At 49.1% G+C, this 71,072-nt stretch overlaps 2 protein-coding genes across 3 annotated transcripts in view; one reads left to right on the forward strand and one right to left on the reverse strand.

Annotated features, from left to right (window-relative positions):
- The first annotated feature begins 13,532 nt into the window (after window positions 1-13,532).
- On the forward strand, window positions 13,533-55,439 carry LOC115180813 (stimulated by retinoic acid gene 8 protein homolog). 2 transcript variants are annotated; one of them, XM_029742967.1, is made up of 9 exons: window positions 13,533-13,668; window positions 13,894-14,072; window positions 24,128-24,203; window positions 24,297-24,378; window positions 25,154-25,318; window positions 28,506-28,800; window positions 33,914-33,975; window positions 53,203-53,314; window positions 54,829-55,439. In XM_029742967.1, exons 2-9 carry the CDS (start codon window positions 13,899-13,901, stop codon window positions 54,907-54,909), a joined length of 1,047 nt encoding a protein of 348 aa, XP_029598827.1. In that variant the 5' UTR covers window positions 13,533-13,668; window positions 13,894-13,898; the 3' UTR covers window positions 54,910-55,439. The 2 variants fall into 2 exon arrangements, with proteins under 2 accessions (XP_029598827.1, XP_029598826.1); XM_029742966.1 differs by lacking the exons at window positions 13,533-13,668; window positions 13,894-14,072 and adding exons at window positions 16,369-16,504; window positions 16,730-16,908.
- Window positions 55,440-68,387: 12,948 nt separating this feature from the next.
- The window catches only part of LOC115180811 (LARGE xylosyl- and glucuronyltransferase 1-like), a 2,869-nt gene continuing 184 nt past the window's right edge, over window positions 68,388-71,072 (reverse strand). The window contains exons 1-3 of the mRNA XM_029742965.1: window positions 71,028-71,072; window positions 68,530-68,679; window positions 68,388-68,396 (exon numbers count right to left, since the gene is read on the reverse strand). The exon at window positions 71,028-71,072 is cut by the window's right edge and continues 184 nt beyond it. Of these exons, the coding sequence (XP_029598825.1) occupies window positions 68,388-68,396; window positions 68,530-68,679; window positions 71,028-71,072 (204 nt within the window). The remainder of the gene's footprint in view (window positions 68,397-68,529; window positions 68,680-71,027) is intronic.

Here is a 71,072-nt window from a genome sequence, read left to right on the forward strand (position 1 = left end):
GCACAGTACAAATCTAATCAAATCTTATTTTGTCACATGCGCCGGATACAACAGGTGTAGGTGCCTTACCATGAAATGCTTACCTACAAGCCCTTAACCAACAATGCAGGTTTGAGAAAATAGACTTATATATTTACAAAATAAACAAAAGTAAAATTTTTAAAAATGACAATAAAGAGGCTATTTAGAGGGGATACAGAGTCAATGTGCAGGTGTACAGGTTAGTGGAGGTAATTTGTACATGTAGGTAGAGGTAAAGTGACTATGCATTGATAATAAACAGCGGGTATCAGCAGTGTAAAAACCAAGGGGGGGGGGGGTCAATGTAAATAGTCTGGGTGGCCATTTGATTAGCTGTTCAAGAGTCTTATGGCTTGGGGGTAGAAGCTGTTAAGGAGTCTTTTGGACCTAGACTTGGTGCTCCGGTACCGCTTGCCGTGCGGTAGCAGAGAGAACAGTCTATGACTGGAGTCTCTGACAATTTTTAGGGCCTTCCTCTGACACCGCCTGGTGTAGAGGTCCTGGATGGCAGGAAGCTTGGCCCCAGTGATGTACTGAGCCGTACGCACTACCCTCTGTAGCGCCTTACGGTCAGATGCCGAGCAGTCGCCATACCAGGCGGTGATGCAACCGGTCAGGATGCTCTCGATGGTGCAGCTGTAGAACTTTTTGAGGATCTGTGGACCCATGCCAAAACGTTTCAGTCTCCTGGGGGGGAATAGGTTTTGTCTTTCCCTCTTCACGACTGTCTTGGTGATGTGGACGCCAAGGAACTTGAAACTCTTGACCCGCTCCACTACAGCCTCGTTGATGTGAATGGGGGCGTGTTCGGCCCTCCTTTTCCTGTAGTCCACAATCACCTGGTTTGTCTTGATCACATTGAGGGAGAGGTTGTTGTCCTGGCACCACACGGCCAGGTCTCTGACCTCCTCCCTATAGGCTGGTATCATCGTTGTCGGTGATCAGGCCTTCCACTGTTGTGTCGTCAGCAAACTTAATGGTGATGTTGGAGTCGTGCTTGGCCATGCAGTCATGAGTGAACCGGTTGTACAGGAGGGGACTAAGTACCCACCCCTGAGGGGCCCCCGTGATGAGGATCAACGTGGCAGATGTGTTGTTACCTACCCTTACCACCTGGGGGCGGCCCGTCAGGAAGTCCAGGATCCAGTTGCAGAGGGAGGTGTTTAGTCCCAGGGTCCTTAACTTAGTGACAAGCTTCGAGGGCACTATGGTGTTGAACGCTGAGCTGTAGTCAATGAATAGCATTCTCACATAGGTGTTCCTTTTGTCCAGGTGGGAAAGGGCAGTGTGGAGTGGCAATAGAGATTGTGTCGTCTGTGGATCTGTTGGGGCGGTGTGCGAATTGAAGTGGGTCTAGGGTTTCCGGGATGACGGTGTTGATGTGAGCCGTGACCAGCCTTTCAAAGCATTTCATGGCTACAGACGTGAGTGCTACGGGGCGATAGTCATTATTAAGGCAGGTTACCTTCGCTTTCTTGGGCACAGGGACTACGGTGGTCTGCTTGAAACGTGTAGGTATTACAACGGTACAATCTCGGGATGAACAACTCGTCGGTCCTTGTCATGGATAAGCTATTGCAGCAGACGACCACAATCAATATCTGCGTGAAATATACAGTGTCTGGCCATCTATCTGATAATAATCAGTCATCACTTTCTCTCTCTCTCTTGTCCTAACAGAGGCAGCCCAGAATCCCCACATCAGGACAGCCAAGAAGGCTCCTCTCGACCTGGACAGACAACACAACCATGTATTCTGCAACAGCAGTATTGGATCAGGACAGACAGACAGACGGCCCAAGGATCTGTCCCAACCACCACCCTTCTGATCAGGACAGACAGACAGACGGCCCAAGGATCTGCCCCCACCGCCACTCTTCTGATCAAGACAGACAGACAGACGGCCAAGGATCTGATCAAGACAGACAGACAGACGGCCAAGGATCTGATCAGGACAGACAGACAGACGGCCTAAGGATCTGATCAGGACAGACAGACAGACGGCCCAAGGATCTGTCCCAACCACCACCCTTCTGAAAACCTGTGCCTTTAACCAACTCCATCACATCCATTTTGCTTTTGTTTTCTGATTGTTGTTATTTTGGGTTGGAGCTCTGCTACTGGATACATCTCCCGTACTGTCCTGCCCCCTAGTGGACAACAGGATACATCTCCCGTACTGTCCTGCCCCCTGGTGGACAACAGGATACATCTCCCGTACTGTCCTGCCCCCTAGTGGACAACAGGATGCATCTCCCGTACTGTCCTGCCCCCTGGTGGACAACAGGATACATCTCCCGTACTGTCCTGCCCCCTTGTGGACAACAGGATACATCTCCCGTACTGTCCTACCCCCTAGTGGACAACAGGATACATCTCCCATACTGTCCTGCCCCCTAGTGGACAACAAGATACATCTCCCGTACTGTCCTGCCCCCTGGTGGACAACCGGACTACCACTACTGCCATATGCTGTTGTTGACGGCTTGGGATCGAACCGTTCTCTCTCTCTCTCTCGGGAGAAACACTCAACTCTTATTAAGAGGGTCATGTCACCTTGAATCATCATTCTGAAGTCCTAAACATGTGTGTTTTGAAACATTTCAACAAAAACTTGCTTCATATCGGAAGGAGGAATCCCTCTATGTTCAATACCAGTCAGTCCATCCATACTAACACTGTGTAAAATTGTCACGTGGAAATAGAACATTTTCTTTATTTTTTTGGTAATGCAGTTTATTTTGTAATTTTTTGTTGTTGTTGATCTCCTGATTTATATTTTTCTAAAATGATCATGTGCTCCAATGGACATATTAAAAAGAAAAAAAGCAACTGCAATATAAAATATAAAAAATATGACTGGTGTAAAATAAATCAGGGCCAAAAGCTACAGTCTATCTCAGATATCCGTCAGGTCAAGGGGTGATCGGGCATACAGTCTGGTCAGGAACACACCCATGTCCCTAACAGGACATTCCCTAACAGGAACAGGAAATGTCCCTAACAGGAACAGGAAATGTCCCTAACAGGAAATGTCCCTAACAGGAAATGTCCCTAACAGGAAATGACAGGAAATGTCCCTAACAGGAAATGTCCCTAACAGGAAATGACAGGAAATGTCCCTAACAGGAAATGACAGGAAATGTCCCTAACAGGAAATGTCCCTAACAGGAAATGTCCCTAACAGGAAATAGTTTTGTGATGTTTTATCACCTCTGGTAATTTCCCTGAAAAAAAGGCGATGGATGACCTGTTTGTTTCTACGTCAGGGGATTTAAATATGAAGGAGTAATTTAGCCGTTCTCTACCTTCCTGTGGCCTGTTCTTCTTACAAAGCATCAAGTAATACTGTATGTATTCCTGCATAACAAGGCATTATGTGGTGTGTGTGTGTGAGGTGTGTGTGTGTGTGTGTGTCTGTGTGTCTGTGTTTGATCCGCAGGAAGGTTTACAGGTAGACTGTTTTGATCCTGTTTCTGCAATGTTGAGTTGTGACATCTGTAATATCATTTAAGCTGCTATCCTTGTACATTGCAGACTGGGCCTGATGTTACCCAGCCTTATTCCTTAGCGATGTAATCCCACCGATGCCCTTAAATTAGCAATCCATAGTCCATATCTCTCCCTACTGTACCCCAGTCAGATTATAGTCCATATCTCTCCATACTGTACCCCAGTCAGATTATAGTCCATATCTCTCCATACTGTACCTCAGTCAGATTATAGTCCATATCACTCCCTACTGTACCTCAGTCAGATTATAGTCCATATCTCTCCCTACTGTACCTCAATCAGATTATAGTCCATACTGTACCTCAGTCAGATTATAGTCCATATCTCTCCCTACTGTACCTCAGTCAGATTATAGTCCATACTGTACCTCAGTCAGATTATAGTCCATATCTCTCCATACTGTACCTCAGTCAGATTATAGTCCATACTGTACCTCAGTCAGATTATAGTCCATATCTCTCCATACTGTACCCCAGTCAGATTATAGTCCATATCACTCCATACTGTACCTCAGTCAGATTATAGTCCATACTGTACCTCAGTCAGATTATAGTCCATATCTCTCCATACTGTACCCCAGTCAGATTATAGTCCATATCTCTCCATACTGTACCCCAGTCAGATTATAGTCCATATCACTCCATACTGTACCTCAGTCAGATTATAGTCCATATCTCTCCCTACTGTACCCCAGTCAGATTATAGTCCATATCTCTCCCTACTGTACCTCAGTCAGATTATAGTCCATACTGTACCTCAGTCAGATTATAGTCCATATCTCTCCATACTGTACCCCAGTCAGATTATAGTCCATACTGTACCTCAGTCAGATTATAGTCCATATCACTCCATACTGTACCTCAGTCAGATTATAGTCCATATCTCTCCCTACTGTACCCCAGTCAGATTATAGTCCATATCTCTCCCTACTGTACCTCAGTCAGATTATAGTCCATACTGTATCTCAGTCAGATTATAGTCCATATCTCTCCCTACTGTACCCCAGTCAGATTATAGTCCATACTGTACCTCAGTCAGATTATAGTCCATATCACTCCCTACTGTACCTCAGTCAGATTATAGTCCATATCACTCCATACTGTACCTCAGTCAGATTATAGTCCATATCACTCCATACTGTACCTCAGTCAGATTATAGTCCATATCACTCCATACCCTCAGTCAGATTACAGTCCATACTGTACCCCAGTCAGATTACAGTCCATACTGTACCTCAGTCAGATTATAGTCCATATCACTCCATACTGTACCCCAGTCAGATTACAGTCCATACTGTACCTCAGTCAGATTATAGTCCATACTGTACCCCAGTCAGATTATAGTCCATATCTCTCCATACTGTACCCCAGTCAGATTATAGTCCATATCACTCCATACTGTACCTCAGTCAGATTATAGTCCATATCTCTCCCTACTGTACCTCAGTCAGATTATAGTCCGTATCTCTCCCTACTGTACCCCAGTCAGATTATAGTCCATACTGTACCTCAGTCAGATTATAGTCCATACTGTACCTCAGTCAGATTATAGTCCATAGTCCGTATTCAGCCAGCAGTCCTGTCCCAATCTGTTAGTATTCTGCCAGCCGTCCTGTCCCAATCTGTTAGTATTCTGCCAGCCTTCCTGTCCCAATCCGTTAGTAGAGTATTCAGCCAGTCGTCCTGTCCCAATCGTTAGTAGAGTATTCAGCCAGCCGTCCTGTCCCAATCCGTTAGTAAAGTATTCAGCCAGTCGTCCTGTCCCAATCTGTTAGTAAAGTATTCAGCCAGCCATCCTGTCCCAGTCCGTTAGTAAAGTATTCAGCCAGCCGTCCTGTCCCAGTCCGTTAGTAAAGTATTCAGCCAGCCGTCCTGTCCCAATCCGTTAGTAAAGTATTCAGCCAGCCGTCCTGTCCCAATCCGTTAGTAGAGTATTCAGCCAGCCGTCCTGTCCCAATCCGTTAGTAGAGTATTCAGCCAGCCGTCCTGTCCCAATCCGTTAGTAGAGTATTCAGCCAGCCGTCCTGTCCCAGTCCGTTAGTAGAGTATTCAGCCAGCCGTCCTGTCCCAGTCCGTTAGTAGAGTATTCTGCCAGCCGTCCTGTCCCAATCTGTTATTAAAGTATTCAGCCAGCCGTCCTGTCCCAATCCGTTAGTAAAGTATAGTGTCTCTCTGTGTGTGTCTGTGAGAGTGGATTAACGTCATGTCTGTGTGTGGAGAGGCCTCCGTTACCATACATCCCTAAAGGCACCCTATTCCCTATGTAGTGCACTGGGATTTACTTTGACCAGTAGGGCTCTGGTCAAAAGTAGTGCACTATATAGGGAATAGGGTGCCATTTGGGATAAAAACTTGATCATCATCCATCCAGTACCTTTGTTGAAATGTTCCTCCTAAAACAAAGCTGCCAAATTGGTTTGAAGCCAAAAGTTGTGTTTCTCTGTATGTTTAACTGGTTTAAGTGTTTCAGTTTAAACCTCGTCCCTTTAAAATGTTACATTGTTGTTTTTATTGGAAAATTATATTTGTTTAATTGTTGATATCTTCAGAAGATCATAAGAGTTGTGGAATAAACTGAAAACAAGATGTGGTTGTTTTGTTGTTGGTTGAATGTTGCTACATGGACATTGGCCTTTTCTCATTTGGGAAAAAGTCCGTCCCCCGTCCCTTCTCCTACGCCCACCCTCCTCCGTCCAGTCCCCTCTCCTCTGTCCCCCCCTCCCTCCGTCCGTCCTGTCTTCTCTCCCCCGTCCCCTCCGTCCTGTCCTCTCTCCCCGTCCCCTCTCCTCCGTCCTGTCCTGTCCTTTCTCCCCCGTCCCCTCTCCTCCGTCCTGTCCTTTCTCCCCCGTCCCCTCTCCTCCGTCCTGTCCTGTCCTTTCTCCCCCGTCCCCTCTCCTCCGTCCTGTCCTGTCCTCTCTCCCCCGTCCCCTCTCCTCCGTCCTGTCCTCTCTCCCCCGTCCCCTCTCCTCTGCCCCCACCCTCCGTCCTGTCCTCTCTCCCCCGTCCCCTCTCCTCCGTCCTGTCCTGTCCTCTCTCCCCCGTCCCCTCTCCTCCGTCCTGTCCTCTCTCCCCGTCCCCGGAGAGAGGATGGAGGAGAGAGGATGGAGGAGAGAGAGGATGCAGGAGCGAGAGGATGGAGGAGAGAGAGGATGCAGGAGCGAGAGGATGCAGGAGAAAATCTAATTGAGATAAGGCCATTGACATTATAAATGACATGTGTCTCAGCTGCCTCTGGGTGGCGACATTTACCACCGTTTCATATGAACAGCACGGAAAGAAGAAGACGACCAACCAAACACTATCGCACCGCCATACTAAATCAATGGAATCTCAATGGAGAATTCAAAACTGTCTGCTTTTATCATTCGAAGCAGTCTTTATTATAAGCCTTATAGTAAAGTGACTAGGGCCTTGGTAAAACAGTCTTTATTATAAGCCTTATAGTAAAGTGACTAGGGCCTTGGTAAAACAGTCTTTATCATAAGCCTTATATCAAATCAAATGTATTTATAAAGCCCTTCTTACATCAGCTGATATCTCAAAGTGCTGTACAGAAACCCAGCCTAAAACCCGAAACAGCAAACAATGCAGGTGTAGAAGCACCGTGGCTAGGAAAAACTCCCTAGAAAGGCCAAAACCTAGGAAGAAACTTAGAGAGGAACCAGGCTATGAGGGGTGGCTATGAAAAACTTCCTAGAAAGGCCAAAACCTAGGAAGAAACCTAGAGAGGAACCAGGCTATGAGGGGTGGCCAGTCCTCTTCTGGCTGTGCCGGGTGGAGATTATAACAGAACATGGCCAAGATGTTCAAATGTTCATAAATGACCAGCAGGGTCAAATAATAATCACAGTGTTTGTCGAGGGTGCAACGAGTCAGCACCTCAGGAGTAAATGTCAGTTGGCTTTTCATAGCCGATCATTGAGAGTATCTCTACCGCTCCTGCTGTCTCTAGAGAGTTGAAAACAGCAGGTCTGGGACAGGTAGCACGTCCGGTGAATAGGTCAGGGTTCCATAGCCGCAGGCAGAACAGTTGAAACTGGAGCAGCAGCTCGGCCAGGTGGACTGGGGACAGCAAGGAGTCATCAGGCCAGGTAGTCCTGAGGCATGGTCCTAGGGCTCAGGTCCTCCGGGAGGGGAGGGAGGGAGAGGGAGAAAGAGAGAATTAGAGGGAACATACTTAAATTCACACAGGACACCGGATAAGACAGGAGAAATACTCCAGATATAACAGACTGACCCTAGCCCCCTGACACATAAACTACTGCAGCATAAATACTAATAAAGACTGTTTTATAGTAAAGGGACTAGGGCCTTGGTAAAACAGTCTTTATTATCAGCCTTATAGTAAAGGGACTAGGGCCTTGGTAAAACAGTCTTTATTATCAGCCTTATAGTAAAGGGACTAGGGCCTTGGTAAAACAGTCTTTATTATAAGCCTTATAGTAAAGTGACTAGAGCCTTGGTAAAACAGTCTTTATTATCAGCCTTATAGTAAAGTGACTAGGGCCTTGGTAAAACAGTCTTTATTATCAGCCTTATAGTAAAGTGACTAGGGCCTTGGTAAAACAGTCTTTATTATCAGCCTTATAGTAAAGTGACTAGGGCCTTGGTAAAACAGTCTTTATTATCAGCCTTATAGTAAAGGGACTAGAGCCTTGGTGATAATACAAAAACGATAGTTAATTTATGGTAAAAAGTGTAGGCTGATTCCATAATATTAACTCTGAAAATTAGTCAAGGCATTTGATGTAGATATAATTGTAAAAGACATAACGTGGGCAGTGCTCAGGCTGGGCAGAATAAAGTTCCTCTCTCCTTCCTGACTGGATATCAACCACTTTTAAAATACCGGTAAGTAAATACGGTGGATCAGTATATGACCAAACACCATTTTTTTTTTTTTTTTTACCGTTTTAAATAAAAGTGTGACTTTTCGATATCACAAACAATGTCGCTAGCTAGCTAAATGATCCACCTGACGGAGTTGTTTCCAATCTTTATTAAAGAAGACCGACAACACGACAACTTACTGACCGCTGCTACCCTATCACTTCTACCCTACCACTGCTACCCTACCACTGCTACCCTATCACTTCTACCCTATCTCTGCTACCCTACCACTGCTACCCTATCCCTTCTACCCTATCTCTGCTACCCTATCTCTGCTACCCTATCACTGCTACCTACTGCTGCTACCTACCGCTGCTACCTACTGCCGCTGCTACCCTACCGCTGTTACCTACCCCTGCTACCCTACTGCTGCTACCTACTGCTTCTACCTACCGTTGCTACCTACCTCTGCTACCCTACCGCTGCTACCTACTGCTGCTACCCTACTCCTGCTACCCTACTGCTGCTACCTACTGTTGCTACCTACTTCTTCTACCCTACTGCTGCTCTCTACCGCTGCTACCCACCTCTGCTACCCTACTGCTGCTACCTATTGCTGCTACCTACCGCTGCTACCTACCGCTGCTACCTACCGCTGCTACCCTACTGCTGCTACCTACTGCTGCTACCTACCGCTGCTACCTGCCGCTACTACCTACTGCTGCTACCTACCGCTGCTACCTACTGCCGCTGCTACCCTACCGCTGTTACCTACCCCTGCTACCCTACTGCTGCTACCTACTGCTTCTACCTACCGTTGCTACCTACCTCTGCTACCCTACCGCTGCTACCTACTGCTGCTACCCTACTCCTGCTACCCTACTGCTGCTACCTACTGTTGCTACCTACTTCTTCTACCCTACTGCTGCTCTCTACCGCTGCTACCCACCTCTGCTACCCTACTGCTGCTACCTATTGCTGCTACCTACCGCTGCTACCTACCGCTGCTACCTACCGCTGCTACCCTACTGCTGCTACCTACTGCTGCTACCTACCGCTGCTACCTGCCGCTACTACCTACTGCTGCTACCTACCGCTGCTACCCAACTGCTGCTACCTACTGCTGCTACCTACTGCTGCTACCCTACTGCTGCTACCTACCTCTGCTACCTGTCGCTGCTACCTGCCGCTTCTACCCTACCACTGCTACCCACCGCTGCTACCCACCGCTGCTACCCTACCACTGCTACCTACCGCTGCTACCCTACCGCTGCTACCTACTGCTGCTACCTACTGCTGCTACCCTACTCCTGCTACACTACCGCTCCTACCTGTCGCTGCTACCTGCCGCTACTACTCTACCGCTGCTACCTACCACTGCTACCCTACCACTGCTACCTACCGCTGCTACTCTACCGCTGCTACTCTACCGCTGCTACCCTACCGCTGCTACCTGCCGCTGCTACCTACTTCTGCTACCGTATCGCTGCTACCCTATCGCTGCTACCTACTGCCGCTGCTACCCTACCGCTGCTACTCTACCGCTGCTACCTGCGGCTGCTACCTGCCGCTGCTACCTTACCGCTGCTACCTTACCGCTGCTAACTACTACTGCTGCTACCCTACCGCAGCTAACTACTACTGCTGCTACCTACTACTGCTAACTACCGCTGCTACCTACTACTGCTAACTACCGCTGCTAACTACTACCGCTGCTACCTACTACTGCTAACTACCGCTGCTAACTACTACCGCTGCTACCTACTTCTGCTAACTACCGCTGCTAACTACTACTGCTGCTACCCTACTGCTGCTACCTACTTCTGCTACCCTACTGCTGCTAACTACTACTGCTGCTACCTACTACTGCTAACTACCGCTGCTAACTACTACCGCTGCTACCTACTACTGCTAACTACCGCTGCTAACTACTACTGCTTCTACCCTACTGCTGCTACCTACTGCTGCTGCTACCTACTGCTGCTACCTACCTCTGCTACCTACCTCTGCAACCTACCTCTGCTACCCTACCGCTGCTACCTGCCGCTGCTACCTGCCGCTGCTACCCTACCACTGCTACTCTACTGCTGCTACCCTACCGCTGCTACTCTTCCGCTGCTACCTGCCGCTGCTACCCTACCGCTGCTACCCTACCACTGCTACCTACTGCTGCTACTCTACCGCTGCTACTCTACCGCTGCTACCCTACCGCTGCTACCTGCCGCTGCTACCTACTTCTGCTACCGTATCGCTGCTACCCTATCGCTGCTACCTACTGCCGCTGCTACCCTACCGCTGCTACTCTACCGCTGCTACCTGCCGCTGCTACCTGCCGCTGCTACCTACTGCCGCTGCTAACCTACCACTGCTACTCTACCGCTGCTACCTGCCGCTGCTACCCTACCCCTGCTACCCTACCACTGCTAACTACTACTGCTGCTACCTACTACTGCTAACTACCGCTGCTAACTACTACCGCTGCTACCTACTACTGCTAACTACCGCTGCTAACTACTACCGCTGCTACCTACTACTGCTAACTACCGCTGCTAACTACTACTGCTGCTACCCTACTGCTGCTACCTACTGCTGCTAACTACTACTGCTGCTACCTACTACTGCTAACTACCGCTGCTAACTACTACCGCTGCTACCTACTACTGCTAACTACCGCTGCTAACTACTACTGCTTCTACCCTACTGCTGCTACCTACTGCTGCTGCTACCTACTGCTGCTGCTACCTACCGTTGCTACCTACTGCTGCTACCTACCGCTTCTACCTGCCGCTGCTACCCTACCGCTGCTACCCTACCACTGCTACCTACCGCTTCTACCTGCCGCTGCTACCTACCGCTGCTGCTACCCTACCACTTCTACCTGCCGCTGCTACCCTACCGCTGCTATCTACCGCTTCTACCTGCCGCTGCTACCTGCCGCTGCTACCTACTGCTGCTGCTACCTACTGCTGCTACCTACTGCTGCTGCTACCCTACCACTTCTACCTGCCGCTGCTACCCTACCACTGCTACCCTACCACTGCTACCTACCGCTTCTACCTGCCGCTGCTACCTACCGCTGCTACCTACCGCTGCTACCTACCGCTGCTGCTACCCTACCACTTCTACCTGCCGCTGCTACCCTACCGCTGCTATCTACCGCTTCTACCTGCCGCTGCTATCTGCCGCTGCTACCTGCCGCTTCTGCCTGTCGCTGCTACCTGCTGCTTCTACCTGTCGCTGCTATCTGCCGCTGCTACCTGCCGCTCTACCCTACCACTGCTACTCTACCGCTGCTACCTACCGCTGCTTCCCTTCCGCTGCTACTCTACCGCTGCTACCCTACCACTGCTACCTGCCGCTGCTACCTACCGCTGCTAACTACTACTGCTGCTACCTACTACTGCTAACTACCGCTGCTAACTACTACCGCTGCTACCTAGTACTGCTAACTACCGCTGCTAACTACTACCGCTGCTACCTACTACTGCTAACTACCGCTGCTAACTACTACTGCTCCTACCCTACTGCTGCTACCTACTGCTGCTGCTACCTACTGCTGCTACCCTACTGCTGCTAACTACTACTGCTGCTACCTACTACTGCTAACTACCGCTGCTAACTACTACCGCTGCTACCTACTACTGCTAACTACCGCTGCTAACTACTACTGCTTCTACCCTACTGCTGCTACCTACTGCTGCTGCTACCTACTGCTGCTACCTACCGCTGCTACCCTACCGCTTCTACCTGCCTCTTCTACCTGCCGCTGCTACTCTACCGCTGCTACCCTACCGCTGCTACTCTACCGCTGCTACCTGCCGCTGCTACCTGCTGCTGCTACCTATCAATGCTAACTACTACTGCTGCTACCTACTGCTGCTAACTACTACTGCTAACTACTGCTGCTAACTACTACTGCTGCTACCCTACTGCTGCTACCTACTGCTGCTAACTACTACTGCTGCTACCTACTACTGCTAACTACCGCTGCTAACTACTACCGCTGCTACCTACTACTGCTAACTACCGCTGCTAACTACTACTGCTTCTACCCTACTGCTGCTACCTACTGCTGCTGCTACCTACTGCTGCTACCTACCGCTGCTACCCTACCGCTTCTACCTGCCTCTTCTACCTGCCGCTGCTACTCTACCGCTGCTACCTGCCGCTGCTACCCTACCGCTGCTACTCTACCGCTGCTACCTGCCGCTGCTACCTGCTGCTGCTACCTATCGCTGCTAACTACTACTGCTGCTACCTACTGCTGCTAACTACTACTGCTAACTACTACTGCTGCTACCCTACTGCTGCTACCTACTGCTGCTAACTACTACTGCTGCTACCTACTACTGCTAACTACCGCTGCTAACTACTACCGCTGCTACCTACTACTGCTAACTACCGCTGCTAACTACTACTGCTTCTACCCTACTGCTGCTGCTACCTACTGCTGCTACCTACTGCTGCTGCTACCTACCGCTGCTACCTACTACTGCTAACTACCGCTGCTAACTACTACCGCTGCTACCTACTACTGCTAACTACCGCTGCTAACTACTACTGCTTCTACCCTACTGCTGCTGCTACCTACTGCTGCTACTACCTACCGCTTCTACCCTACCGCTGCTACCTACTGCTGCTACCTACTGTATCTCCATACTGCTGCTACCTACTGTATCTCCATACCGCTGCTACCTACTGTATCTCCATACCGCTGCTACCTACTGTATCTCCATACTGCTGCTACCTACTGTATCTCCATACCGCTGCTACCTACTGTATCTCCATACTGCTGCTACCTACTGTATCTCCATACCGCTGCTACCTACTGTATCTCCATACCGCTGCTACCTACTGTATCTCCATACCGCTGCTACCTACTGTATCTCCATACCGCTGCTACCTACTGTATCTCCATACCGCTGCTACCTACTGTATCTCCATACCGCTGCTACCTACTGTATCTCCATACCGCTGCTACCTACTGTATCTCCATACCGCTGCTACCTACTGTATCTCCATACTGCTGCTACCTACTGTATCTCCATACCGCTGCTACCTACTGTATCTCCATACTGCTGCTACCTACTGTATCTCCATACTGCTGCTACCTACTGTATCTCCATACCGCTGCTACCTACTGTATCTCCATACTGCATCTCCATACTGCTGCTACCTACTGTATCTCCATACTGCTGCTACCTACTGTATCTCCATACTGCTGCTACCTTTCTGTTAATTTGCCATAACAATTAACAGAAAACGTGGACAGTTTTCTAACATATATTTATAAAAGATTTCAAAGGTAAGGAAGCAACATATTAAGGTCTTTGGCTATATTTTCGAAATCTATACTAACTTAATCAAGTAGCTAAAACGTTAGCTAGCTAACCATTAGCATCTAACGTGAACGTTAGCCATCAGTGCTAGGTCGCCATCTTGTTTTCCCCCCTCCCGATCGATATATAACCCTAACAACGGGAAGAGAAACAACTCGATTAACCAGTGTGGTGTCGCATTTTACCGTCAGTCAGGATGTCCAGTCGAGGTTGTGCGGGTCCGTCCGGGCTCCGGAGGAAGCGGGACACCGAGGAGCACCAGAAGGAGAGGAGACGGGCTCTGCAGGCCCGACACCGAGCCAACCTAGCCACCCTGTTCGAGACGCTCAAAACCGTCGTCTGTCCCACATCCAACAAGATGCCTGCTAAGGTAGCTAACTACATGGCTAACAATCTGAACTATCATCCTGTCCTCTCCTTCATGTGTAGCTACTGGTGTCAAAACATTTTTGGTCAGTTACTATGGAGCAACTAGTTAGCTAACTAACTGTTGCTGGGTAGAGAGGGTGTTATTTGGGGCTAACTGTTGCTGCTACCTACCGCTGCTACCTACCGCTGCTGCTACCCTACCACTTCTACCTGCCGCTGCTACCCTACCGCTGCTATCTACCGCTTCTACCTGCCGCTGCTATCTGCCGCTGCTACCTGCCGCTTCTGCCTGTCGCTGCTACCTGCTGCTTCTACCTGTCGCTGCTATCTGCCGCTGCTACCTGCCGCTCTACCCTACCACTGCTACTCTACCGCTGCTACCTACCGCTGCTTCCCTTCCGCTGCTACTCTACCGCTGCTACCCTACCACTGCTACCTGCCGCTGCTACCTACCGCTGCTAACTACTACTGCTGCTACCTACTACTGCTAACTACCGCTGCTAACTACTACCGCTGCTACCTAGTACTGCTAACTACCGCTGCTAACTACTACCGCTGCTACCTACTACTGCTAACTACCGCTGCTAACTACTACTGCTCCTACCCTACTGCTGCTACCTACTGCTGCTGCTACCTACTGCTGCTACCCTACTGCTGCTAACTACTACTGCTGCTACCTACTACTGCTAACTACCGCTGCTAACTACTACCGCTGCTACCTACTACTGCTAACTACCGCTGCTAACTACTACTGCTTCTACCCTACTGCTGCTACCTACTGCTGCTGCTACCTACTGCTGCTACCTACCGCTGCTACCCTACCGCTTCTACCTGCCTCTTCTACCTGCCGCTGCTACTCTACCGCTGCTACCCTACCGCTGCTACTCTACCGCTGCTACCTGCCGCTGCTACCTGCTGCTGCTACCTATCAATGCTAACTACTACTGCTGCTACCTACTGCTGCTAACTACTACTGCTAACTACTGCTGCTAACTACTACTGCTGCTACCCTACTGCTGCTACCTACTGCTGCTAACTACTACTGCTGCTACCTACTACTGCTAACTACCGCTGCTAACTACTACCGCTGCTACCTACTACTGCTAACTACCGCTGCTAACTACTACTGCTTCTACCCTACTGCTGCTACCTACTGCTGCTGCTACCTACTGCTGCTACCTACCGCTGCTACCCTACCGCTTCTACCTGCCTCTTCTACCTGCCGCTGCTACTCTACCGCTGCTACCTGCCGCTGCTACCCTACCGCTGCTACTCTACCGCTGCTACCTGCCGCTGCTACCTGCTGCTGCTACCTATCGCTGCTAACTACTACTGCTGCTACCTACTGCTGCTAACTACTACTGCTAACTACTACTGCTGCTACCCTACTGCTGCTACCTACTGCTGCTAACTACTACTGCTGCTACCTACTACTGCTAACTACCGCTGCTAACTACTACCGCTGCTACCTACTACTGCTAACTACCGCTGCTAACTACTACTGCTTCTACCCTACTGCTGCTGCTACCTACTGCTGCTACCTACTGCTGCTGCTACCTACCGCTGCTACCTACTACTGCTAACTACCGCTGCTAACTACTACCGCTGCTACCTACTACTGCTAACTACCGCTGCTAACTACTACTGCTTCTACCCTACTGCTGCTGCTACCTACTGCTGCTACTACCTACCGCTTCTACCCTACCGCTGCTACCTACTGCTGCTACCTACTGTATCTCCATACTGCTGCTACCTACTGTATCTCCATACCGCTGCTACCTACTGTATCTCCATACCGCTGCTACCTACTGTATCTCCATACTGCTGCTACCTACTGTATCTCCATACCGCTGCTACCTACTGTATCTCCATACTGCTGCTACCTACTGTATCTCCATACCGCTGCTACCTACTGTATCTCCATACCGCTGCTACCTACTGTATCTCCATACCGCTGCTACCTACTGTATCTCCATACCGCTGCTACCTACTGTATCTCCATACCGCTGCTACCTACTGTATCTCCATACCGCTGCTACCTACTGTATCTCCATACCGCTGCTACCTACTGTATCTCCATACCGCTGCTACCTACTGTATCTCCATACCTGCTGCTACTACTGTATCTCCATACCGCTGCCTATCTCCATACTGCTGCTACCTACTGTATCTCCATACCGCTGCTACCTACTGTATCTCCATACTGCTGCTACCTACTGTATCTCCATACTGCTGCTACCTACTGTATCTCCATACCGCTGCTACCTACTGTATCTCCATACTGCATCTCCATACTGCTGCTACCTACTGTATCTCCATACTGCTGCTACCTACTGTATCTCCATACTGCTGCTACCTTTCTGTTAATTTGCCATAACAATTAACAGAAAACGTGGACAGTTTTCTAACATATATTTATAAAAGATTTCAAAGGTAAGGAAGCAACATATTAAGGTCTTTGGCTATATTTTCGAAATCTATACTAACTTAATCAAGTAGCTAAAACGTTAGCTAGCTAACCATTAGCATCTAACGTGAACGTTAGCCATCAGTGCTAGGTCGCCATCTTGTTTTCCCCCCTCCCGATCGATATATAACCCTAACAACGGGAAGAGAAACAACTCGATTAACCAGTGTGGTGTCGCATTTTACCGTCAGTCAGGATGTCCAGTCGAGGTTGTGCGGGTCCGTCCGGGCTCCGGAGGAAGCGGGACACCGAGGAGCACCAGAAGGAGAGGAGACGGGCTCTGCAGGCCCGACACCGAGCCAACCTAGCCACCCTGTTCGAGACGCTCAAAACCGTCGTCTGTCCCACATCCAACAAGATGCCTGCTAAGGTAGCTAACTACATGGCTAACAATCTGAACTATCATCCTGTCCTCTCCTTCATGTGTAGCTACTGGTGTCAAAACATTTTTGGTCAGTTACTATGGAGCAACTAGTTAGCTAACTAACTGTTGCTGGGTAGAGAGGGTGTTATTTGGGGCTAACTGTTGCTGGGTAGAGAGGGTGTGATTTGGGGCTAGCTAACTAACTGTTGCTGTGTAGAGAGTGTTATTTGGGGCTAGCTAACTAACTGTTGCTGGGTAGAGAGGGTGTGATTTGGGGCTAGCTAACTGTTGCTGGGTAGAGAGAGTGTGATTTGGGGCTAGCTAACTACTGTTGCTGGGTGGAGAGTGTGATTTGGGGCTAGCTAACTGTTGCTGGGTAGAGAGAGTGTGATTTGGGGCTAGCTAACTACTGTTGCTGGGTGGAGAGGGTGTGATTTGGGGCTAGCTAACTAACTGTTGCTGGGTAGAGAGGGTGTGATTTGGGGCTAGCTAACTAACTGTTGCTGGGTAGAGAGGGTGTGATTTGGGGCTAGCTAACTGTTGCTGGGTAGAGAGGGTGTGATTTGGGGCTAGCTAACTAACTGTTGCTGTGTAGAGAGTGTTATTTGGGGCTAGCTAACTAACTGTTGCTGGGTAGAGAGAGTGTGATTTGGGGCTAGCTAACTAACTGTTGCTGGGTAGAGAGAGTGTGATTTGGGGCTAGCTAACTAACTGTTGCTGGGTAGAGAGAGTGTGATTTGGGGCTAGCTAACTAACTGTTGCTGGGTAGAGAGTGTGATTTGGGGCTAGCTAACTAACTGTTGCTGGGTAGAGAGGGTGTGATTTGGGGCTAGCTAACTAATTGTTGCTGGGTGGAGAGAGTGTGATTTGGGGCTAGCTAACTAACTGTTGCTGGGTAGAGAGGGTGTGATTTGGGGCTAACTGTTGCTGGGTAGAGAGAGTTTGATTTGGGGCTAGCTAACTGTTGCTGGGTAGAGAGTGTGATTTGGAGCTAGCTAACTAACTGTTGCTGGGTAGAGAGAGCGTGATTTGGGGCTAACTAACTAACTGTTGCTGGGTAGAGAGAGTGTGATTTGGGGCTAGCTAACTAACTGTTTCTGGGTAGAGAGTGTGATTTGGGGCTAGCTAACTAACTGTTGCTGGGTAGAGAGAGTGATTTGGGGCTAGCTAACTAACTGTTGCTGGGTAGAGAGGGTGTGATTTGGGGCTAGCTAACTAACTGTTGCTGGGTAGAGAGGGTGTGATTTGGGGCTAGCTAACTAACTGTTGCTGGGTAGAGAGGGTGTGATTTGGGGCTAGCTAACTAACTGTTGCTGGGTAGAGAGGGTGTGATTTGGGGCTAGCTAACTAACTGTTGCTGGGTAGAGAGGGTGTGATTTGGGGCTAGCTAGCTAACTGTTGCTGGGTAGAGAGAGTGTGATTTCGGGCTAGCTAACTAACTGTTGCTGGGTAGAGAGGGTGTGATTTGGGGCTAGCTAACTACTGTTGCTGGGTAGAGAGAGTGTGATTTGGGGCTAGCTAACTAACTTGCTGTGTAGAGAGTGTTATTTGGGGCTAGCTAACTAACTGTTGCTGGGCAGAGAGGGTGTGATTTGGGGCTAGCTAACTGTTGCTGGGTAGAGAGGGTGTGATTTGGGGCTAACTGTTGCTGGGAAGAGTGTGATTTGGAGCTAGCTAACTGTTGCTGGGTAGAGAGTGTGTGATTTGGGGCTAACTGTTGCTGGGTAGAGAGAGTGTGATTTGGGGCTAGCTAACTAACTGTTGCTGGGAAGAGAGTGTGATTTGGGGCTAGCTAACTGTTGCTGGGTGGAGAGAGTGATTTCAGGCTAGTAACTGTTGCTGGGTAGAGAGATTGATTTGGGGCTAACTGTTGCTGGGTAGAGAGTGTGATTTGGGGCTAACTGTTGCTGGTTAGAGAGTGTGATTTGGGGCTAGCTAACTACTGTTGCTGAGTAGAGAGAGTGTGATTTGGGGCTAGCTAACTAACTGTTGCTGGGTAGAGAGAGTGTGATTTGGGGCTAGCTAACTAACTGTTGCTGGGTTGAGAGAGTGTGATTTGGGGCTAGCTAACTAACTGTTGCTGGGTAGAGAGAGTGATTTGGGGCTAGCTAGCTAACTGTTGCTGGGTAGAGAGAGTGATTTGGGGCTAGCTAGCTAACTGTTGCTGAGTAGAGAGAGGGTGATTTGGGGCTAGCTAACTGTTGCTGAGTAGAGAGAGTGTGATTTGGGGCTAGCTAACTGTTGCTGGGTAGAGAGTGTGATTTGGGGCTAGCTAACTGTTGCTGGGTAGAGAGTGTGATTTGGGGCTAGCTAACTAACTGTTGCTGGGTAGAGAGTGTGATTTGGGGCTAACTGTTGCTGGGTAGAGAGTGTGATTTGGGGCTAACTGTTGCTGGTTAGAGAGTGTGATTTGGGGCTAGCTAACTACTGTTGCTGAGTAGAGAGAGTGTGATTTGGGGCTAGCTAACTAACTGTTGCTGGGTAGAGAGGGTGTGATTTGGGGCTAGCTAACTAACTGTTGCTGGGTTGAGAGAGTGTGATTTGGGGCTAGCTAACTAACTGTTGCTGGGTAGAGAGAGTGATTTGGGGCTAGCTAGCTAACTGTTGCTGAGTAGAGAGAGGGTGATTTGGGGCTAGCTAACTGTTGCTGAGTAGAGAGAGTGTGATTTGGGGCTAGCTAACTGTTGCTGGGTAGAGAGTGTGATTTGGGGCTAGCTAACTAACTGTTGCTGGGTAGAGAGAGGGTGATTTGGGGCTAGCTAACTGTTGCTTGGTAGAGAGGGTGTGATTTGGGGCTAGCTAACTGTTGCTGGGTAGAGAGTGTGATTTGGGGCTAGCTAACTAACTGTTGCTGGGTAGAGAGTGTGATTTGGGGCTAACTGTTGCTGGGTAGAGCGTGTGATTTGGGGCTAGCTGGCTACTCACAGTGAATTTTAGGGTGAACACTTTTCCCGCATTTTGGCCCTCTGTCACTCGTCCCATAACCAAGCAGTCATGTCCCGCATTTTATCAACAAATTCAAACACAGCTAATTTAGATTCTTTTTTTTGATTTTTCCGTATTTCAGTCAGTTGCTAGTAAGATTTAAAAGCTGTTCAGGGTCATGATGGGGCAGCAGGTAGTCTAGGTGTTAGAGCGTTGGGCCAGTAACCAGCAGGTAGTCTAGTGGTTAGAGCATTGGGCCAGTAACCAGCAGGTAGCCTAGTGGTTAGAGCGTTGGGCCAGTAACCAGCAGGTAGCCTAGTGGTTAGAGCGTTGGGCCAGTAACCAGCAGGTAGCCTAGTGGTTAGAGCGTTGGGCTAGTAACCAGCAGGTAGTCTAGTGGTTAGAGCGTTGGGCCAGTAACCAGCAGGTAGCCTAGTGGTTAGAGCGTTGGGCCAGTAACCAGCAGGTAGTCTAGTGGTTAGAGCGTTGGGCCAGTAACCAGCAGGTAGCCTAGTGGTTAGAGCATTGGGCCAGTAACCAGCAGGTAGCCTAGTGGTTAGAGCGTTGGGCCAGTAACCAGCAGGTAGCCTAGTGGTTAGAGCGTTGGGCCAGTAACCAGCAGGTAGTCTAGTGGTTAGAGCGTTGGGCCAGTAACCAGCAGGTAGCCTAGTGGTTAGAGCGTTGGGCCAGTAACCAGCAGGTAGCCTAGGTGTTAGAGCGTTGGGCCAGTAACCAGCAGGTAGTCTAGTGGTTAGAGCGTTGGGCCAGTAACCAGCAGGTAGCCTAGTGGTTTAGAGCGTTGGGCCAGTAACCAGCAGGTAGTCTAGTGGTTAGAGCGTTGGGCCAGTAACCAGCAGGTAGCCTAGTGGTTAGAGCGTTGGGCCAGTAACCAGCAGGTAGCCTAGTGGTTAGAGCGTTGGGCCAGTAACCAGCAGGTAGTCTAGTGGTTAGAGCGTTGGGCCAGTAACCAGCAGGTAGCCTAGTGGTTAGAGCGTTGGGCCAGTAACCAGCAGGTAGTCTAGTGGTTAGAGCGTTGGGCCAGTAACCAGCAGGTAGTCTAGGTGTTAGAGCATTGGGCCAGTAACTAAAAGGTTGCTAGATCGAATCCCTGAGCTGACAAGTGTTAAAGTTGCGTCTATTCGTGTCTGGTATCAGAACAAAATAGTCAGCACATAGTAACTTCTGATTTAGCTGTACTTGAATTAATGCAAACACGTGTGTGGTAAATATGTCGTTCGTATATACGGTCTCTCTGTGACACCTCGCAGGGCAGACAGAAGAAGAGAACGACACATCCTATTGTTCTCTCTTATATACTCTGACAGAGATAGTTCCTGCTCACTGCTGGCCTGTCAGAGGGAGGAGGAGCCTGGTTTAAACTTGCTCCTCCTATCGTCGGCGTGCAGGCTGGTCCCAGCCTCGTGACGCACTTCCTGTTGCCGGTTGTAGTTCTTCAACAGTTGATTTATCCGTAGTTTATATACTTAATATTGTAGCATAGCTTCCCCGGGTTATTATAAAGGTTATGCATACAAATAGCCAGTTCAACCCTAACACAAGGTACAAATCTGTCGTTCTGAACAAGACAGTTAACCCACTGTTGCCCTGTTAGGTCGTCATTGTAAATAAGAATTTGTTCTTAATTTAAAAAATGTTGGTTCCAGACTTGGTGCATTGGTCGGTCCCTCCAGGATTTTGCGCCATTTTTTGTGTGATTTCTGCTGACAAAAATGCTTGATTTTGCGGCAGCTTTTCAGAAATTCTGTGATACATTTTGTTATGTTTTTTTTTTTTCTCACTTTAATTTCATATAAAGCAATACAAAGTAATATGTGCTCAGTTTTAGGAGGATTTTAAGCAGAATACATAATACAAAAACAATTAGAAACATCTATAGTGCTCAATTTAGTTTATTTTCCTGAACAAACAGCTCCGTCATAATCCACACACACCTCTCCATCAGGATTGGGGTTTACTATCAACACCAGATGCACCTCCCATTCCCACTCTCTCTCTAAAACCCCCCCCCCCAAATAGATTCAAAGCTGATCAATCGCTTTCCATTTGAGGATCGATATTTTGTTTTGCATAAGTTGACTTCAAAATACCTTTTTTCTGAAAGGGTCGTAAGGGAGATAAAAAAACAACTGAGAAGGTAAAAATAGTGTATTGTGGTCGATATGTACTTTTAAAACAGCATTACCATTTTTTTTTAATCCAGAAAGATTGTTCTTTCGTGATCCGTATTACGTTTTACAGAGAGTTTAAAACGGCAAAGCTGACAAATTACACTCAGTGTTTTGAGCAGCTCTCTCCATAGACAGACTGGGGAGAACAGAGTACCGACCACCCTACTAAAGCCAAGGTTAGAGGAGTACCGACCACCCTACTAAAGCCAAGGTTAGCGGAGTACCGACCACCCTACTAAAGCCAAGGTTAGCGGAGTACCGACCACCCTACTAAAGCCAAGGTTAGCGGAGTACCGACCACCCTACTAAAGCCAAGGTTAGCGGAGTACCGACCACCCTACTAAAGCCAAGGTTAGCGGAGTACCGACCACCCTACTAAAGCCAAGGTTAGCGGAGTACCGACCACCCTACTAAAACCAAGGTTAGCGGAGTACCGACCACCCTACTAAAGCCAAGGTTAGCGGAGTACCGACCACCCTACTAAAGCCAAGGTTAGCGGAGTACTGACCACCCTACTAAAGCCAAGGTTAGCTGATTAAAAGTTTGAGTAAAACGCCACTCACCTTGATTTTTTCAGCGCTTGTCACGGTCTTCCCTGCTACCACTGTAGTCATGGTGATCTGCCACCGCTGTGGGAACTGTTCTGACATTCTCATATGCTTTGCTGATTCGAAGTTACTGTTTACTGTCGACTTTCTCTAGTTTCCAAAAACATCTTCACCTACCTGGCGGTGCAGGTAGATCTTCACCTACCTGGCCGTGCAGGTAGATATTCACCTACCTGGCGGTGCAGGTATATATTCACCTACCTGGCGGTGCAGGTATATATTCACCTACCTGGCGGTGCAGGTAGATCTTCACCTACCTGGCGGTGCAGGTAGATCTCCACCTACCTGGCCTTGCAGGTAGATCTCCACCTACCTGGCCGTGCAGGTAGATCTCCACCTACCTGGCCGTGCAGGTAGATCTCCACCTACCTGGCCGTGCAGGTAGATCTCCACCTACCTGGCCGTGCAGGTAGATCTTCACCTACCTGGCCGTGCAGGTAGATCTTCACCTACCTGGCCGTGCAGGTAGATCTTCACCTACCTGGCCGTGCAGGTAGATCTTCACCTACCTGGCCGTGCAGGTAGATCTTCACCTACCTGGCCGTGCAGGTAGATCTTCACCTACCTGGCCGTGCAGGTAGATCTTCACCTACCTGGCCGTGCAGGTAGATCTCCACCTACCTTGCCGTGCAGGTAGATCTTCACCTACCTGGCCGTGCAGGTAGATCTCTACCTACCTGGCCGTGCAGGTAGATCTCTACCTACCTGGCCGTGCAGGTAGATCTCTACCTACCTGGCCGTGCAGGTAGATCTCTACCTACCTGGCCGTGCAGGTAGATCTCTACCTACCTGGCCGTGCAGGTAGATCTCTACCTACCTGGCCGTGCAGGTAGATCTCTACCTACCTGGCCGTGCAGGTAGATCTCTACCTACCTGGCCGTGCAGGTAGATCTCTACCTACCTGGCCGTGCAGGTAGATATCTACCTACCTGGCCGTGCAGGTAGATCTCTACCTACCTGGCCGTGCAGGTAGATCTCTACCTACCTGGCCGTGCAGGTAGATCTCTACCTACCTGGCCGTGCAGGTAGATCTCTACCTACCTGGCCGTGCAGGTAGATATCTACCTACCTGGCCGTGCAGGTAGATATCTACCTACCTGGCCGTGCAGGTAGATATCTACCTACCTGGCCGTGCAGGTAGATCTCTACCTACCTGGCCGTGCAGGTAGATCTCTACCTACCTGGCCGTGCAGGTAGATCTCTACCTACCTGGCCGTGCAGGTAGATCTCTACCTACCTGGCCGTGCAGGTAGATCTCTACCTACCTGGCCGTGCAGGTAGATCTCTACCTACCTGGCCGTGCAGGTAGATCTCTACCTACCTGGCCGTGCAGGTAGATCTCTACCTACCTGGCCATGCAGGTAGATATTCACCTACCTGGCCATGCAGGTAGATCCACACCTACCTGGTGATAAATTGGTATTAAGGATCAGATAAAAGTGGAAACTTCAGTTGAATGTTTTGTATTGTAAAGTGTCATTGTAATGTTGTCTGGTCGGTCAGTGGAAGATCTTGGACCATGCCAAAGGATTTCTCAAAGAGCAGGAAGCCTACCTGAGCAGACTGATGCTACTGAAAGGTGAGAGGAACCCTGGGACATTTGATGTGTACAGAAAAAAAAACATGTTCTGTGATTTAAGTGAGCAGTTTTTATTCACCGACATGTGTTTAGGGATATTCCTCGGCAATGAAGGTGGGCCGTGCAGCTTGGATGAAGTAAGAGCAGAGTACCGGAGGCTGCAGTCACACAGCAGGTACACTACCGTTGACATACACTAGATTTTTATTTAACTAGGCAAGTCAGTTAAGAACAAATTGTTATTTACAATGACGGTCTAGGAACAGTGGGTTAACTGTCTTGTTCAGGGGGCAGAACGACTGATTTTTTACCTTGTCAGCTCAGGGATTTGATTCAGCTACCTTTTGGTTACTAGTCCAACGCTCTAACCACTAGGCTACCTGCCGCCCCCATAGATACTGGTGCAAAGCCTAGGTGGCAGGTAGCCTAGCGGGTTTAAGAGCTGTGGGTCAGTAACTGAAAGGTTGCTGGTTTGAATCCCCGAGCTGGCAAGGTGGGGGAAAAAATCTTCCGTTCTGCCCTTGATCAAGGCAGTTAACAACAGCAGCTCCCGCAGCCCCACTGCCCCTCTCTGAGTCAGAGGGGTTAAATGCTGAAGACACATTTCAGTTGAACAACTGCCTAGGTATCCCCTTTCCCTAAGTACAGCGTGCCACCTGCAGTTAGTAGAGATTACCACTGGGGGGCAGCATCTACCCATGTTATTGAACTACTACAGTTATTTATACACAATACACATATATATCAAATCAAATGTATTTATATAGCCCTTCTTACATCAGCTGATATCTCAAAGTGCTGTACAGAAACCCAGCCTAAAACCCCCAAACAGCAAGCAATGCAGGTGTAGAAGCACGGTGGCTAGGAAAAATCAATTTCTAATGTTATTGTAGATGTCAATTAGCTTCTTTTTTTCAGTCTTACATTAAAAACCTGTCCCCTCCCCTCAGCTCCCTGCACTCCAGAAGACCTGGTGGTCAAAGACGTCATGGCGCGGCTGACAGAGAGGACCTGACTGAGACCAGCGAGGAAGACTCTGCGGAGGAGACTCTGGATGACTCCGTCCCCTCTCAGACCTCCATCAACTCTCTAACCAACATCCTGGAGTTTGAAGGGTGGGGGCTCGTTCCAGGGTTTCCGTGTCGCCGGGGAGATTTTCATTTACGGGACATTTTGAGAAATTTACCAGACCCATATGTATTGGGTGCGTTACCTGATTAGGACGTACCACCCACGGTGCTCAGAATGACAGAAATAACATTTACATTATGGTAATTCATATTACCAGAACATTTAGAATATGGTAATTCTTATTAACAAAACATTTAGAATATGGTAATTCATATTACCAGAACATTTAGAATATGGTAATTTATATTAACAGAACATTTAGAATATGGTAATTCATATTACCAGAACATTTAGAATATGGTAATTCATATTAACAGAACCTTTAGAATATGGTAATTCATATTAACAGAACATTTAGAATATGGTAATTCATATTAACAGAACATTTAGAATATGGTAATTCATATTAACATGCAAGTCAAGGATGCAACAACGATGTACGTTTGTTCTTACTGAATTCTGATGTTCACTTTGAAGATGTTAACAAGACGAGCAACGAACAGCAACATCGCTAGCCGATGTCAATCTACTATAGTAGAAACGTGTAGGCTACCTATTCTATTGGTCAGCTTGTCGAGGAAGAAATAGCCTGTTCCAAACAGACTCTGGGACAGTTTTGGGACAGTTTTGAGACGAAAAATCCCAGATTCATACAACCAGTAGGCCTAGGATATATAGGAATTGTGATCCAGTGAATTATAAGTGAAATAATCTGTCTGTAAACAATAGTTGGAGAAATGACTTGTGTCATGCACAAAGTAGATGTCCTAACCGACTTGCCAAAACTATAGTTTGTTAACAAGAAATTTGTGGAGTGGTTGAAAAAACGAGTTTTAATGACTCCAACCTAAGTGGATGTAAACATCCCACTGACTTCAACTGTATCTATTTTAAATGCAACAGATCAGAACGTTTTAGCTTAAAAATATTGCTAAACTATTATTTCTTCACATTGTATAACTGCAGCAATGTGCACAAGGCAGCAGGCTGTGAGCCACGAACGTTCGTTCCATAACGCAGTTAGTGCAAAAACACCGTTGTCTAAAGGCCACTGCGACATGCTAGCGGTTTCATGTGACGGAGATTAAACCCTCCGTTAGAAACGTACAACGAGGAGGAGATCTAATAGGCAAGATAAGAACATTGGCTCATAATTTGTAGTAAAACGTTACAACTTTCAACCATTTAAGTATTAAGTTTCCAAAATGCATACTGCCTCCAGCTCATTGCAAAGTGGTGTGTCGTCAGGCTTCCAACAGTTTGACGCCGCGTTCAAAACAACTCGGGGAAATCTCTTGACATCAGTGCGTTCGTTCAAGGAAACTGGGGGGGAAAAATAGTTTTGAATGGTCATCCAACTCGCAACTCGCAACTCGCAAACTCTGGAACTCTCAGACACTCTTTCTAGAGCTCCGACCTTTTTGACCTGAAGGTCACCGACGTCGTGATTTGATCTGGTATTTTTCCAGAGTTCTCCGTTGTCTTGAAGGCACCAGAAGATGCATCACCAGTAGCAGCTATTGTCTGTCGGGACAGATGATCCACTCAGAGGCTCTGTATCTGTAGGGTGTGATAAATATGACACATAACAGATATACTGAACACACGTGCCAATTTAATTCCACTGAATGATACAAATTAATTTATAGACCCTCAACAGTTATTGACAGTCTGATTATAGACCAAGCTACTGACAGTCAGATTATAGACCAATTTACTGACAGTCAGATTATAGACCAATTTATTGACAGTCAGATTATAGACCAATTTACTGACAGTCAGATTATAGACCAATTTATTGACAGTCTGATTATAGACCAATTTACTGACAGTCTGATTATAGACCAATTTACTGACAGTCAGATTATAGACCAATTTATTGACAGTCAGATTATAGACCAATTTATTGACAGTCAGATTATAGACCAATTTACTGACAGTCTGATTATAGACCAATTTATTGACAGTCAGATTATAGACCAATTTACTGACAGTCAGATTATAGACCAATTTACTGACAGTCAGATTATAGACCAATTTACTGACAGTCTGATTATAGACCAATTTACTGACAGTCAGATTATAGACCAATTTACTGACAGTCAGATTATAGACCAATTTACTGACAGTCAGATTATAGACCAATTTACTGACAGTCTGATTATAGACCAATTTACTGACAGTCAGATTATAGACCAATTTACTGACAGAATGAGTGACAACAGAAGATACTTCTCAAGGGACCAATTCTGTCTCCGCCTTAGTCTCAGTTGAAGCTATTCCCCCAAAATCCAAATTAATCTAAAGTCCTTTTTTTTTATTAACAATCTGTCCTGCCAGAATATCACCCTTGGCTGGTTGCTTCTATTAGATGTCCTGTCTCCGTTGAGATGTTTTAACTGTCCGTAGTGCGTTGAGTTAGTGCTGTCCTGGCCTGTTACTGAGGATCAAGGATTTAGCACGAGGGGATTTATATCTGGTGGCACCTTGGGGCACCTCTGACCATGGAGAGTGATTTAAAAAGGGCTCGTTCATTTCACCAATGGTAAATTAATGTATAACCTCCATAAAACAGCGATGATGGTTCCCCTCCTGAGCTTGGTATTAGAATTTAAACTACACAATGTTGTTAAGCATAGTAGACTACAGTAATGTTGTTATCTATAGTAGAATACAGTAATGTTGTTATCTATAGTAGAATACAGTAATGTTGTTATCTATAGTAGACTACAGTAATGTTGTTATCTATAGTATAATACAGTAATGTTATCCATAGTAGACTACAGTAATGTTGTTATCTATAGTAGACTACAGTAATAATGGACAGTACACACAGCTCTATGCCTTACCTCTCTCTCTCTCTTTCCCCCATCCCTCCCCCTCTCTCCCCATACCTCTCTCCCCATCCCTCTCGCGCTCTCTCTCTCCATCCCTCTCTCTCTCTCTCTCTCTCTCTCTCCATCTCTCTCTCTCCATCCCTCTCTCTCTCTCTCCCCATCTCTCTCTCTCTCCATCCCTCTCTCTCTCTCTCCCCATCCCTCTCTCTCTCCCCCGCTATCTCTCTCTCCCTCTCTCTCTCTGCCCCATCCCTCTCTCTCTCCCCCATCCCTCTCTCTCTCCCTCTCTCCTCATCCCTCCCTCTGTCTCTCCCCCATCCCTCTCCCTCCCAAGGTACTTGTTGTTCTACAGACAGACACTAGAGAAGTTGGTTTGTAGCGGTGTGCTGAGCCCGGGACAGACTGGTCTGGCTGTAGTATCTGAAGCTATCTCAGGCCTGTGGGATAGCTTCTCTCCAGAGCGCCGGGCAGCCTACCAGACCTGTCCCCCCCAGCAGAGCACCCTGGGCTGGGAAGGGCCGGCAGAGAGACCCCCTAATCCTGGTCCAGACACCCACCTCCACCTCACGCTCCAGCCTTCCACTCAGGCAAACAGCCAGGGAGCCTCTTCTCCTTCTCCCCATGAAGAGGTGAATACAGCTTTCCTTAAAGTGTTGGTCGGACCTGTTTTAATGAATTATAATCAATTATTTCATTGATTACTGGATTTTAATTGATTTGGCCAAGTGGCGCAGCGGTCGAAGGCATTGCATCTCAGTGCTAGAGGCGTCACTACAGACCCTGATTCGATCCCGGGCTGTATCACAACCCGGCAGTGATCGGGAGTCCTATAGGGCGACGCACAGTTGGCCCAGCGTCGTCCGGGTTTGGCCGGGGGGGAGGCCGTCAGTGTAAAATATTTGTTCTTACCGACTTGCCTTAAATAATTTATTAAACTAGGCAAGTCAGTTAAGAACAAATTCTTATTTACAATGACGGCCTACACCTCAGTTTGGCCCCTGTCAGCTCAGCACCGGTCTCTGCTCAGTTTGGCCCCTGTCAGCTCAGCACCGGTCTCTGCTCAGTTTGGCCCCTGTCAGCTCAGCACCGGTCTCTGCTCAGTTTGGCCGCTGTCAGCTCAGCACCGGTCTCTGCTCAGCACCGGTCTCTGTTCAGTTTGGCCCCTGTCAGCTCAGCACCGGTCTCTGCTCAGTTTGGCCCCTGTCAGCTCAGCACCGGTCTCTGCTCAGTTTGGCCCCTGTCAGCTCAGCACCGGTCTCTGCTCAGTTTGGCTGCTGTCAGCTCAGCACCGGTCTCTGCTCAGCACCGGTCTCTGCTCAGTTTGGCCCCTGTCAGCTCAGCACCGGTCTCTGCTCAGTTTGGCCGCTGTCAGCTCAGCACCGGTCTCTGCTCAGTTTGGCCGCTGTCTGCTCAGCACCGGTCTCTGCTCAGTTTGGCCCCTGTCAGCTCAGCACCGGTCTCTGCTCAGCACCGGTCTCTGCTCAGTTTGGCCCCTGTCAGCTCAGCACCGGTCTCTGCTCAGTTTGGCCGCTGTCAGCTCAGCACCGGTCTCTGCTCAGCACCGGTCTCTGCTCAGTTTGGCCCCTGTCAGCTCAGCACCGGTCTCTGCTCAGTTTGGCCCCTGTCAGCTCAGCACCGGTCTCTGCTCAGTTTGGCCCCTGTCAGCTCAGCACCGGTCTCTGTTCAGTTTGGCAGCTGTCAGCTTAGCACCGGTCTCTGTTCAGTTTGGCCCCTGTCAGCTCAGCACCGGTCTCTGCTCAGTTTGGCCCCTGTCAGCTCAGCACCGGTCTCTGCTCAGCACCGGTCTCTGCTCAGTTTGGCCCCTGTCAGCTCAGCACCGGTCTCTGCTCAGCACCGGTCTCTGCTCAGTTTGGCCCCTGTCAGCTCAGCACCGGTCTCTGCTCAGTTTGGCAGCTGTCAGCTTAGCACCGGTCTCTGCTCAGTTTGGCCCCTGTCAGCTTAGCACCGGTCTCTGCTCAGTTTGGCCGCTGCGCGAGGGGGAGATGCCTGTGTGCTTCGCGGTTTACCGGATATATTTTCAGCAGTTTTCTTGAAGATCAACTCCGAGACCCAAAAGCTCCAACTCTGTCAGCCGCTGACTTGTCATTCCCACAAGCCACCACACACCACTGTCATCAAATGGACTCCTGGTAGCGACAAGTTCTGACTGAGCTCAGTCGTCATGAAACGCAAATACAGCAATGAGTTTCTCTCTCTTAGTTTCACACAAACTTTGAGAAATAACGAGGAGCGTCCACAATGTGTTTTGTGCGGGGAAGTGCTTATTAATGAGGCTCTGAAAACCAACACATTATTAAAACGACACGTCCTGACCAAACATCCACAACATGACGGTAAATCCAGGGAGTTCTTTCAGAACAGGGCAGAATGTTTCGGGAAATGGTGCTTCGGGAAACGGTGCTTCGAGGAATCGGTGCTTCGGGAAACGGTGCTTCGGGAAACGGTGCTTCGGGAAACGGTGCTTCGGGGAAACGGTGCTTCGGGAAACGGTGCTTCGGGAAACGGTGCTTCGGGAAACGGTGCTTCGGGAAACGGTGCTTCGAGGAAACGGTGCTTCGGGGAAACGGTGCTTCGGGGAAACGGTTCTTCGGGGAAACGGTTCTTCGGGAAACGGTGATTCGGGAAACGGTTCTTCGGGAAACGGTGATTCGGGAAACGGTGGCAAAGTGAGTCAGCTAGCAAGGCATTGTTGTCATTTTCTAACAGATGATGATGAGCAGATAAAAGGGAGGACTAACTATCTCTCATAGTAGTAGATGTTTCTCTTCCTAACAATCCCCTGGCCTTGTACACAGATAATAGCTAATGTTAGCCAAAGCATGCTAACTAGCTAGTGCAACCCTAGTAACAGTACAGATGAAAAATGATTAGGCCTACTGTAGAAATGATCAGGCCTACTGTAAATAACTTACTGTAGAAATGATCAGGCCTACTGTAAATAACTTACTGTAGAGATTATTGTTGAAAACAAGTCTAGATTAGAACTGGTGCTGTTAAAATTCAAGTCATATTTTTATTCTGAACTGGAATAAACTGATTGAAGCAAGATGCTTTTTGAGGTAAAACCCACTCACACAGTTCTGGGTTGTTCATCAACAACAGGAAGTGGTCTCCTGCCTGACTGAGAACCCACTCACACAGTTCTGGGTTGATCATCTACAACAGGAAGTGGTCTCCTGTCTGACTGAGAACCCACTCACACAGTTCTGGATTGTTCATCAACAACAGGAAGTGGTCTCCTGCCTGACTGAGAACCCACTCACACAGTTCTGGGTTGTTCATCTACAACAGGAAGTGGTCTCCTGCCTGACTGAGAACCCACTCACACAGTTCTGGGTTGTTCATCTACAACAGGAAGTGGTCTCCTGCCTGACTGAGATCCCACTCACACAGTTCTGGATTGTTCATCTACAACAGGAAGTGGTCTCCTGTCTGACTGAGGAAAGCAGTAGATGTTCTGGTCCAGGTTGTGTCAGTCCGGGTTCTCAACTCTGGCGTACTTTAAAAAAACAAGGTACAGAAACAGACTCAGTGCTGAGTATGACCTCTGTGTTGCTCTAAAACTGAGTCCAGAATAGACATGCCTGTTGAAAACTTCAGTTTATTCATGTTCAGAATAAAAAATATTGTTGAATAAAAACGGCACCAGTTCAAACCTATAGTTGTTTTTTCCCCCCAATAATACTTTCTACAGTGAGATGTACAGTAGACCTGATCATTTTTCATCTGTACTGTTATGGTTACACTATCAAAAAATGGAGCCTGTGTGTTTTGTGTTCTGTTGATCAATCATTTTATTCCAGTTCAGAATAAAACAAAAGATTGTATTTTTAACAGCACCAGTTCCAACCTAGACAGATATGTAAGAGTGTTTTTAATGAGGAGCAATGCTGCCCTACCAAGCAAAACAGGCAGTAACTGCTCGTTTGGTCTAAAATGAGTTAGTCATTTTTTGCTACATTAACTACATGCTTAATCATGTGGACAAGTATCCTGCCTCGTATTGTGTTCAAGAGAAAATGGGGGTAATGTTAGCAGTAACTGCATAAAGATACTGTGAAACCAAAGGTAAATAAAAGCCATTTTTCCTCAGTTTCACGCTATGAGAAGTTACTGCCTTTTTGCTTGGTAGGGCAGAATAAACATTAGATATTTAAATGGATATTTTATGTCATTATTATATGTTTTTGTCTATATTGCATTTGTTTTAGGCATAAGGGTAATGAAATGTACCAATATTTACATATAGTTGCATATTTCCATGAGTTTGGGTCCCAGGCTGAAAAAGTTAAAGAACCCCTGGGTCAGAGGTCACACCGTCCTATGGAGAGGTCAGGGGTCACACCGTCTCACAGCCTCGTCTCCTTCCTGTGGAGAGGTCAGGGGTCACACCTTCTCACAGCCTCGTCTCCTTCCTGTGGAGAGGTCAGGGGTCACGCCATCTCACAGCCTCGTCTCCTTCCTGTGGAGAGGTCAGGGGTCACACCGTCTCACAGCCTCGTCTCCTTCCTGTGGAGAGGTCAGGGGTCACACCGTCTCACAGCCTCCTCTCCTTCCTATGGAGAGGTCAGGGGTCACACCGTCTCACAGCCTCCTCTCCTTCCTATGGAGAGGTCAGGGGTCACACCGTCTCACAGCCTCCTCTCCTTCCTATGGAGAGGTCAGGGGTCACACCGTCTCACAGCGTCCAGCTACCATGTTCTGTTCCAGCTGTTTATCCAGTCAGTGAGCTGCTCTGTTTCTCCAGACAGTGAGCAGTTTTACTAGCGATTTTCCCCTCTCTCCCTCTCCGTCTGTCTCTCCATCCCTCTGGCTCTCTCTCTCTCTCTCTCCTTGGTTTCATCCCTCTCTCCCAGTAAGCTTCTCCCAGGACAAGATGCCACTACTAATCCGTCTGAAAGGGGGAGGAAGGGAGGAAGAGATGGTCTCTCTAGCACCTTGCTTTAGTCTTTAGGGGGTAAAAGACAATAGACAGTAGGGTTAGCCGTTTTAACAGCCAGCATTGTGCCGGCTTTGGTGGTTTGGCTCCCTGTCTAGAAGTCACCCCTCGTCTCTCTATTGTACTGACACACTACACACAGTCATACCACTGGAGAAATGGGGACAGTGACCCCATAGTGATGGAAGACAGTCATACCACTGGAGAAATGGGGACAGTGACCCCATAGTGATGGAAGACAGTCATACCACTGGAGAAATGGGGACAGTGACCCCATAGTGATGGAAGACAGACAGTCATACCACTGGAGAAATGGGAACAGTGACCCCATAGTGATGGATGACAGTCATACCACTGGAGAAATGGGGACAGTGACCCCATAGTGATGGAAGACAGTCATACCACTGGAGAAATGGGGACAGTGACCCCATAGTGATGGATGGAAGACAGTCATACCACTGGAGAAATGGGAACAGTGACCCCATAGTGATGGAAGACAGACAGTCATACCACTGGAGAAATGGGGACAGTGACCCCATAGTGATGGATGGAAGACAGACAGTCATACCACTGGAGAAATGGGAACAGTGACCCCATAGTGATGGATGGAAGACAGACAGTCATACCACTGGAGAAATGGGGACAGTGACCCCATAGTGATGGAAGACAGTCATACCACTGGAGAAATGGGGACAGTGACCCCATAGTGATGGATGGAAGACAGACTGTGTTGTTACAACCGTTCCAGAATGTTGATTGTTTGTTTGTTTGTTTGTTGTCAGGACCTGCTTCAGGATGCCTATGATGTGGTGAAGAAAGAGATGGACTCCATTTCAGACGACAGGTAGATTCACATATTACATTACGCTGATGTAATTACACAGCTATCAATACAGTAAGATGTTACCTGTATTCACCTAGAATGGTGTCTTTCAGTGTCATCAAATATCAACCAATCAAATGTATTTATAAAGACCTTCCTTACATCAGCTGATATCTCAAAGTGCTGTACAGAAACCCCCAGCCTAAAACTCCAAACAATGCAGGTGTAGAAGCACGGTGGCTAGGAAAAACTCCCTAGAAAGGCCAGAACCTAGGGAGAAACCTAGAGAGGAACCAGGCTATGAGGGGTGGCTAGGAAAAACTCCCTAGAAAGGCCAAAACCTAGGAAGAAACCTAGAGAGGACCCAGGCTCTGAGGGGTGACTAGGAAAAACTCCCTAGAAAGGCAGGAACCTAGGAAGAAACCTAGAGAGGAACCAGGCTATGAGGGGTGGCCAGTCCTCTTCATGAGGAGGAGATGCACTGCAGTACTTAATGCAGCTGGTGGCCACACCGGATACTGACTGTTACTTTTGATTTTGACCCCCCCTTTGTTCAGGGACACATTATTCCATTTCTGTTAGTCACATGTCTGTGGAACTTGTTCAGTTTGTGTCTCAGTTGTTGAATCTTGTTATGTTTATACAAATATTAACACATGTTAAGTTTGCTAAAAATAAACGCAGTTGACAGTGAGAGGACATTTTCTTTTTTTTTTGCTGAGTTTATAATAGTGAAAACAATAGGGATCCTATAACGGAACCTTGAGGAACGCCAAAATGTAAAATTGATTTTATCAGAGGACAAACCATCTACAGAGACAAACTGATATCTTTCCGACATATAAGATCTAAACCAGGCCAGAACTTGTCCATGTAGACCAATTTGGGTTTCCAATCTCTCCAAAATAATGTGGTGATCGACGGTATCAAAAGCAGCACTAAGATCTAGGAGCACGAGGACAGATGCAGAGCCTCGGTCTGACGCCATTAAAAGGTCTTTTACTACCTTCACAAGTGCAGTCTCAGTGCTATGGTGGGGTCTAAAACCAGACTGAAACATTTCCTATACATTGTTTGTCTTCAGGAAGGCAGTGAGTTACTGCGCAACATATTTTTCAAAATGTTTTGAGAGGAATGGGAGATTCGATAGAGGCCTCTGACTCCTCAACACCAGAAAACACATATACATACATTAGTTGAACATATTCATGAAGTCACATTCACATAATCCTGCCAACCAGCCTTGGGCACTGTCCTGCTATCTATTCCAGTATGGCAGTGGCGTTACCAATCTATAATGTATTCAACAACACCAAGTGAGTCATTTGGCCAGTATTAAACATTCAGTAAAGTAGGTCCCATACAGACAGAATATTCTGCCATCGGTGACAACTGACAAGTGTATATTAACGCCCTAATGAGTCACTGTGATTAGACTTCATTCAGAGTGAAAACCTGGTAGAGAGAGAGAGACAACCATAGATATACTGCTACTCGGCCCAGGAGTCTGGTAGAGAAAGAGAGAGAGAGAGAGACTGCCACACACTGCAGCAGTAGGACTGGGAGTCTGGGCTGAGTAGCAGTAGGACTGGGAGTCTGGGCTGAGTAGCAGTAGGACTGGGAGTCTGGGCTGAGTAGCAGTAGGACTGGGAGTCTGGGCTGAGTAGCAGTAGGACTGGGAGTCTGGGCTGAGTAACAGTATAGCAGTAGGACTGGGAGTCTGGGCTGAGTAACAGTAGGACTGGGAGTCTGGGCTGAGTAGCAGTATAGCAGTAGGACTGGGAGTCTGGGCTGAGTAGCAGTATAGCAGTAGGACTGGGAGTCTGGGCTGAGTAGCAGTAGGACTGGGAGTCTGGGCTGAGTAGCAGTATAGCAGTAGGACTGGGAGTCTGGGCTGAGTAGCAGTAGGACTGGGAGTCTGGGCTGAGTAGCAGTAGGACTGGGAGTCTGGGCTGAGTAGCAGTAGGACTGGGAGTCTGGGCTGAGTAGCAGTATAGCAGTAGGGACTGGGAGTCTGGGCTGAGTAGCAGTATAGCAGTAGGACTGGGAGTCTGGGGCTGAGTAGCAGTAGGACTGGGAGTCTGGGCTGAGTAGCAGTATAGCAGTAGGACTGGGAGTCTGGGCTGAGTAGCAGTAGGACTGGGAGTCTGGGCTGAGTAGCAGTATAGCAGTAGGACTGGGAGTCTGGGCTGGTAGCAGTTAGTAGCAGTAGGACTGGGAGTCTGGGCTGAGTAGCAGTAGGACTGGGAGTCTGGGCCTGAGTAGCAGTAGGGACTGGGAGTCTGGGCTGAGTAGCAGTATAGCAGTAGGACTGGGAGTCTGGGCTGAGTAGCAGTATAGCAGTAGGACTGGGAGTCTGGGCTGAGTAGCAGTAGGACTGGGAGTCTGGGCTGAGTAGCAGTAGGACTGGGAGTCTGGGCTGAGTAGCAGTAGGACTGGGAGTCTGGGCTGAGTAGCAGTAGGACTGGGAGTCTGGGGCTGAGTAACAGTATAGCAGTAGGACTGGGAGTCTGGGCTGAGTAGCAGTAGGACTGGGAGTCTGGGCTGAGTAGCAGTATAGCAGTAGGACTGGGAGTCTGGGCTGAGTAGCAGTAGGACTGGGAGTCTGGGCTGAGTAGCAGTAGGACTGGGAGTCTGGGCTGAGTAGCAGTAGGACTGGGAGTCTGGGCTGAGTAGCAGTAGGACTGGGAGTCTGGGCTGAGTAGCAGTAGGACTGGGAGTCTGGGCTGAGTAGCCGTATAGCAGTAGGACTGGGAGTCTGGGCTGAGTAGCAGTATAGCAGTAGGACTGGGAGTCTGGGCTGAGTAGCAGTAGGACTGGGAGTCTGGGCTGAGTAGCAGTATAGCAGTAGGACTGGGAGTCTGGGCTGAGTAGCAGTAGGACTGGGAGTCTGGGATGAGTAGCAGTATAGCAGTAGGACTGGGAGTCTGGGCTGAGTAGCAGAAGGACTGGGAGTCTGGGCTGAGTAGCAGTAGGACTGGGAGTCTGGGCTGAGTAGCAGTATAACAGTAGGACTGGGAGTCTGGGCTGAGTAACAGTAGGACTGGGAGTCTGGGCTGAGTAACAGTATAGCAGTAGGACTGGGAGTCTGGGCTGAGTAGCAGTATAGCAGTAGGACTGGGAGTCTGGGCTGAGTAGCAGTAGGACTGGGAGTTTGGGCTGAGTAACAGTAGTACTGGGAGTCTGGGCTGAGTAGCAGTAGGACTGGGAGTCTGGGCTGAGTAGCAGTATAGCAGTAGGACTGGGAGTCTGGGCTGAGTAGCAGTAGGACTGGGAGTTTGGGCTGAGTAACAGTAGTACTGGGAGTCTGGGCTGAGTAGCAGTAGGACTGGGAGTCTGGGCTGAGTAGCAGTAGGACTGGGAGTCTGGGCTGAGTAGCAGTAGGACTGGGAGTCTGGGCTGAGTAGCAGTATAGCAGTAGGACTGGGAGTCTGGGCTGAGTAGCAGTATAGCAGTAGGACTGGGAGTCTGGGCTGAGTAGCAGTATAGCAGTAGGACTGGGAGTCTGGGCTGAGTAGCAGTATAGCAGTAGGACTGGGAGTCTGGGCTGAGTAGCAGTAGGACTGGGAGTCTGGGCTGAGTAACAGTATAGCAGTAGGACTGGGAGTCTGGGCTGAGTAGCAGTATAGCAGTAGGACTGGGAGTCTGGGCTGAGTAGCAGTAGGACTGGGAGTCTGGGCTGAGTAGCAGTAGGACTGGGAGTCTGGGCTGAGTAGCAGTATAGCAGTAGGACTGGGAGTCTGGGCTGAGTAGCAGTAGGACTGGGAGTCTGGGCTGAGTAACAGTATAGCAGTAGGACTGGGAGTCTGGGCTGAGTAGCAGTATAGCAGTAGGACTGGGAGTCTGGGCTGAGTAGCAGTAGGACTGGGAGCCTGGGCTGAGTAGCAGTAGGACTGGGAGTCTGGGCTGAGTAACAGTATAGCAGTAGGACTGGGAGTCTGGGCTGAGTTGAAGTTGGACTGGGAGTCTGGGCTGAGTAACAGTATAGCAGTAGGACTGGGAGTCTGGGCTGAGTAGCAGTATAGCAGTAGGACTGGGAGTCTGGGCTGAGTAGCAGTAGGACTGGGAGCCTGGGCTGAGTAGCAGTAGGACTGGGAGTCTGGGCTGAGTAGCAGTATAGCAGTAGGACTGGGAGTCTGGGCTGAGTAGCAGTATAGCAGTAGGACTGGGAGTCTGGGCCTGAGTAGCAGTATAGCAGTAGGACTGGGAGTCTGGGCTGAGTAGCAGTAGGACTGGGAGTCTGGGCTGAGTAGCAGTAGGGACTGGGAGTCTGGCTGAGTAGCAGTAGGACTGGGAGTCGGGGCTGAGGTAGCAGTATAGCAGTAGGACTGGGAGTCTGGGCTGAGTAGCAGTATAGCAGTAGGACTGGGAGTCTGGGCTGAGTAGCAGTAGGACTGGGAGTCTGGGCTGAGTAGCATTAGGACTGGGAGTCTGGGCTGAGTAGCAGTAGGACTGGGAGTCTGGGCTGAGTAGCAGTAGGACTGGGAGTCTGGGCTGAGTAACAGTAGGACTGGGAGTCTGGGCTGAGTAGCAGAATAGCAGTAGGACTGGGAGTCTGGGCTGAGTAGCAGTAGGACTGGGAGTCTGGGCTGAGTAGCAGTTATAGCAGTAGGACTGGGAGTCTGGCTGAGTAGCAGTAGGACTGGGAGTCTGGGCTGAGTAGCAGTATAGCAGTAGGACTGGGAGTCTGGGCTGAGTAGCAGTATAGCAGTAGGACTGGGAGTCTGGGCTGAGTAGCAGTAGGACTGGGAGTCTGGGCTGAGTAGCAGTATAGCAGTAGGACTGGGAGTCTGGGCTGAGTAACAGTAGGACTGGGAGCCTGGGCTGAGTAGCAGTAGGACTGGGAGTCTGGGCTGAGTAGCAGTAGGACTGGAGTCTGGGCTGAGTAGCAGTAGGACTGGGAGTCTGGGCTGAGTAGCAGTATATCAGTAGGACTGGGAGTCTGGGCTGAGTAGCAGTAGGACTGGGAGTCTGGGCTGAGTAGCAGTAGGACTGGGAGTCTGGGCTGAGTAGCAGTAGGACTGGGAGTCTGGGCTGAGTAGCAGTATAGCAGTAGGACTGGGAGTCTGGGCTGAGTAGCAGTATAGCAGTAGGACTGGGAGTCTGGGCTGAGTAGCAGTAGGACTGGGAGTCTGGGCTGAGTAGCAGTATAGCAGTAGGACTGGGAGTCTGGGCTGAGTAGCAGAGTAGGACTGGGAGTCTGGGCTGTAGTAGCAGTATAGCAGTAGGACTGGGGAGTCTGGGCCTGAGTAGCAGTAGGACTGGCTGTCTGGGCTGAGTAGCAGTTAGCAGTAGGACTGGGAGAGTCTGGGCTGAGTAGCAGTAGGACTGGGAGTCTGGGCTGAAGTAGCCAGTAGCAGTAGACTGGAGTCTGGGCTGAGTCGCAGTAGTATGGCAGTCTGGACTGCGGAAGTCTGGCGAGTATAGCCAGTAGGACTGGGAGTCTGGGGACTGAGTAGCAGTATAGGTAGACTGGGAGTCTGGGCTGAGTAGCAGTAGGACTGGGAGTCTGGGCTGCGTAGCAGTAGGACTGGAGTCTGGGCGAGTAAGTAGCAGTAGGACTGGAGTCTGGGCTGAGTAGCAGTAGGACTGGAGTCTGGGCTGAGTAAGCCGTATCGCAGTAGGACTGGAGTCTGGTGCGTAGCAGTAAGCAGTAGGACTGGGGAGTCTGGGCTTGAGTTAGCAGTTTATAGGGACTGGGAGTCTGGGCTGAGTAGCCAGTAGGACTGGAGTAGGGCTGGGAGTCTGGGCTGAGTAGCAGTAGGACTGGGAGTCTGGGCTGAGTAGCAGTAGGACTGGAGTCTGGGCTGAGTAGCAGTAGGACTGGGAGTCTGGGCTGAGTAGCCGTATAGCAGTAGGACTGGGAGTCTGGGCTGAGTAGCAGTATAGCAGTAGGACTGGGAGTCTGGGCTGAGTAGCAGTAGGACTGGGAGTCTGGGCTGAGTAGCAGTATAGCAGTAGGACTGGGAGTCTGGGCTGAGTAGCAGTAGGACTGGGAGTCTGGATGAGTAGCAGTTATAGCAGTAGGACTGGGAGTCTGGGCTGAGTAGCAGAAGGACTGGGAGTCTGGGCTGAGTAGCAGTAGGACTGGGAGTCTGGGCTGAGTAGCAGGTATAACAGTAGGACTGGGAGTCTGGGCTGAGTAACAGTAGGACTGGGAGTCTGGGCTGAGTAACAGTATAGCAGTAGGACTGGGAGTCTGGGCTGTAGGTAGCAGTATAGCAGTAGGACTGGGAGTCTGGGCTGAGTAGCAGTAGGACTGGGAGTTTGGGCTGAGTAACGTAGTACTGGGGTCTGGGCTGAGTAGCAGTAGGACTGGGAGTCTGGGCTGAGTAGCAGTATAGCAGTAGGACTGGGAGTCTGGGCTGAGTAGCAGTAGGACTGGGAGTTTGGGCTGAGTAACAGTAGTACTGGGAGTCTGGGCTGAGTAGCAGTAGGACTGGGAGTCTGGGCTGAGTAGCAGTAGGACTGGGAGTCTGGGCTGAGTAGCAGTAGGACTGGGAGTCTGGGCTGAGTAGCAGTTTATAGCAGTAGGACTGGGAGTCTGGGCTGAGTAGCAGTATTAGCAGTTAGGACTGGGAGTCTGGCTGAGTAGCAGTATAGCAGTAGGACTGGGAGTCTGGGCTGAGTAGCAGTTATAGCAGTAGGACTGGGAAGTCTGGGCTGAGTAGCAGTAGGACTGGGAGTCTGGGCTGAGTAGCAGTATAGCAGTAGGACTGGGAGTCTGGGCTGAGTAGCAGTATAGCAGTAGGACTGGGAGTCTGGGCTGAGTAGCAGTAGGACTGGGAGTCTGGGCTGAGTAGCAGTAGGACTGGGAGTCTGGGCTGAGTAGCAGTATAGCAGTAGGACTGGGAGTCTGGGCTGAGTAGCAGTAGGACTGGGAGTCTGGGGCTGAGTAACAGTATAGCAGTAGGACTGGGAGTCTGGGCTGAGTAGCAGTATAGCAGTAGGACTGGGAGTCTGGGCTGAGTAGCAGTAGGACTGGGAGCCTGGGCTGAGTAGCAGTAGGACTGGGAGTCTGGGCTGAGTAACAGTATAGCAGTAGGACTGGGAGTCTGGGCTGAGTTGAAGTTGGACTGGGAGTCTGGGCTGAGTAACAGTATAGCAGTAGGACTGGGAGTCTGGGCTGAGTAGCAGTATAGCAGTAGGACTGGGAGTCTGGGCTGAGTAGCAGTAGGACTGGGAGCCTGGGCTGAGTAGCAGTAGGACTGGGAGTCTGGGCTGAGTAGCAGTATAGCAGTAGGACTGGGAGTCTGGGCTGAGTAGCAGTATAGCAGTAGGACTGGGAGTCTGGGCTGAGTAGCAGTATAGCAGTAGGACTGGGAGTCTGGGCTGAGTAGCAGTAGGACTGGGAGTCTGGCTGAGTAGCAGTAGGACTGGGAGTCTGGCTGAGTAGCAGTAGGACTGGGAGTCTGGGCTGAGTAGCAGTATAGCAGTAGGACTGGGAGTCTGGGCTGAGTAGCAGTATAGCAGTAGGACTGGGAGTCTGGGCTGAGTAGCAGTAGGACTGGGAGTCTGGGCTGAGTAGCATTAGGACTGGGAGTCTGGGCTGAGTAGCAGTAGGACTGGGAGTCTGGGCTGAGTAGCAGTAGGACTGGGAGTCTGGGCTGAGTAACAGTAGGACTGGGAGTCTGGGCTGAGTAGCAGAATAGCAGTAGGACTGGGAGTCTGGGCTGAGTAGCAGTAGGACTGGGAGTCTGGGCTGAGTAGCAGTATAGCAGTAGGACTGGGAGTCTGGGCTGAGTAGCAGTAGGACTGGGAGTCTGGGCTGAGTAGCAGTATAGCAGTAGGACTGGGAGTCTGGGCTGAGTAGCAGTATAGCAGTAGGACTGGGAGTCTGGGCTGAGTAGCAGTAGGACTGGGAGTCTGGGCTGAGTAAGCAGTATAGCAGTAGGACTGGGAGTCTGGCTGAGTCACAGTAGGACTGGGAGCCTGGGCTGAGTAGCAGTAGGGACTGGGAGTCTGGGCTGAGTAGCAGTAGGACTGGGAGTCTGGGCTGAGTAGCAGTAGGACTGGGAGTCTGGGCTGAGTAGCAGTATATCAGTAGGACTGGGAGTCTGGGCTGAGTAGCAGTATAGCAGTAGGACTGGGAGTCTGGGCTGAGTAGCAGTATAGCAGTAGGACTGGGAGTCTGGGCTGAGTAGCAGTAGGACTGGGAGTCTGGCTGAGTAGCAGTATAGCAGTAGGACTGGGAGTCTGGGCTGAATAGCAGTATAGCAGTAGGACTGGGAGTCTGGGCTGAGTAGCAGTAGGACTGGGAGTCTGGGCTGAGTAAGCAGTATAGCAGTAGGACTGGGAGTCTGGGCTGAGTAGCAGTATAGCAGTAGGACTGGGAGTCTGGGCTGAGTAGCAGTAGGACTGGGAGTCTGGGCTTGAGTAGCGTATAGCAGTAGGACTGGGAGTCTGGGCTGAGTAGCAGTATAGCAGTAGGACTGGGAGTCTGGGCTGAGTAGCAGTAGGACTGGAGTCTGGGCTGAGTAGCAGTATAGCAGTAGGACTGGGAGTCTGGGTGAGTAACAGTAGGACTGGGGAGCCTGGGCTGAGTAGCAGTAGGACTGGGAGTCTGGGCTGAGTAGCAGTAGGACTGGGAGTCTGGGCTTGAGTAGCAGTAGGACTGGGAGTCTGGGCTGAGTAGCAGTAGGACTGGGGAGTCTGGGCTGAGTAGCAGTAGGGCTGGGAGTCTTTGGCTGAGTAGCAGTAGGACTGGGAGTCTGGGCTGAGTAGCAGTTTATAGCAGTAGGACTGGGAGTCCTGGGCTGAGTAGCAGTAGGACTGGAAGTCTGGGCTGAGTAGCAGTAGGACTGGGAGTCTGGGCTGAGTAGCAGTATAGCAGTAGGACTGGGAGTCTGGGCTGAGTAGCAGTAGGACTGGGAGTCTGGGCTGAGTAGCAGTATAGCAGTAGGACTGGGAGTCTGGGCTGAGTAGCAGTATAGCAGTAGGACTGGGAGTCTGGGCTGAGTAGCAGTGGGACTGGGAGCCTGGGCTGAGTAGCAGTGGGACTGGGAGTCTGGGCTGAGTAACAGTATAGCAGTAGGACTGGGAGTCTGGGCTGAGTAGCAGTTGGACTGGGAGTCTGGGCTGAGTAGCAGTATAGCAGTAGGACTGGGAGTCTGGGCTGAGTAGCAGTATAGCAGTAGGACTGGGAGTCTGGGCTGAGTAGCAGTATAGCGTAGGACTGGGAGTCTGGGCTGAGTAGCAGTAGGACTGGGAGTCTGGCTGAGTAGCAGTAGGACTGGGTCTGGGCTGAGTAGCAGTAGGACTGGGAGTCTGGGCTGAGTAGCAGTATGCAGTAGGACTGGGAGTCTGGGCTGAGTAACAGTAGGCTGGGAGTCTGGGCTGAGTAGCAGTATAGCAGTAGGACTGGGAGTCTGGGCTGAGTAGCAGTAGGACTGGGAGTCTGGGCTGAGTAGCAGTAGGACTGGGAGTCTGGGCTGAGTAGCAGTAGGACTGGGAGTCTGGGCTGAGTAGCAGTAGGACTGGGGTCTGGGCTGAGTACAGTAGGACTGGGAGTCTGGGCTGAGTAGCAGTAGGACTGGGAGTCTGGGCTGAGTAGCAGTAGGACTGGGAGTCTGGCTGAGTAGCAGTAGGACTGGGAGTCTGGGCTGAGTAGCCTAGGACTGGGAGTCTGGGCTGAGTAGCAGTAGACTGGGATCTGGCTGAGTAGCATATAGCAGTAGGACTGGGAGTCTGGGCTGAGTAGCAGTAGGACTGGGAGTCGGGCTGAGTAGCAGTAGGACTGGGAGTCTGGGCTGAGTAGCAGTAGACTGGGAGTCTGGGCTGAGTACAGTAGGACTGGGAGTCTGGGCTGAGTAGCAGTAGGACTGGGAGTCTGGGCTGAGTAGCAGTATAGCAGTAGGACTGGGAGTCTGGGCTGAGTAGCAGTATAGCAGTAGGACTGGGAGTCTGGGCTGAGTAGCAGTAGGACTGGGAGTCTGGGCTGAGTAGCAGTAGGACTGGGAGTCTGGCCTGAGTAACAGTAGGACTGGGAGTCTGGGCTGAGTAGCAGTATAGCAGTAGGACTGGGAGTCTGGCCTGAGTAGCAGTAGGACTGGGCGTCTGGGCTGAGTAGCAGTAGGACTGGGAGTCTGGGCTGAGTAGCAGTAGGACTGGGAGTCTGGGCTGAGTAGCAGTAGGACTGGGAGTCTGGGCTGAGTAGCAGTAGGACTGGGAGTCTGGGCTGAGTAGCAGTATAGCAGTAGGACTGGGAGTCTGGGCTGAGTAACAGTAGGACTGGGAGTCTGGGCTGAGTAGCAGTATAGCAGTAGGACTGGGAGTCTGGGCTGAGTAGCAGTATAGCAGTAGGACTGGGAGTCTGGGCTGAGTAGCAGTATAGCAGTAGCTGGGAGTCTGGGCTGAGTAGCAGTAGGACTGGATCTGGGCTGAGTAGCAGTATAGCAGTAGGACTGGGAGTCTGGGCTGAGTAGCAGTATAGCAGTAGGACTGGGAGTCTGGGCTGAGTAGCAGTAGGACTGGAGTCTGGGCTGAGTACAGTATAGCAGTAGGACTGGGAGTCTGGGCTGAGTAACAGTAGACTGGGAGCCTGGCTGAGTAGCAGTAGGACTGGGAGTCTGGGCTGAGTAGCAGTAGGACTGGGAGTCTGGGCTGAGTAGCATAGGACTGGGAGTCTGGGCTGATAGCAGTAGGACTGGGAGTCTGGGCTGATAGCAGTAGGGCTGGGTCTGGGCTGATAGCAGTAGGACTGGGAGTCTGGGCTGAGTAGCAGTATAGCAGTAGGACTGGGAGTCTGGGCTGAGTAGCAGTAGACTGGGAGTCTGGGCTGAGTAGCAGTAGGACTGGGAGTCTGGGCTGAGTAGCAGTATAGCATAGGACTGGGATCTGGGCTGAGTAGTAGGACTGGGAGTCTGGGCTGAGTAGCGTATAGCAGTAGACTGGGAGTCTGGGCTGAGTCAGTAGACTGGGAGTCTGTGGCTGAGTAGCAGTAGGACTGGGAGTCTGGGCTGAGTAGCAGTATAGCAGTAGGACTGGGAGTCTGGGCTGAGTACAGTAAGCAGTAGACTGGGAGTCTGGTCTGAGTAGCCGTAGGACTGGAGTCTGGGCTGAGTAGCATATAGCTAGGACTGGGAGTCTGGGCTGAGTAGCAGTTATAGCTAGGACTGGGAGTCTGGCTGAGTAGCAGTAGGCTGGGAGTCTGGGCTGAGTAGCAGTATAGCAGTAGGACTGGATCTGGGCTGAGTAGCAGTATAGCAGTAGGACTGGGAGTCTGGGCTGAGTAGCAGTGGACTGGGAGTCTGGGCTGAGTAACAGTATAGCATAGGACTGGGATCTGGGCTGATTAGCAGTAGGACTGGGAGTCTGGGCTGATTAGCAGTAGGACTGGGAGTCTGGGCTGAGTAGCAGTAGGACTGGGAGTCTGGGCTGAGTAGCAGTAGGACTGGGAGTCTGGGCTGAGTAGCGTAGACTGGGAGTCTGGCTGAGTAGTAGTAGGACTGGAGTCTGGGCTGAGTAGCAGTACTGGGAGTCTGGGCTGAGTAGCAGTAGGACTGGAGTCTGGGCTGAGTAGCAGTATACAGTAGCTGGGAGTCTGGGCTGAGTAACAGTAGCAGTAGGACTGGGAGTCTGGCTAGTAGCATAGGACTGGGAGTCTGGGCTGAGTACAGTAGGACTGGAGTCTGGGCTGAGTAGCAGTAGGACTGGAGTCTGGGCTGAGTCAGTAGACTGGGAGTCTGGGCTGAGTAGCATTAGGACTGGGAGTCTGGGCTGAGTAGCAGTATAGCATAGGACTGGGAGTCTGGGGAGCAGTAGGACTGGGGAGTCTGGCTGAGTAACAGTAGCTGGAGTCTGGGCTGAGTAGCAGTAGGACTGGGAGTCTGGCTGAGTAGCAGTATAGCAGTAGGACTGGGAGTCTGGGCTGAGTAGCAGTAGGACTGGGAGTCTGGGCTGTAGTACAGTAGGACTGGGTCTGGGCTGAGTAACAGTATAGCAGTAGGACTGGATCTGGGCTGAGTAGCAGTAGGCTGGGAGTCTGGGCTGAGTAACATAGGACTGGAGTCTGGGCTGAGTAGCAGTAGGACTGGAGTCTGGGCTGAGTAGCAGTAGACTGGGATCTGGGCTGGTGCATTAGTACTGGGAGTCTGGGCTGAGTAGCAGTATAGCAGTAGGACTTGGGTCTGGGCTGAGTACAGTAGACTGGGAGTCTGGGCTGAGTAGCAGTATAGCAGTAGGACTGGGAGTCTGGCTGAGTAGCATAGGACTGGGAGTCTGGGCTGAGTACAGTATAGAGCAGTAGGACTGGGAGTCTGGGCTGAGTAGCAGTATAGCAGTTAGGACTGGGAGTCTGGGCTGAGTAGCAGTAGGACTGGGAGTCTGGGCTGAGTAGCAGTATAGCAGTAGGACTGGGAGTCTGGGCTGAGTAGCAGTATAGCAGTAGGACTGGGAGGCTGGGCTGAGTAACAGTATAGCAGTAGGACTGGAAGTCTGGGCTGAGTAGCAGTAGGACTGGGAGTCTGGGCTGATACAGTATAGCAGTAGGACTGGGTCTGGGCTGAGTAGCGTATAGCAGTAGACTGGGAGTCTGGCTGAGTAGCAGTATAGCAGTAGACTGGGAGTCTGGGCTGAGTAGCAGTAGGACTGGGAGCTGGCTGAGTAACAGTAGGACTGGAGTCTGGGCTGAGTAGCAGGTAGCATAGGACTGGGAGTCTGGGCTGAGTAACAGTAGGACTGGAGTCTGGGCTGAGATAGCAGTATAGCAGTAGACTGGGAGTCTGGGCTGAGTAGCAGTATAGCAGTAGGACTGGGAGTCTGGGCTGAGTAGCATATAGCAGTAGGACTGAGTCTGGCTGAGTAGCAGTATAGCAGTAGGATTGGATCTGGGCTGAGTAGCAGTAGGACTGGGATTTCTGGCTGAGTAACAGTAGGACTGGGAGTCTGGGCTGAGTAGCAGTATAGCAGTAGGACTGGGAGTCTGGGCTGAGTAGCATAGGACTGGGAGTCTGGGCTGAGTAGCAGTAGGACTGGGAGTCTGGCTGAGTATCAGTAGGACTGGGAGTCTGGGCTGAGTAGCAGTAGACTGGGAGTCTGGGCTGAGTAGCAGTAGTCTGGAGTCTGGGCTGAGTAGCAGTAGACTGGGAGTCTGGGCTGAGTAAGTTAGCAGTATGACTGGGAGTCTGGGCTGAGTAACAGTATAGCATAGGACTGGGGAGTCTGGGCTGAGTAGCAGTATAGCAGTAGTGACTGGGAGTCTGGGCTGAGTAGCAGTATAGCAGTAGGACTGGGAGTCTGGCTGAGCAGTAGACTGGGAGTCTGGGCTGAGTAGCAGTAGGACTGGTCTGGGCTGAGTAGCAGTAGGACTGGGAGTCTGGGCTGAGTAGCAGTAGACTGGGCTCTGGCTGAGTAGCAGTAGACTGGGAGTCTGGGCTGAGTAGCAGTAGACTGGGAGTCTTGGCTGAGTAGCCGTATAGCGTAGGACTGGGAGTCTGGGCTGAGTAGCATAACAGTAGGACTGGAGTCTGGGCTGAGTAGCAGTAGAGCAGTAGGACTGGAGTCTGGCTGAGTACAGTTATAGCATAGACTGGGAGTCTGGGCTGAGTAGCATAGGACTGGGAGTCTGGGATGAGTACAGTATAGCAGTAGGACTGGGAGTCTGGGCTGAGTAGCAGAAGGACTGGGAGTCTGGGCTGAGTAGCAGTAGGACTGGGAGTCTGGGCTGAGTAGCAGTATAACATGGACTGGGAGTCTGGGCTGAGTAACAGTAGACTGGGAGTCTGGGCTGAGTAAAGTAGCAGTAGGACTGGGAGTCTGGCGAGTAGCAGTATAGCAGTAGGACTGGGAGTCTGGGCTGAGTAGTCAGTACTGGGAGTTTGGGCTGAGTAACAGTATACTGGAGTCTGGGCTGATAGCAGTAGGACTGGGAGTTCTGGGCTGAGTAGCAGTAGGACTGGAGTCTGGGCTGAGTACAGTAGGACTGGGAGTCTGGGCTGAGTAGCAGTAGGACTAGGATCTGGGCTGAGTAGCAGTAGGACTGGGTCTGGGCTGAGTAGCAGTATAGCAGTAGGACTGGGAGTCTGGGCTGAGTAGCAGTATAGCAGTAGACTGGGAGTCTGGCTGAGTAGCAGTATAGCAGTAGGACTGGGATCTGGGCTGAGTAGCAGTATAGCATATACTGGGAGTCTGGGCTGAGTAGCAGTAGAGCAGTAGACTGGGCGTCTGGCTGAGGTAGCAGTAGGACTGGGAGTCTGGGCTGAGTAACAGTATAGCATTAGACTGGAGTCTGGGCTGATAGCAGTATAGCGTAGGACTCGGGAGTCTGGGCTGAGTAGCAGTAGGACTGGGAGTCTGGGCTGAGTAGCAGTAGGACTGGGAGTCTGGGCTGAGTAGCAGTATAGCAGTAGGACTGGGAGTCTGGGCTGAGTAGCAGTAGGACTGGAGTCTGGGCTGAGTAACATATAGCAGTAGACTGGGAGTCTGGGCTGAGTAGCAGTATAGCAGTAGACTGGGAGTCTGGGCTGAGTGCAGTAGGACTGGGAGCCTGGGCTGAGTAGCAGTAGGACTGGGAGTCTGGGCTGAGTAATAGTATAGCAGTAGGACTGGGAGTCTGGGCTGAGTTGCAGTTGGACTGGGAGTCTGGGCTGAGTAGCAGTATAGCAGTAGGACTGGGAGTCTGGGCTGAGTACAGTATAGCATAGACTGGGATCTGGCTGAGTAGCAGTATAGCAGTAGGACTGGAGTCTGGGCTGAGTAGCAGTAGGACTGGGTCTGGGCTGAGTAGCAGTAGGACTGGGAGTCTGGGCTGAGTAGCAGTAGGACTGGGAGTCTGGGCTGAGTAGCATAGGACTGGGAGCCTGGGCTGAGTAGCAGTATAGCAGTAGGACTGGAGTCTGGGCTGAGTAGCAGTAGGACTGGGAGTCTGGGCTGAGTAGCAGTATAGCAGTAGGACTGGGAGTCTGGGCTGAGTAGCAGTATAGCAGTAGGACTGGGAGTCTGGGCTGAGTAGCAGTAGGACTGGGAGTCTGGGCTGAGTAGCATTAGGACTGGGAGTCTGGGCTGAGTAGCAGTAGGACTGGGAGTCTGGGCTGAGTAACAGTAGGACTGGGAGTCTGGGCTGAGTAGCAGTATAGCAGTAGGACTGGGAGTCTGGGCTGAGTAGCAGTAGGACTGGGAGGCTGGGCTGAGTAGCAGTATAGCAGTAGGACTGGGAGTCTGGGCTGATAGCAGTATAGCAGTAGACTGGGAGTCTGGCTGCGTAGCAGTAGGACTGGGAGTCTGGCTGAGTAGCAGTAGGACTGAGAGTCTGGGCTGAGTAACAGTATAGCAGTAGGACTGGGAGTCTGGGCTGAGTAGCAGTAGGACGGGAGTCTGGGCTGAGTAGCAGTAGGACTGGGAGTCTGGGCTGAGTAGCAGTAGGACTGGGAGTCTGGGCTGAGTAGCAGTAGGACTGGGAGTCTGGGCTGAGTAGCAGTAGGACTGGGAGTCTGGGCTGAGTAGCAGTAGGACTGAGAGTCTGGGCTGAGTAACAGTATAGCAGTAGGACTGGGAGTCTGGGCTGAGTAGCAGTAGGACTGGGAGTCTGGGCTGAGTAGCAGTAGGACTGGGAGTCTGGGCTGAGTAGCAGTAGGACTGGGATCTGGCTGAGTAGCAGTAGGACTGGGAGTCTGGGCTGAGTAGCAGTAGACTGGGAGTCTGGCTGAGTAGCATAGGACTGGAGTCTGGCTGAGTAGCAGTAGGACTGGAGTCTGGGCTGAGTACAGTATAGCAGTAGGACTGGGAGTCTGGGCTGAGTATCAGTATAGGCAGTAGGACTGGGAGTCTGGGCTGAGTAACAGTAGGACTGGGAGTCTGGGCTGAGTAGCAGTAGGATGGGAGTCTGGGCTGAGTAGCAGTAGGACTGGGAGTCTGGGCTGAGTAGCAGTAGGACTGGGAGTCTGGTGAGTAGCAGTATAGCAGTAGGACTGGGAGTCTGGGCTGAGTCGCAGTAGGACTGGAAGTCTGGGCTGAGTAACAGTAGGACTGGGAGTCGGGCTGAGTAGCAGTAGGACTGGGAGTCTGGCTGAGTAGCAGTATAGCAGTAGGACTGGGAGTCTGGGCTGAGTAGCAGTAGGACTGGGAGTCTGGGCTGAGTAGCAGTATAGCAGTAGGACTGGGAGTCTGGGCTGAGTAGCAGTAGGACTGGGAGTCTGGGCTGAGTAGCAGTAGGACTGGGAGTCTGGGCTGAGTAACAGTATAGCAGTAGGACTGGGAGTCTGGGCTGAGTAGCAGTAGGACTGGGAGTCTGGGCTGATTAACAGTATAGCAGTAGGACTGGGAGTCTGGGCTGAGTAGCAGTAGGACTAGCCCCTTCTTGCCTTGTCTCTCAGATGGTTCACAGCTTTGTGGAAGTTACCTGTCGTGCTGATATTTAGGCTGAGGTATGTATCGTTTTTTTTGTGTGCTTTTGGGAAACGGTGTCTACATGGAATTTATATTTGTGGTCCTGGCAACTGGACCTTTTTTGGAACACTGTTATTTTTGTCTTAGTGAGATTTACTGTCAGGGCCCAGGTCTGTCAGGGCCCAGGTCTGTCAGGGCCCAGGTCTATCAGGGCCCAGGTCTGTCAGAATCTGTGCAGAAGATCTAGGTGCTGCTGTAGGCCCTCCTTGGTTAGGGACAGGAGCGCCAGATCATCAGCAAACAGTAGACATTTGACTTCAGACTCTAGTAGGGTGAGGGCCGGGTGCTGCAGACTGTTCTAGTGTCCTCACCAATTCGTTGATATATATGTTAAAGAGGGTGGGGCTTAAGGTGCATCCCTGTCTCGCCCCACGGCCCCATGGGAAGAAATCTTTGTTTATATTGTTCATTTTAACTGCTCACTTGGTGTTTGGGAGATAAACATACGATATTATAAAATCCATGTACACAAACAACGTTTTCATCCATTTGTATAGCAGACCCTTTTGCCAAATTGAGTCAAAAGCTTTATTTTTATTTTTTGTTAAATCAACAAAGCATGAGAAGACTTCGTTTTTGTTTTGTCTGTTTGTCAATAAGGGTGTGCAGGGATACGTGGTCTGTCTGTCGTACGGTATTTCTTTAGTAAAACAATTTAACATTTTACTCAGGACATTGTTTTCCACTGAGGAAATGTTGGAGTCTGATGTTGATGATACTGCAGAGGATTTATCAGAGACGGCTGTTGACACAGATTCCACAGTAAATATTGGGGTCAAATTTGTCTCCACTTTTGTGTGTGGGGGGGAGGGGGGGTCAGGCCTTGGTTCCAAATATTGGGGAAGATGCCAGAGCTGAGGATAATGTTTAGTAATTGCCTATTTTAATTTATGGTCTGTATATTTTATCATTGTGTTTAGTATACCATCAACACCACATCCCTGTTTGGGTTGGAGGGTTTGTATTTGGTCCTGGAGAGAAAGAGACAGGATAGAGGAGCGAGGAGAGAGAGGAGAGAGAGAGAGTGAGAGGGTAGAAGGTAGAGGAGAGAGAGAGAGAGAGAGACAGACAGGATAGAGGAGAGAGGGGGAGGAGAGAGAGAGAGAGACAGGATAGAGGAGAGAGGGAGAAGAGAGAGAGAGAGGGTAGAGGAGAGAGAGAGAGAGAGGGGTAAAGGTGGTGGCTTTGGAGCAGCTCTCATTAAGAATTCACTTTTAATTAGGTCTCCCTCAACTAAGGACTGGACCCTGACGTGCCCTGGATAACACACACACACACACACACACACACACACACACACACACACCCATGTACTGGCAGGGAACGTGGTTCACATGAAGTCCCTCTGCCTCCATCTTCCCTAATGTTAATACTGGCAGGAAGAAGCTGTTCCCTCCCTCATCCCTCCCTCCCTCCCTCTCTCCCTCCTCCCTCCCTCCCTCCCTCCTCCCTCCCTCTCTCCATCCTTCCTCCATGATCTAGTCCCTGGTGAGAACCTATTCCCTCCCCCCCTCCAGGGGCAGGAACAGCAGGAACAGGGGCAGGAACAGGAGGAACAGGGGCAGGAACAGGAGGAACAGGAGGCAGGAACAGGAGGAACAGGGGCAGGAACAGGAGGAACAGGGGCAGGAACAGGAGGAACAGGGGCAGGAACAGGAGGAACAGGGGCAGGAACAGGAGGAACAGGGGAAAAACATGTCATCTGTTTCCACTCAATAGTGAGTGCGTCACGAAAGTCAGAAATAGCGATATAATAAATGCCTTACCTTTGATGATCTTCTTCTGTTGGCACTCCAAGAGGTCCCAGATACATCACAAATGGTCCTTTTGTTCGATAATGTCCTTCTTTAAATCCATAAAAACTCAGTTTAGCTGGCGCGCTTCAGTCAATAAGTTTCCCTCCATCAAAATGCATACAAAATGAATCCCAAACATTACTAATAAACTATTCCAAACAAGTCAAACAACGTTTATAATCAAACCTTAGGTACCCTAATACGTAAATAAACGATACAATTTTAAGACGGAGAATCGTTATTGTTTTTACCGGAGAAAAATACCAAAGAACGCTCTCTCTTCCACGCGCTTGGAAACACTACAGCCAAAATGGGAGCCACCTAGAAAAAAACTACCATTTCTGTCTCATTTTCCCAAAAACCAGCATGAAACTCTTTCTAAAGACTGTTGACATCTAGTGGAAGCCCTGGGAACTGCAATATGGGAGGATTTCGCCTTATAATAAAAGTGACAGCCATTGAAAACAGTGGTAGCCTGAATTTCTTTTTGTTCTGTTATTCCCACAGACATTATTTTAACAGTTTTCGAAACTTTAGAGTGTTTTCTATCCAAATCTACCAATTATATGCATATCTTAGCTTCTGGGCCTGAGTAACAGGCAGTTTACTTTGGGCGCGCTTTTCATCCGGATGTGAAAATACTGCCCCCTACCCAAGAGAGGTTAATAATCCCCCCTGCGCTGTGTTCTTCCAGTCCTACACCTCTGTATTGCCTTACTGTAGGAATAGTCCATTAGGATAACAATAGGGGAATCTCAATGGCTTTCTTCTCTCCTCACCTCCTTCTCGAAACCCATTGGAGGAGAAGGTCAGAGGGGAGGGACCTACTGGCTTTCTCATCCAATGTGATTTAAGGAGGCGAGGAGAAAAGGACTCAAGGAGAATGTTCTTGAGACTGTCCCAATTCTCTCTCTCTCTCTCTCTTATTAATAATCACCTTCCCTACTCAGTCTCCTTTCCCTGCTCCTCTGTCCTCTGCTGTACTGTAGGACTGGTGGTGTAACAGGAGAATAATGGTTTCTTCCTGCTGTTGGTTCATTACCAACCACTTCTCTCTGTGTGTCTCCAGTCCTGTCCTGGCCCCTCCTCAGTGTGGGGACTTCGAGAAGCTCCGGGAGATCTACAAGGACATCATGTGTTTCGTCAAGACTCAGATGGTGGAGGAACCAGGACATAACCAGGTAGGAACCAGGACATAACCAGGTAGGAACCAGGACATAACCAGGTAGGAACCAGGACATAACCAGGTATGGTAGGAACCAGGACATAACCAGGTAGGAACCAGGACATAACCAGGTAGGAACCAGGACATAACCAGGTAGGAACCAGGACATAACCAGGTATGGTAGGAACCAGGACATAACCAGGTAGGAACCAGGACATAAGCAGGTAGGAACCAGGACATAACCAGGTATGGTAGGAACCAGGACATAACCAGGTAGGAACCAGGACATAACCAGGTAGGAACCAGGACATAACCAGGTATGGTAGGAGCCAGAATTTAACCAGGACATAACCAGGTAGGAACAGGACATAACCAGGTAGGAACCAGGACATAACCAGTTAGGAACCAGGACATAACCAGGTAGGAACCAGGACATAACCAGGTAGGAACCAGGACAAAACCAGGTAGGAACCAGGACAAAACCAGGTAGGAACCAGGACATAACCAGGTATGGTAGGAACCAGAACATAACCAGGTAGGAACCAGAACATAACCAGGTATGGTAGGAACCAGGACATAACCAGGTAGGAACCAGGACATAACCAGGTAGGAACCAGGACATACCCAGGTAGGAACCAGTACATAACCAGGTAGGAACCAGGACATAACCAGGTATGGTAGGAACCAGAACATAACCAGGTTTGGTAGGAACCAGAACATAACCAGGTATGGTAGGAACCAGAACATAACCAGGTAGGATCCAGAACATAACCAGGTATGGTAGGGACCAGAACATAACCAGGTATGTTAGGAACCAGAACATAACCAGGTATGGTAGGAACCAGAACATAACCAGGTATGGTAGGAACCAGAACATAACCAGGTAGGAACCAGGACATAACCAGGTATGGTAGGTACCAGAACATAACCAGGTATGGTAGGAACCAGAACATAACCAGGTAGGTACCAGAACATAACCAGGTATGGTAGAAACCAGAACATAACCAGGTAGGAACCAGAACATAACCAGGTATGGTAGGAACCAGGACATAACCAGGTATGGTAGGAACCAGAACATAACCAGGTATGGTAGGAACCAGGACATAACCAGGTAGGAACCAGGACATAACCAGGTATGGTAGGAACCAGAACATAACCAGGTATGGTAGGAACCAGAACATAACCAGGTAGGAACCAGAACATAACCAGGTATGGTAGGAACCAGAACATAACCAGGTAGGAACCAGGACATAACCAGGTATGGTAGGAACCAGAACATAACCAGGTTGGAACCTGTTAGGTAGGAAGGTATGGTAGATTGTATAACATAATAAGTGGTGTCTTGGGAATAGAGGTGTGAGATATACAGTATGTTGTCTGTCTGTCTGTCCACCAGATAACAGGTGCTTCTCTCTCCAGGCCCTGTGTCTGTCTGTCTGTCTGTCTGTCTGTCTGTCTGTCTGTCTGTCTGTCTGTCTGTCTGTCTGTCTGTCCGTCCACCAGATAACAGGATCTTCTCTCTCCATGTAGGACCTGTGTCTGTCTTCTGTGAGGGACTATGAGGAGATCTTTCTCCAGTGTTCAGAGTCCTTCGACAGTGAGGACATGTGATCCACAGGAGGCTGCTGTCCGGAATGACATCAAACACCTGGAAACCGTGGAAACCAATGTATTTAATACCGTCCCACTGATTCAGCTCCAGCCAATTACCAACGAGCCTGTTCTCCCCGATTTAAAACCTCTTTACCAACTTCCTGTCATGTCAACACCTATTTGTTGTACAAGTGTTTGTTCCTGGTGAAATGAAAGACACATTGTGTTACTTATTATGACTTGTTAAGTGATCACTTTTTGTGATTTGTTTTATAAAATGTTCAGCTTTTAAAAAATATATATATATTGTTCCGGGCTTTTCTACACGTTTATTATAATTATAGACATATTTTATACTCTGTTCAGTTTATATATGATGTTTTATTCTCTGTACATTCATGTTCAGTTTTATATATGATGTTTTATATTCTGTACATTCATGTTCAGTTTTATATATGATGTTTTATACTCTGGTTAGAGGAAAATCATTCAGCAGTTTCTATTTGATGTGTATCATTGTTCAGCCGTTTTAAACCGTTCAGAATCAGCATTTTGTCCAGACAGTCTTTCTCTGTGTATTAAAACCCTCAGCTCAGAGTGTGATAGAGAGGGGTGGTTGGGACGCGGAAAAAATTTCCAAATCCTGAAAAAAAAAAAAAAAAAAATAAAACACTTTTTTAAATATATCGCCTTTGTATCTTTATATCATTGTAATGTGGTTAACCTTAAAAATGTAAATGAACATGATTTAAAATCTTAAAATGCAACCAGAGTGGCCCTTCGATCGTGGGGAAAAGGTCTGCACGTGAGTCTGAATGATTCTAGTGTGGCCTTTTGAGCCGCTACGCAATACCCATAAAACCTAGCGGTCAAACAGGGAAATGGTTCCAATCGTTTATCCACCGTTCAGTTTTATGGAACCGCTGGTCGACAGGCTTCTGAGCCTCACGGTCACTGGTTACATTCTAGAAATACAGATCACGGGTGGCAGTGTCTGGATGAGGCTGTCTGTCTGTCCCCAGCCCCAGGCTTGTCCCCTCTCTTCTACCTTATAGTGAGACCAGTCCCCAGCTGTGCCTAAAGCCCCAGTCTCCACCTCACACTGCCTGAAGCCCATGGTTGTCTGTCTGTCTGTCTGTCTGTCTGTCTGTCTGTCTGTCTGTCTGTCTGTCTGTCTGCCTGCCTGTCTGTCTGCCTGCCTGCCTGTCTGTCTGTCTGTCTGTCTGTCTGTCTCTTCCCCCAGCCCAGTCCTCTTTCTGCCTAGTGATCATTTCCTAGCTTCAACCCCATCCTAACACAGCCTGAGTGTCTGCCAGTCTCCACAGCCTGGTACCCTCTGCCTTAGTGAGAAACAGTCCCCAGTATCATCCTAACAGTGAGGACAGTATCATCCTATCAGTGAGGACAGTATCATCCTATCAGTGAGGACAGTATCATCCTATCAGTGAGGACAGTATCATCCTAACAGTGAGGACAGTATCATCCTATCAGTGAGGACAGTATCATCCTATCAGTGAGGACAGTATCATCCTATCAGTGAGGACAGAATCATCCTATCAGTGAGGACAGAATCATCCTAACAGTGAGGACAGTATCACCCTATCAGTGAGGACAGTATCATCCTATCAGTGCCTGAGGACAGTATCATCCTAACAGTGAGGACAGTATCACCCTATCAGTGAGGACAGTATAACCCTATCAGTGAGGACAGTATCATCCTATCAGTGAGGACAGTATCACCCTATCAGTGAGGACAGTATCATCCTATCAGTGCCTGAGGACAGTATCATCCTATCAGTGAGGACAGTATCATCCTATCAGAGCCTGAGGACAGTATCATCCTATCAGTGCCTGAGGACAGTATCATCCTATCAGTGCCTGAGGACAGTATCATCCTAACAGTGAGGACAGTATCATCCTAACAGTGAGGACAGTATCACCCTATCAGTGAGGACAGTATCATCCTATCAGTGCCTGAGGACAGTATCATCCTATCAGTGAGGACAGTATCATCCTATCAGTGAGGACAGTATCATCCTATCAGTGCCTGAGGACAGTATCATCCTATCAGTGCCTGAGGACAGTATCATCCTATCAGTGAGGACAGTATCATCCTAACAGTGAGGACAGTATCATCCTATCAGTGAGGACAGTATCATCCTAACAGTGAGGACAGTATCATCCTATCAGTGAGGACAGTATCATCCTATCAGTGAGGACAGTATCATCCTATCAGTGCCTGAGGACAGTATCATCCTATCAGTGAGGACAGTATCATCCTAACAGTGAGGACAGTTTCATCCTATCAGTGAGGACAGTATCATCCTATCAGTGAGGACAGTATCATCCTATCAGTGAGGACAGTATCATCCTATCAGTGAGGACAGTATCATCCTATCAGTGAGGACAGTATCATCCTATCAGTGAGGACAGTATCATCCTAACAGTGAGGACAGTATCATCCTAACAGTGAGGACAGTATCATTCTAACAGTGAGGACAGTATCATCCTAACAGTGAGGACAGTATCATCCTATCAGTGAGGACAGTATCATCCTATCAGTGAGGACAGTATCATTCTATCAGTGAGGACAGTATCATCCTATCAGTGAGGACAGTATCATCCTAACAGTGAGGACAGTATCATTCTAACAGTGAGGACAGTATCATCCTAACAGTGAGGACAGTATCATCCTATCAGTGAGGACAGTATCATCCTATCAGTGAGGACAGTATCATCCTAACAGTGAGGACAGTATCATCCTAACAGTGAGGACAGTATCATTCTAACAGTGAGGACAGTATCATCCTAACAGTGAGGACAGTATCATCCTATCAGTGAGGACAGTATCATCCTATCAGTGAGGACAGTATCATTCTATCAGTGAGGACAGTATCATCCTATCAGTGAGGACAGTATCATCCTATCAGTGAGGACAGTATCATCCTAACAGTGAGGACAGTATCATCCTAACAGTGAGGACAGTATCATTCTAACAGTGAGGACAGTATCATCCTAACAGTGAGGACAGTATCATCCTATCAGTGAGGACAGTATCATCCTAACAGTGAGGACAGTATCATCCTAACAGTGAGGACAGTATCATCCTATCAGTGCCTGAGGACAGTATCATCCTATCAGTGAGGACAGTATCATTCTATCAGTGAGGACAGTATCATCCTATCAGTGCCTGAGGACAGTATCATCCTATCAGTGCCTGAGGACAGTATCATCCTATCAGTGCCTGAGGACAGTATCATCCTATCAGTGCCTGAGGACAGTATCATCCTAACAGTGAGGACAGTATCATCCTAACAGTGAGGACAGTATCATCCTATCAGTGCCTGAGGACAGTATCCATTATTGTCTAAACATGCAGAGTCACCTAGAGTTCAACTTCCATTTAGCCATTTTGTTAGTCTGTCTGTGTGCTGCCTCCCAGGCCTTCATATATCTGTCTGTGTGCTGCCTCCCAGACCTTCATATATCTGTCTGTGTGCTATCTCCCAGACCTTCATATATCTGTCTGTGTGCTGCCTCCCAGGCCTTCATATATCTGTCTGTGTGCTGCCTCCCAGGCCTTCATATATCTGTCTGTGTGCTGCCTCCCAGACCTTCATATATCTGTCTGTGTGCTGCCTCCCAGACCTTCATATATCTGTCTGTGTGCTGCCTCCCAGGCCTTCATATATCTGTCTGTGTGCTGCCTCCCAGGCCTTCATATATCTGTCTGTGTGCTGCCTCCCAGGCCTTCATATATCTGTCTGTGTGCTGCCTCCAAGGCCTTCATATATCTGTCTGTGTGCTGCCTCCAGACCTTCATATATCTGTCTGTGTGCTGCCTCCCAGACCTTCATATATCTGTCTGTGTGCTGCCTCCCAGACCTTCATATATCTGTCTGTGCTGCCTCCCAGGCCTTCATATATCTGTCTGTGGCTGCCTCGCCAGACCTTCATATATCTGTCTGTGTGCTGCCTCCCAGCCTTCATATATCTGTCTGTGTGCTGCCTCCCAGACCTTCATATACTGTCTGTGGCTGCCTCCCAGCCTTCATATATCTGTCTGTGTGCTGGCCTCCCAACCTTCATATATCTGTCTGTGTGCTTGCCTCCCAGGCCTTCATATATCTGTCTGTGTGCTGCCTCCCAGACCTTCATATATCTGTCTGTGTGCTGCCTCCCAGGCCTTCATATATCTGTCTGTGTGCTGCCTCCCAGGCCTTCATATATCTGTCTGTGTGCTGCCTCCCAGGCCTTCATATATCTGTCCTGTGTGCTGCCTCCCAGGCCTTCATATATCTGTCTGTGTGCTGCCTCCCAGACCTTCATATATCTGTCTGTGTGCTGCCTCCCAGGCCTTCATATATCTGTCGTGTTGCTGCCTCCCAGACCTTCATATTATCTGTCTTGTGGCTGCCTCCCAGGCCTTCATATATCTGTCTGTGTGCTGCCTCCCAGACCTTCATATATCTGTCTGTGTGCTGCCTCCCAGGCCTTCATATATCTGTCTGTGTGCTGCCTCCCAGACCTTCATATATCTGTCTGTGTGCTGCCTCCCAGACCTTCATATATCTGTCTGTGTGCTGCCTCCCAGACCTTCAACGATCTGTCTGTGTGCCTCCTCCCAGACCTTCATATATCTGTCTGTGTGCTGCCTCCCAGACCTTCAACAATCTGTCTGTGTGCTGCCTCCCAGGCCTTCATATATCTGTCTGTGTGCTGCCTCCCAGGCCTTCATATATCTGTCTGTGTGCTGCCTCCCAGACCTTCAACGATCTGTCTGTGTGCCTCCTCCCAGACCTTCATATATCTGTCTGTGTGCTGCCTCCCAGACCTTCATATATCTGTCTGTGTGCTGCCTCCCAGACCTTCAACGATCTGTCTGTGTGCCTCCTCCCAGACCTTCATATATCTGTCTGTGTGCTGCCTCCCAGACCTTCAACAATCTGTCTGTGTGCTGCCTCCCAGGCCTTCATATATCTGTCTGTGTGCTGCCTCCCAGGCCTTCATATATCTGTCTGTGTGCTGCCTCCCAGGCCTTCAACGATCTGTCTGTGTGCCTCCTCCCAGACCTTCATATATCTGTCTGTGTGCTGCCTCCCAGACCTTCATATATCTGTCTGTGTGCTGCCTCCCAGGCCTTCATATATCTGTCTGTGTGCTGCCTCCCAGACCTTCAACGATCTGTCTGTGTGCCTCCTCCCAGACCTTCATATATCTGTCTGTGTGCTGCCTCCCAGACCTTCATATATCTGTCTGTGTGCTGCCTCCCAGACCTTCAGAGATGTTTTGCTTCATTGCATGTAACTTATTAGTTGCAGCAATTATTGTATTTCAATTTCAATTATTGTATTTCAATTTCCCCCCCCAACTCCTCTGTCCAGAACAGTTTACCGGAGACCCCCCTCCCTCCCTGCCTGCACCAGCCACCAGGGCCGCACTACATCAACACGAGGCAAACACATCCCTGATGTACTCTCTATTAATTCATTACTGGAAGCCCAGCCCAGGCCTAATTCATGCATTACATTTTAAATGAATGAGCTGCTCCTTTAAATGTTTTAATAACCAATCAGATAAGAGAAATGGTGTCCAGGGATGGATGGATGGATGGATGGATGGATGGGTGTGTGTGTGTGTGTGTGTGTGTGTGTGTGTGTGTGTGTGTGTGTGTGTGTGTGTGTGTGTGTGTGTGTGTGTGTGTGTGTGTGTGTGTGTGTGTGTGTGTGTGTGTGTGTGTGTGTGTGTGGCATGCGGGACAGTAGTTAAGGAATGGCTTGACGCTGGAGAGAGCAGAGCTGATAAACAGGGTGCTGCCTAAAGTCTAATTTCATTTAGAGGTCACACATTTTGTCCTGCTACTTTCAGATATTCTCAGAGAGACCAGGGAAGCCTGTGTGAAAGAGAACAGGAATGTTTCAGAGATTGTTCTCAGAGAGACCAGGATGTTCCCCTGGGGGAAAGAGAACAGGAATGTTTCAGAGATTGTTCTCAGAGAGACCAGGATGTTCCCCTGGGGGAAAGAGAACAGGGAGGTTTCAGAGATTGTTCTCAGAGAGACCAGGATGTTCCCCTGGGGGAAAGAGAACAGGAATGTTTCAGAGATTGTTCTCAGAGAGACCAGGATGTTCCCCTGGGAGAAAGAGAACAGGGACGTTTCAGAGATTGTTCTCAGAGAGACCAGGATGCTTCCCTGGGGGAAATGTATTTCCCGCAAAATAAAGTTGAGCTTGATCTTTGATTGATGGCATAGAGTTAGCATCTTTTACATAAACTATACAAAAGTGTGTGGACACCCCTTCAAATTAGTGGATTCTGCTATTTCAGCCACACCCGTTGCTGACAGGTGTATAAAATCAACCACACAGCCATGCGATCTCCATAGACAAACAATGGCAGTAGAATGGCCTTACTGAAGAGCTCAGTGACTTTCAACATGGCCCCGCCATAAGATGCCAGGAGAGCGCTTCCTGTCCCAATGGATAGTGCCAACTGTAAAGTTTGGTGGAGGAGGAATAATGGTCTGGGGATGTTTTTCATGGTTCGGGCCTCTTAGTTCCAGTGAAGGGAAATCTTAACACTACAGTATACAATGACATTCTAGATGATTCTGTGCTTCCATCTTTGTGGGAACAGTTTAGGGAAGGCCCTTTCCTGTTTCAGCATGACAACGCCCCCGTGCACAAAGCGAGGTCCATACAGAAATGGTTTCTCAAGATCGTTGTGGAAGAACTTGACTGGCTTGCGTTAGAAGTTCACCTAGGGGTCATGATTGGGGCTGTACCAAATGTTTGATGTATTAGAATAATTGATTATGCTTATGTTGTATTAATAGAAGGGGAGGGGTTATACAACTCCTCCCTCTTTATTTTTATAGGGTCCTAAACTACAGATTAACAATATATATACACATTATGTGGTTTACACATTATGAGGTTTTAATATTGTTCCACAGTGTTCTCTCTCTCTCTCTCTCTCTCTCTCTCTCTCTCTCTCTCTCAGAGACAGAACTCTACAGGGGAGTGTAGGAGATAAGACTACTCAGACATTCCACTATAAATCAACTTGGACATGTACTGCTAAGCTTTTAGATAGCACACTAAAGGCCTTGTTTATACAGCTTTGTAGACATGGTTTTAAAGGCCTTGTTTCTGCAGCTTTGTAGGCATGGTTTTAAAGGCCTTGTTTATACAGCTTTGTAGTCATGGTTTTAAAGGCCTTGTTTATACAGCTTTGTAGGCATGGTTTTAAAGGCCTTGTTTATACAGCTTTGTAGACATGGTTTTAAAGGCCTTGTTTATACAGCTTTGTAGGCATGGTTTTAAAGGCCTTGTTTATGCAGCTTTGTAGACATGGTTTTAAAGGCCTTGTTTATACAGCTTTGTAGACATGGTTTTAAAGGCCTTGTTTATACAGCTTTGTAGACATGGTTTTAAAGGCCTTGTTTATACGGCTTTGTAGGCATGGTTTTAAAGGCCTTGTTTCTACAGCTTTGTAGACATGGTTTTAAAGGCCTTGTTTATATGGCTTTGTAGACATGGTTTTAAAGGCATTGTTTATGCAGCTTTGTAGACATGGTTTTAAAGGCCTTGTTTCTACAGCTTTGTAGACATGGTTTTAAAGGCCTTGTTTATACAGCTTTGTAGGCATGTTTTTAAAGGCCTTGTTTATACAGCTTTGTAGACATGGTTTTAAAGGCCTTGTTTATACAGCTTTGTAGGCATGGTTTTAAAGGCCTTGTTTATACAGCTTTGTAGACATGGTTTTAAAGGCCTTGTTTATACATGCCCTTATACAGGGTTTAACAAAACAACTTGAAACCTTTTTCTTTGATGCAGAACTTCCTGGGAAACATGCGTGATATGTTCCTGATTGTCAACTTCTGTCTGCAATTGCATTAATAAAGGTTTTTGAACGATTTAATTAAAGATATTGTCCTAATGCTAATTTCACCAATGAGCCAATGATTGACAAGGACGAAAAGGAATGAACCCTTAACACTTGCACAGAGACCTGACCTCAACACCATCGAACACCTTTTGGGATGAATTGGAACGCCGACTGCGAGCCAGGCCTACTCGCCCAACATCAGTGCCCGACCTCACTAATGCTCTTGTGTACTGGTCCCGTGTGGCTCAGTTGGTAGAGCATGGTGTTTGCAACGCCAGGGTTGTGGGTTCGATTCCCACGGGGGACCAGTACAGGAAAAAAAAATGTATGAAATGTATGCATTCACTACTGTAAGTCGCTCTGGATAAGAGCGTCTGCTAAATGACTAAAATGTAAATGTAGAATGGAAGCAAGTCCCCCTGCAGCAATGTTCCAACATCTAGTGGAAAGCCTTCCCAGAAGAGTGGAGGCTGTTATAGCAGCAATGTTCCAACATCTAGTGGAAAGCCTTCCCAGAAGAGTGGAGGCTGTTATAGCAGCAATGTTCCAACATCTAGTGGAAAGCCTTCCCAGAAGAGTGGAGGCTGTTATAGCAGCCATGTTCCAACATCTAGTGGAAAGCCTTCCCAGAAGAGTGGAGGCTGTTATAGCAGCAATGTTCCTACATCTAGTGGAAAGCCTTCCCAGAAGAGAGGAGGCTGTTATAGCAGCAAAGAGGGGACCAACTCCATATTAATGCCCATGATTTTTGAATGAGATTATTGACGAGCAGGTGTCCACATACTTTTGGTCATGTTGTGTCTTTCTAGACCAGCGATGGGCCACTTTGATGGGATGGGGGCTACGATACATCTGAACGGCCGCAGTCGTGACAGAAAAAACAACACTGATCCACTCATTAGTTTTAATCCAGGAAGCAGCAGCATCATGTCTGTCTGGCAGTCTGTCTGGCAGTCTGTCTGGCAGTCTGTCTGGCAGCTCTCCACCTAGTTACACATCTCTAGATCTGACTGGCTTCCCAAGGGGATGGAGCTCCATCTGCCAAGCCACTCACACACTCCTCATAAACACACACAGTCACTCCTCATAAACACACACAGTCACTCCTCATAAACACACACAGTCACTCCTCATAAACACACACAGTCACTCCTCATATACACACACACACAGTCACTCCTCATAAACACACAGTCACTCCTCATAAACACACACAGTCACTCCTCATAAACACACAGTCACTCCTCATAAACACACACAGTCACTCCTCATAAACACACACAGTCACACCTCATAAACACACAGTCACTCCTCATAAACACACAGTCACTCCTCATAAACACACAGTCACTCCTCATAAACACACACAGTCACACCTCATAAACACACACAGTCACTCCTCACACACACAGTCACTCCTCAAACACACACAGTCACTCCTCAAACACACACAGTCACTCCTCATAAACACACAGTCACTCCTCATAAACACACAGTCACTCCCTCAACACACAAGTCCTCCTCAAACACACACAGTCACTCCTCATAAACACACAGTCACTCCTCATAAACACACACAGTCACTCCTCATAAACACAGTCACACCTCATAAACCCAGTCACTCCTCATAAACACACACAGTCACTCCTCATAAACACACACAGTCACTCCTCATAAACACACACAGTCACTCCTCATAACACACACAAGTCACACCCTCATAAACACACACAGTCACTCTCATAAACAACACATGTCACGCCTCATAACACACAACATCACTCCTCATAAACCACACAGTCACTCCCTCAATAATACACCACAAAGTCACTCCTCATAAACACACACATCACACCTCATAAACACACACAGTCACGTCCGTTCATAAACAAACACAGTCACACCTCATAAACACACACAGTCACTCCTCAAACACACACAGGTCCACTCTCAAACACAAACACACGTTACTCCTCAAACACACACAGTCCGCTCCTCAATAAACACACAGTCACTCCTCATAAACACACACAGTCACGTCCTCAAACAACAGAACACAGTCACTCCTCAAACACACACAGCACTCCGCAGAACACACACAGTCACTCCTCATCAACACAGTCCCTCATACAACAACACCAGTCACTCCTCATAAACACACACAGTCACTCCTCATAAACACACACAGTCACACCTCATAAACACACACAGTCACTCCTCATAAACACACACAGTCACTCCTCATAAACACACACAGTCACTCCTCATAAACACACACAGTCACACCTCATAAACACACAGTCACTCCTCATAAACACACAGTCACTCCTCATAAACACACACAGTCACTCCTCATAAACACACACAGTCACTCCTCATAAACACACACAGTCACACCTCATAAACACACACAGTCACTCCTCATAAACACACACAGTCACTCCTCATAAACCACAGTCACTCCTCATAAACACACACAGTCACACCTCATAAACACACACAGTCACACCTCATAAACACACACAGTCACTCCTCATAAACACACAGTCACTCCTCATAAACACACACAGTCACTCCTCATAAACACACAGTCACTCCTCATAAACACACACAGTCACTCCTCATAAACACACAGTCACTCCTCATAAACCCAGTCACTCCTCATAAACACACAGTCACTCCTCATAAACCCAGTCACTCCTCATAAACACACAGTCACTCCTCATATACACACACAGTCACTCCTCATAAACCCAGTCACTCCTCATAAACCCAGTCACTCCTCATAAACCCAGTCACTCCTCAGCTGCTTCCAACAAACAGCCACAGAACACTGGAGGGCCATCCAGGCTATGGTTGTCACTAGTTACCACAGCCACAAAGTCAAAATTGACTATTTTGTAAAAATTTACAAAAACAAACATGTGTTTTTTGGTCTTAATGTAAGGTTAGGCATAAGGTCAGCAGTGTGGTTAAGGTTAGGCATAAGGTCAGCAGTGTGGTTAAGGTTAGGCATAAGGTCAGCAGTGTGGTTAAGGTTAGGCATAAGGTCAGCAGTGTGGTTAAGGTTAGGCATAAGGTCAGCAGTGTGGTTAAGGTTAGGCATAAGGGCAGCAGTGTGGTTAAGGTTAGGCATAAGGTCAGGCAGTGTGTTAAGGTTAGCATAAGGTCAGCAGTGTGGTTAAGGTTAGGATTAGGTTTAAATCAGATTTGATTGTATTTAATTTTTTTATTTAATCGGCAGAGTTTAGCCATAATAACTTTGTGGCTGTGGTAACCAGTAACGACCCCATCCAGGCTTTAAGCCTGACCTCCAGGACGGTCTGAGTGACGTCGTCACCACCTTTTCCTCCCTTCTAGTTGTTGTTTTACATTAGAAATGCAGAGTCCTGGAGTCTGAATCCTCCATGTTGTCCGTCCGTCCGTCCCCCAGCCTCCCTCTCCATCAGGGCACAGCGCCGTCTCAGTTCCGATGCCGGGTTTCGTTTCCCACCTTACGACTGTCAACACACTCTGATACGGAACCAACGGAATAACCGACAACAGGAAAAGGTCAAACACGAGCTGATTGGTTTATGCTACACTTCCTGCTTGGTGAGAGGGGTGGAGTCAGAATCAAGGATAGTAACAGAGAGGTTTCATGAAGGCAAGATGTGCGTGTGTGTGTGTGTGTGTGTGTGTGTGTGTGTGTGTGTGTGTAAAACAGTCTTTCTGCATCTGTCAGAAACACACTTCCTTGTTGTGTGTGTTGATAAATCCTGAATACAGAACGGCTGGATGACCTTGTACTGACCTTGTACTGTCTGTACTGTCATATGAGCCAGGAGACTGGTTCTGATCCATATCAACCCTGTTCTGTCATATGGGCCCTGGTCTATAGTAGTGTACTATATAAAGAATAGGGCTCTGGTCTATAGTAGTGTACTATATAGGGAATAGGGCTCTGGTCTATAGTAGTGCACTATATAGGGAATAGGGCCTTGGTCTATAGTAGTGTACTATATAGGGAATAGGGCTCTGGTCTATAGTAGTGCACTATATAGGGAATAGGGCCTTGGTCTATAGTAGTGTACTATATAGGGAATAGGGCTCTGGTCTATAGTAGTGCACTATATAGGGAATAGGGCTCTGGTCTATAGTAGTGCACTATATAGGGAATAGGGCCCTGGTCTATAGTAGTGTACTATATAGGGAATAGGGCCTTGGTCTATAGTAGTGTACTATATAGGGAATAGTGCTCTGGTCTATAGTAGTACACTATATAGGGAATAGGGCTCTGGTCTATAGTAGTGCACTATATAGGGAATAGGGCTCTGGTCTATAGTAGTACCACTATATAGGGAATAGGGCTCTGGTCTATAGTAGTGCACTATATAGGGAATAGGGCTCTGGTCTATAGTAGTGCACTATATAGGGAATATGGAGCCATTTGGGACTCAGCCATGTGTCAGTCATCCAGAATGTTCTCTGATGTTTCCGTCACTCTTATCGCTGAGCAACAGAATTAGCATTTTTATGAGAGTGAAAGTTGGATACGCTGTCTGTCAGTTAAATTGTTTATTTTTTATTTTTACGGCACATGGAGAGAAGAAAAAAAATAGTTGTGATTTGCAGTGTACGGACATAATGTAAAGCACACAATGCTTGAAAGCTTTCTGTTCCCTCTCCTCAGTTCTCGCTAAGCATTTGTCCTGGAGGCAGGCAGGCACACACACCACATTACATTTAGCCCAACAACTAGCAGCTGGGAATGAGCTGCTGGTCTTCCACATACGGCACAGAAACAGAACAAATGTCTGTCTGCTTTCCAAGTCCAAGGCTACAGTCAGTCTCTCTCTCCCTCCTTCCCTCTCTCTCTTCCCCCTCCCTCCCTCCCTCCCTCCCTCCCTCTCCCTCCTTCCCTCTCTCCCTCCCTCCCTCCCTCCCTCTCCCTCCTTCCCTCTCTCCCTCCCTCCCTCCCTCCCTCCCTCCCTCCCTCTCTCTCTCCTTCCCTCTCTCTCCCTCCCTCCCTCCCTCCTTCCCTCTCTCCCTCCCTCCCTCCTTCCCTCTCTCTCTCTCTCTCTCTCCCTCCCTCCCTCCCTCCCTCCCTCCCTCCCTCCCTCCCTCCCTCCCTCCCTCCCTCCCTCCCTCCCTCCCTCCCTAGTGATGTCCAGTTCGGTTGTTAGAGAAGAACGGAGAGCTGTAAGAGTCCAAACCAGCCTGTACTGACTCATCCATCACAGCAACAGCTTCCTCACCCAGATAGAAACCAGATAGAAACCAGGGCAGCAACTCCTGGACCGGTTTCTCTATCCGGTCCTCGGAGGGGTTAAACAATGGCACACAATGACCTTACGGTTACCCCCGGTTACCCTTCAGCTGGTTAACGCTGGTTTGTCTCAAACCAGGTCATAAACCCCAAAACTAAAAAGGTGAGAGTTCACAAGAATCAGAGCTCACAATTTAAACCTCATGGATTGGTCGGCCACAAAGGTCAGAGTTCGTGGTAAGAGTCTTTAGTAACCATTCTGTCCACTCCTGACTCCTTACATCGACTGTCCTTCGAATCCACAGCTCTTTCCCTCTCCTCTGCCCAGCCCAGAGGGATCCTGGGTAGTAGTGTAGTCCTAGACAGCCTTAGAGGAGGAGGGGGGAAGGGGGGTTATGGGTAATGTAGTCAATAACGGGTCAGAGTGTCCTGGCTCATCGGCGTTGGCTAGCTGTTGTTCTCTGCAGTCATGTATTTGAAGGGGGGCAGCGAAGCCGTACCGTCGAGACATGTTCTGTTGAAAACTCCTCTTTCAGGGTCGTCAGGCAGACGCGATACTGCTTGTTGGACCGGAACTTAGTGATGTCGAAACTGGGAGCATGAGGCATGTGGATCATATAGGCGTTGGGCAGAACCACAAACTCATACTCCTGGGACAGAGGAGAGAGGACAGAGGACAGAGTTAGAAACACTAAGACAGCACCACTAACTCATACTGCTGGAAGAGAGGACAGAGGACAGAGTTAGAAACACTAAGACAGCACCACTAACTCATACTGCTGGAAGAGAGGACAGAGGACAGAGTTAGAACACTAAGACCAGCACCACTAACTCATACTGCTGGAAGAGAGGACAGGAGCAGAGTTAGAAACACTAAGACAGCACCACTAACTCATACTGCTGGAAGAGAGGGACAGAGGACAGAGTTAGAACAGCTAGACAGCACCACTGAACTCATAACTGCTGGAAGAGAGGACAGAGGACAGAGTTAGAAACACTAAGACAGCACCACTACTCATACTGCTGAATAGAGGACAGAGGACAGAGTTAGAAACACTAAGACAGCACCACTAACTCATACTGCATGGAAGAGAGGACAGAGGACAGAGTTAGAAACACTAAGACAGCACCACTAACTCATACTGCTGGAAGAGAGGACAGAGGACAGAGTTAGAAACACTAAGACAGCACCACTAACTCATACTGCTGGAAGAGAGGACAGAGGACAGAGAAGGTGGAGAGAGGGGCATGGGTGGGGGTGGAGGTGTGTACAGAGGGTGGAGGTGTAGAGTTGTAGAGGGTGGAGGTGTGGACAGATGGAGAGAGGGTGGAGGTGGAGGTGTGGACAGATGGAGAGAGGGTGGAGGTGTACAGAGGGTAGAGGTGTAGAGGTGTAGAGGGTGGAGGTGTGGACAGAGTGACAGAGAGATGGAGTGGAGTGATGGGTAAGGTTGTCCAGTACCTTGAGTGACAGAGTGATAGGTAAAGGTGTGTCCAGTACCTGTGAGTGATGGGTAAAGGTGTGTCCAGTACCTGTGAGTGATGGGTAAAGGTGTGTCCAGTACCTGTGAGTGATAGGTAAAGGTGTGTCCAGTACCTGTGAGTGATGGGTAAAGGTGTGTCCAGTACCTGTGAGTGACAGAGTGATAGGTAAAGGTGTCCAGTACCTGTGAGTGACAGAGTGATAGGTAAAGGTGTGTCCAGTACCTGTAAGTGATAGGTAAAGGTGTGTCCAGTACCTGTGAGTGACAGGGTGATAGGTAAAGGTGTGTCCAGCACCTGTGAGTGACAGAGTGATAGGTAAAGGTGTGTCCAGTACCTGTGAGTGATAGGTAAAGGTGTGTCCAGTACCTGTGAGTGACAGAGTGATGGGTAAAGGTGTGTCCAGTACCTGTGAGTGATGGGTAAAGGTGTGTTCAGTACCTGTGAGTGATGGGTAAAGGTGTGTCCAGTACCTGTGAGTGACAGGTAAAGGTGTGTCCAGTACCTGTGAGTGATAGGTAAAGGTGTGTCCAGTACCTGTGAGTGACAGGTAAAGGTGTGTCCAGTACCTGTGAGTGATAGGTAAAGGTGTGTCCAGTACCTGTGAGTGATGGGTAAAGGTGTATCCAGTACCTGTGAGTGATAGAGTGATGGGTAAAGGTGTGTCCAGTACCTGTGAGTGATGGGTAAAGGTGTGTCCAGTACCTGTGAGTGATAGGTAAAGGTGTGTCCAGTACCTGTGAGTGACAGAGTGATAGGTAAAGGTGTGTCCAGTACCTGTGAGTGACAGAGTGATGGGTAAAGGTGTGTCCAGTACCTGTGAGTGACAGAGTGATAGGTAAAGGTGTGTCCAGTACCTGTGAGTGATGGGTAAAGGTGTGTTCAGTACCTGTGAGTGACAGAGTGATGGGTAAATGTGTGTCCAGTACCTGTGAGTGACAGAGTGATAGGTAAAGGTGTGTCCAGTACCTGTGAGTGATAGGTAAAGGTGTGTCCAGTACCTGTGAGTGACAGAGTGATGGGTAAAGGTGTGTCCAGTACCTGTGAGTGATGGGTAAAGGTGTGTTCAGTACCTGTGAGTGACAGAGTGATATCTAAAGGTGTGTCCAGTACCCTGTGAGTGGACAGAGTGATAGGTAAAGGTGTGTCCAGTACCTGTGAGTGACAGAGTGGATGGGTAAAGGTGTGTCCAGTACCTGTGAGTGACAGAGTGATAGGTAAAGGTGTGGTCCAGTACCTGTGATGGACAGAGTGATAGGTAAAGGTGTGTCCAGTACCTGTGAGTGACAGAGTGATAGGTAAAGGTGTGTCCAGTACCTGTGAGTGACAGAGTGATGGTAAAGGTGTGTCCAGTACCTGTGAGTGACAGAGTGATAGGTAAAGGTGTGTCCAGTACCTGTGAGTGACAGAGTGATAGGTAAAGGTGGTGTCCAGTAACGTGAGTGACAGAGTGATAGGTAAAGGTGTGTCCAGTACCTGTGAGTGACAGAGTGATAGGTAAAGGTGTGTTCAGTACCTGTGCATCCAACTCCATGACATGAGCCACTTTATTCCACCCAAA

The sequence above is a fragment of the Salmo trutta genome, unplaced genomic scaffold (assembly GCF_901001165.1).
Source record: "Salmo trutta unplaced genomic scaffold, fSalTru1.1, whole genome shotgun sequence".
Classification (NCBI taxonomy): Eukaryota; Metazoa; Chordata; class Actinopteri; order Salmoniformes; family Salmonidae; genus Salmo; species Salmo trutta.

Coding starts and splice junctions, on each gene's coding strand:
- LOC115180813 (XM_029742967.1), top strand. CDS start 13,899: ATGTCCAGTCGAGGTTGTGCGGGTCCGTCCGGGCTCCGGAGGAAGCGG. Junction 24,204..24,296: donor CAGACTGATGCTACTGAAAG/GTGAGAGGAACC, acceptor ACATGTGTTTAG/GGATATTCCTCGGCAATGAA. Junction 33,976..53,202: donor GACTCCATTTCAGACGACAG/GTAGATTCACAT, acceptor GTGTGTCTCCAG/TCCTGTCCTGGCCCCTCCTC.